The sequence below is a fragment of the Heptranchias perlo genome, chromosome 20 (assembly GCF_035084215.1).
Source record: "Heptranchias perlo isolate sHepPer1 chromosome 20, sHepPer1.hap1, whole genome shotgun sequence".
NCBI lineage: Eukaryota > Metazoa > Chordata > Chondrichthyes > Hexanchiformes > Hexanchidae > Heptranchias > Heptranchias perlo.
Window position 1 is genome coordinate 30090648 of NC_090344.1, and position 60948 is coordinate 30151595.

The following is a 60948-nucleotide window of genomic DNA, read 5'->3' on the forward strand; positions in this document are numbered from 1 at the left end:
CTCCTTAACCTTCTCTGCTGTAAGTGGAATAATTCCAGCTTCTCCAATCTCTCCACATAACTGAAGTTCCTCAACCCTGGTATTATCCAGGTCAACCTGCTCTGAATCCTCTTCAATGCCTTTTCATTCTAAAGTGTGGTGCCCAGAACCGTACAATATATTCCAGCTGAGCCGAACCAATGATTTGTAATGGCTTAGTATGACTTCCTTGTTTCTATATTCAATGTCCTATTTGCAAAGCGAAGTACCCCATTCGCTTGCTTAACCGCCTTATCAACTTGCCCTGTTTTGTGAATATGCACCCCAGGTCCCTCTGCTCTTGCAACCAGCCATAAATTGTTCTTCTTCCAAAAGTGCATCACTTCAAACTGATCTGCGTTAAATCTGTCACGTGACTTCCCGTTTCACTAGTCTGTGTATGTCCTCCTGAAATCTGCTACTATCTTCCTCACTATTTGCTCCGTTGCCAAGTTTTGAATCATCCGCAAACTTCGAAATCGTACTCCCTATTCCCACATCCAAGTCACTTATAAAAACAAGAAAAGCAATAGTCCTAATACCGACGCCTGGGGGATCACACTGCATATTTCTCTCCAGTCAGAAAAACATCCGTTCACCACTACTCTCTGCCTCCTTCCCTTTAGCCAATTATGTGCCCAGGTTATCACCTGCCCTTTTATCCCACGTTTCCGAATAAGTCTGTTATGTGTTAATTTCTAAAATGTGTCCTGAGAATAGCTGTAGCCCCGTAATTTTATTCTTAAGCAATGAGAATACAGATATTAAGACCGAGTGATAGATCGGGTTCATTTCCATTACCGGGAGGTGACCGTACCCGAGGAGGGGAATTTCCATCTGGGTTTATATTTTCCGAAAGCGGAGACGAAAAACAGCAAAGCTCATCCCGTCGAAATAAAGCAACTGGACTGAAGATCCGACAGCCTTGTCCCATCCCGGGTTTCCAGACCTGGCCGTTCAAGGAAGCCTGATAAGTCCATCAGGGGAAATAGAGAGAAAGAAGAAACACAGACAGAGATAGAGAGATGCATGCAAAGAAAAATAGTATAAATCTCCAAATTCTGTGATTGAGCAGAATTTAAAGTACAGGTTAAAATAAATTCAGTCTCATGTCGTGAAATCTTTTAGGTGAACAATGGGCTGGATTATCCTTTATGCTCTGAGGGAGTAAACACTGCCTGGTAACTACAGCTCTTATTTATTTTAGCATTTCACAGTGGCGATGTGAGGTGGTTTCAAGCCCCCATTGAATTACACGGCTATGCTTGACCCACTCCTTACGTAACCCACAGGAACTGCACGGCAGTGGAGCAGACTGCGTAGGGTTATCACGGGAACTCTGCCAGACTGCATGTTCTGGACATGTACCCAACGCTACACGTGCAGCCTGCAGTTGTGTGTGCATTAGTATTTCAGTGTTAGTATCTTCGCCTGCCGGTGGGAAATCAGGGATTTGGTTCCAGTCCAATTCAGCATCCTTTACCTTTTGTATTCTGTACCCGTGAGATCGCCTGAGTTGGGATAAATTAATTTGCCGGCTTCAGTCAGTACAACTTCTAGAAAACTTGTCTTCATTTCGTCTCAGTGTGTTGCGTGGACAAACCCTCTGCATTCTGTCCTCTGGCGCTCAAACATTCTCTGCTGGAGATAAGTCAAAACCGCTGAAAAGCTGTGAGAAGCCAATTGGTGATTTTTGACCAAAAATGGGGACACAACGGGGCTGATCCGGCACTTGAACCAGTGAAACTCCCTGAGCGAGAATCAGACCCAAAGACCAACTGGCAACAGAGCCGTGCAGCCACTGTAAAATTTCGCTGCCTTGAAGCCGATCCACCATCCTTTCAGAACGCTCTGTCCCTCCAATCTCGCTTTCTTGTACGATGTACGATGTGGAGCAACATCAGGTTTTACACGAATTATTTCACATCGACAATATTAGCCTCTCTTTATCAAATTAGTTTTGAATGTACGACTTGTATTTTCAAGTAACAATTTACAGAACGAATTGCTCCGAAACGACATTGTCGTCTGTCTCGGCACCGTCATAGTTTACACTCCACCATAAGTATACTTCACTCAAATTGCTGCTTCCATTCACTATGAGGGCGAAGAGACATAAATGTGGGTACATTAGCTCCGAATTTATCAGCTGGGTTCCACCTTTACTTGTCCAACCGCCTCAATCTTTTAATTGTTTACCCTTCTCTGCTGGTTTTGCAGTTTAGATCAGCCTTCGCTGTTCAAGGAAGCCTCAGAATTACATCGGGGACAACACAGAGAGACAAGAGTCAGAGACAGGGGGAGATGGAGAGATGCACGAAAAGAAAATAAAGAGTATAAATGTCAGGTCTTGTAAACTAGCAGAATTTAAGTTACAGATTGGGAGAGATTCCTTCTCGGGTCTTGAAATCTTTCAAGAGAAGTTTGGGCACCCAATCAAAAGCACCGGCCACGCTGAAATATCGGTCATGCTGAGCGAGAAATAAATGCGGTCAACTAACTCCAATTTTTCTATTTCAGCATTGAAGAGATTTTTAAACAGTGACGCTGCGAGCAGAATTCAAATCGAGGGAGAAAAACACCATTGGAATTTTGAGACCAACGCTTCAATCACTCGGCCATCCCAACAGCAAACGGCATGTTCGTTCAGAGATCATTTCAAATGGAAACAAGCAAGGCATCCTTTCTGAGCATTGGTGGTTCAGGGGTAGAATTCTCGCCTGCCACGCGGGAGACCCGGGTTCGATTCCCGGCCAATGCAGCAAGTTTTTGCATTCTGGACCATGCGGAACTTGGGAACAGGAGTGGGTCATTTGGGCACCTCGGGCCTGTTCCACAATTCAATGAGATCATGGCTGATCTGTGACGTAACTCCATATATGGGCCTGAGCCGCATATCTCTTAACACCTTTGGTGAACAAAATAATTTCAATCTCAGCTTTAAAATCAACAATTGAGCTCGCATCAACTGCCGTTTGCGAAAAAGATTTTCAAACTTCCACCTCCTTTTGCTGATAGAAGTGTTTCCTAACTTCAATCCTGAAAGTCCTGACTCTAATGTTTCGGCCGTGTCCCCCCATCCTGGACTCCCCAACCAGCGGAAATGGTTTCTCTCCATCAACCCCATCAGTTCTCATTAATATCTTGAAAACTTCGATCAAATCAGCCCTTAATCTACTAAATTTCGGGGAATATAGCCCTAGTTTATGTAATCTCTCCTCGTAATTTAACCCTTGGAGTCCAGGTATCATTCTAGTAAATCTACGCTGCACTCCATTCACGGCCAATATATCCTTCCTAAGATGCGGTGCTAGAACTGAACACAGTACTCCAGGTGTGGTCTAACAAGAGGTTTGTATAGCTGTAGCATAATGTCTATCCCCTTGTCGTCATTCCTCGAGATATAAAGGCCAGCATTCCATTAGCCTTTTCGGTTATTTTCTGTACCTGTCCATGATATTTAATGATTTATGTACATGGACCCTATGTCCTTTTGGAACTCCACAGTTTCGAGTTTTTCTCTATTTAGAACGTATTCTGATCTATCCTTTTTAGGTCCAAAGTGGATGACCTCACACTTGCGTCAATTCAAATCCACTTGCCACAGTTTTGCCCATTCATTTATTATATTACTGTCTCTCTGTAATTTTATGCCTCTATCTACTCTGCTTACAATGCTGCCCATCTTGGTGTCATCAGCAAACTTGGATATGTGGCTCTCTATCCCATCATCCAATATCAATGAGACCGTCTGAATTGAGATAAATTCACAGTCAGCTTCAATCTCCTCATCATCTTGAGACATTTTATTTACTTCACGTGTGTTGTGACATGGAAACTTCCGAACTCTGTCCTCTGGAGCTCAAACATGCTCTGGATGTAATTCAATTCTACCAACAGCAACACTGGAAAGATGTCAGAATCCAATTGGAGACTTTTCACTGAAAGCAGCGAGACAGTAGGGCTCGTCCGCGATTTCAACCCAGGATCTCTCGCATATCAATCAATAAAACCCCCGAAGCGAGAATCATATCCCGAGACCAACGAGCCGCTCTCACTGTGCAGCCAGTGTAAACGTTCACTGCCTCCGACAACCGCTCGGCCATCCTGTCAGACCTCTTCTGTCCATCCAATCTCGTTTTCTATTCCGGTGTGCAGCAATATCAAGTTGTACACTAACTATTTCCAGTCACCAATATTAGTCTCCCTTCACCAAATTGGTTTCGACTTATGACTTGTATTATCAAGTGAGACGTTCCAGAATTAGTTGCTCTGAAACCACATTATTGGGAGGATACGGAGAGGTGGAGACGAACAGCGGGACCTTGGAGTGCATGTCCACAGATCACTGAAGGTAGCAGGACAGGTAGATAAGGTGGTTAAGAAGACATTCGGGATACTTTCCTTTATTAGCCTAGGCTTAGGATATAATTGCAGGGAGGTGATCTGACAACTACATAAAACACTAGTAAGGCCACAGCTCGAGTACTGCGTATAGTTCTGGTCACCACATTAGGGGAAAGATGTGATTGCTCGAGAGAGGGCCATGATGTGGAGATGCCGGTGATGGACTGGGATGGACAAATGTAAGGAATCATACAACACCAGGTTATAGTCCAACAATTTTATTTTAAAATCACAAGCTTTCGGAGATTATCCCCTTCGTCAGGTGAATGAGTGAAAGGTTCTCAAATTGCATATCTTATATTAGGCTGGGACAGCATCACACCAATCAAAAGGTGTCGTTGTTGTTCAAACAGGCCAGTCACGGAGAACAGTACGTCCCAGTACACTGAATAAACATTGTGTCAATTACACAGACAGAGAGAAAGAGACCCAAATGGCAGAGAGAGAGAGAGAGAGAGAGAATATTAAAGGGTACAGAGGAGATTTACGACGACGTTGCCAGGAGTTGAGAATTTTAGCTATGATGAAAGATTGGATAGGCTGGGATTGTTTTCTTTGGAACCAAGGACATTTAGACTCTTATTGTCCAAGTAGCATGCGGCCTCCTTGTTCTTTCTACCAAAATGCTCCACTTCACCCGCATCTGCATTTAGATTCATTTGCTAATTATACACCCATTTTGCCAGTTTATTAATGTTTTCTTGTATTTGGTCGCAATCTTCATCAATATTATCTATACCCCACCCCACCCACCCACAGCCCCCCGCCCCGCTAATCTGGTGTCATCCGTAAATTTTGAAATTGTACTTCCGATTCCCGAGTCCAAATCGTTTATGTAAATTGTGAACAGTGTCCCAGAACCGACCCTTGTGGAACACCTCATTCCACCTTATACAGTCTGAGTAACGACCCTTAACCCCTGCTATCTGTTATAGAGCAGTGATCAAGAGCAACTTCTTTACGTAGGGAGTTGTGAGACTGTGAAATTCACTTCCACGGTTAGTGTTTGGGGCACAAAGTACTGTAATGACAAGTGGTCGTCATGTTTTTATCCAAGACAGGCCTCAGCCCAGTCATTTACTCCAAATGTTGATGCAATGGTTCAAGCTAAGAGGTGCCAGGTATCGGGAGCCGAAGTAGCAGTAAATGAAACCCAAATGCAAGCAAGCACCAATATAGTCCATCTTCATCTATTTCTAGTTTACAACTTTTGTTGAATGTGGCCCAGGCCAAGTGCCAGGATATCGGATCAGGCCCACCATAGAAAATGAGTTTCGCACCCCTGAGACAGACAATGTGAACCGGATTACCCTCATCCACTAATCCGGTAACTTCTTCAAAAAACTCAAGCAAGTTTTTGAGACACGACCTTCTTTCCCGGAAGCCGTGTTGAGTATCTCTAATGGCTGCTTCTTTTTCCCTGTGATAATAAATAGCATCTCTTAGGATCCCTTCAAGCATCTTCCCTCTGATCGAGGTCACACTGATGGGCCTGTCATTCCCTGGCTATGATTTGTCCCCGTTAATGAAAATGGGAACTACGTGAGCTGCCTTGCAATCTCAGGGAACAATCCCTGACTCTATTGAGCAGTTGCAGATACAGGCAAGGGGCTCACAGAGCACCCGTCCCATCTCTTTAAACACCCGGGGGTGGATATCATCTGGACCCGGAGCACAAAGTATTTTGAGATTTCATATTTTATCCAAGATCACATCCCTTTCTATTTTAATATTTATGATGCTATTGTCGACAGCACATCCCACAGCTGGAATCTGAGCATCATCCCCAGGAGTGTCGGCTGAATGAGAAATAGTCATTTAACAGCTCTGCCATAGCCCGGGAATCTGTCCTGAACTGTCTTTCAGTGGCCCTAAACCATCTTTAATGGTCTTCTGACTCCTGACGCAGCTGGAAAAGCTTTTACTATTATTAAAATTGTGCACTATCTTCTTTTCCAAAGATCTCTGAGCTTCTCTAATGGCTGCTTTTGTCTCCCTTGATTGTGGGTGATATTTGTCCCAATTCTCCTGTCAACTGAATTCATCCTGGCCTGACCTGAGTTAAATGTAAGACAGTTCGGGGAGTCAGGATTCATTCACCACAAGACCTCCACTGACAGGTAAAACCCCAGACGGTTCCTTGGTAAGGATTCCTCTGGTTCCTCGGCATATATTTGTCAGGATACTGAAACCCAGCTTTCTTACAGTCCACTCCTGGAGGCCCCACTCCCTGAGCCTGCAACCTTCAGCAGGGTCAGTGGTAGAGTTCCGCAGCAGGAGTGATCCCAGAGTAACTGTCGGGATCGCCCCCACCCTGTGAATGGTCAGGGTCGAGTATCTTTCGTTATCCTGGTGTCTAACACAAAGACATCAATAAAACAGGGAATTCTGGAAACACACTGCAGATCCTTCTTTACCTACAGATCAAATGACTGTTGTATAATTGTACCAGCAGTGAACAGGCTCATGTGAATTACCTCTTCTGCTATTTTATTGCACGCTTTAACCCACTGATTTTAAATGGGTTCATTTTCGCCTGCCTTAATTGGTGGACTCAGGACTGTCACACAAACAATTTAAATCTTCATAGAATAATTACCAGTTATTTTTAGACTGGAGACTTAAACCTGCCGTTTCACTTCCAGTCAGGAATCGATCACAGTTTTACACCAATCTCTGATTTGACAGCACTTTTCCAGCATTCACCATTGTCCTTCTTGACTCCATTGGAAAGGACATTTCTGTTCCATTCCTAGGAGATCTGAACCATGAAAGAGAACGGCTGGGACACATTTCTTACACGCAAGATAAACCCGCACGGCGACTTTACAGTCAGTGAAGAGAGACGAGAAAGACCAAAGTGCCGTTTGCCCCTTTCAGTGTGGCCCTGAAGGACTGTGTCCAGGCTGAAGTTCAGTTCTCACCGGACGATCCTCCCCACAGATTGTCCTTTCTGGGATCCAGCCAGGTGATGCTAAACACTCAGGTGGGAAAGACCAAAATCAACAATAAAGTGTTTAAAACAAAGCTAATTTATTTAACAGATATCCAGAATATTAAACTCCAGCCCAGTTATAGGGGTTATTGACATCAGCAGAAACAAACCCCAACTGTCAGAATGAACATGGTTCAGTCCAGGATGGGATTAACAGCAGAATCCAACCCCTGCAGTCATATGTGAACTCGCTGGTGTCTCAGCACGTGTGATGACTGAGTGAATCCCTTCCCACACACGGAGCAGGTGAACAGTCTCTCCCCAATAGGTGTGAGTTGATGTGTCAGCAGTTCATTTCTGCTTTTGAAGCTCTTCTCACAGTCGCTGAGTTTAAAGGTCACTCAATAGTGTGAACAAGTTGATGTCTCAGAAGGTGGGATGAATTAGTGAATCCCTTCCCACACACGGAGCAGGTGAACAGTCTCTCTCCAGTGTGAGTGCGTTGGTGTTTCAGCAGCTAATTTGTGCTTTTAAAGTCCTTCTCACAGTCAGAACATTTAAAAAGTCTCTCCCCAGGGTGAGTATGTTGGTGTGTCAGCAGATTCCTTTTGATTTTATATCTCTTCCCACAGTCAGAACATTTAAAAGGTTTCTCATCAGTGTGAACTCGCTGGTGTGCCAGCAGGTTGGATGACTCAGTGAATCTCTTCCCACACACAGAGCAGGAGAATGGCCTCTCCCCAGTGTGAACTCGCTGGTGTATCAGCAGGGTGGATGACTGAGTGAATCTCTTCTTACACACGGAGCAGGAGAATGGCCTCTCCCCAGTGTGAACTCGCTGGTGTTTCAGCAGGTTGGATGACTGAATGAATCTCTTCTTACATACGGAACAGGAGAATGGCCTCTCCCCAGTGTGAATTCGCTGGTGTCTCAGCAGGGTGGACGAACGAGTAAATATCTTCTTACACACAGAGCAGATGAACGGCCTCTCCCCAGTGTCACCGTGCTGATGTCTCAGAAGTTTGTTTCTGCTTTTAAAGCTCTTCCCACAGTCAGAGCATGGAAAAGATCTCTCATCAGAGTGAACTCGTTGGTGTGTCAGCAGGTTGGATGACTCAGTGAATCCCTTCTTACACACGGAGCAGGTGAACAGCCTCTCCCCGGTGTGTCTGCGTCGATGAATTTCCAGCTGTGACTGGTAATTGAATCCCTTCCCACAGTCCCCACATTTCCACGGTTTCTCCATGGTCCGGGTGTCCTTGTGTCTCTCCAGGTTGGATGATCAGTCGAAACCTCGTCCACACACAGAACACGTGTACAGTTTCTCCCCGCTTTGAATGGTGTGATGTCTTTTCAGGCTTTGGAACTGGTTAAAGCTCTTTCCACAGTCAGTGCACTGGAACACTCTCACTCGGGTGTGTGTGTCTCGGTGATTTTCCACTCACACTGATGTTTCAAATCTTTTCCCAAAGACAGAACAGACAAACATTTCTCCTTCCACATTCAAAGGCCGATGATATTCTGGTCCTGATGAATCGAGTGACTCTGTCAGATCTTGACGTGGTCTTTGGTTTGAGTTTCCTGTCTGCAAATCCACCCCTTCAAATACCCTGTAAAAGGAGTTTATAAAAGTTATCACTGTAAGTACAGGATAAAAATTTAGAACAGACAATTCTAGTTTCTATGGAACATTCTTTCCTCTCTTGTTCCTCAAAGCTATAAATCCCCATCCCACACAATCTCCCTCCTCCCTGAGCTGAAATCCAAACTCATCGCATCATCTTTCAGTGGTGCGAAACCATGAGTGAAAGGGTGAGAGAGTGAATGTGAGAGAGTGAATGTGAGAGAGTGTGAAAGAGTGAATGTGAGAGTGAGCGTGAGAGAGTGACTGTGAAAGAGTGAATGTGAGAGAGTGAATGTGAGTACAGCAGTGGGCTCGGTGCAGAGAATGAAGTGGGGCAGGTGGAGCATGTTTCAGTGGGGCAGCAGTGATCATAATCTCATTAGGTTTAGAACAGTTATGGAAAAGGACAAGGGACAGTCAAATGTGAAAATTCCTATCTGGATGAGGGCGAATTTCAGTGAGTTAAAAAGGGATCTTGTCCAGGTGGATTGGAATCAAAAATTGGCAACAAAACAGTAATTGAACAATGGGAGGCCTTCAAGGAGGAGTTGGTTTGAGCACAGAGCAGACAGATTCCCACGAGGAGGAAGGGAACGGCCTCCAAAGCTGGAGATCCCTGGATGACGAAAGGTGTAGAGATCGTTATTTTTCCTTCATTTTTAGACGCTCCCTGACCGATCACTATTTCTCCTTCATTTGCAGACGCTCCCTGACCCACGATTTTTTCTCCTTTATTGATAGACACTCCCTAACGGATCAGCATTTCTACTTCATTTACAGACGCTCCCTGACCGATCACCATTCCTCCTCCATTCACAGACGCTCCCTGACCAATCACCATTTCTCCTTCATTTACAGACGCTCCCTGACCCACCATTATTTCTCCTTCAATTATAGACACTCCCTGACGGATCAGCATTTCTCCTTCATTTGCAGACGCTCCCATTCCCAATCACCATTTCTCCTTCATTTACAGACGCTCCCTGACCAATCATCATTTCTCCTTCATTTACAGACGCTCCCTGACCGATCACCATTTCTACTTCATTTACAGACGCTCCCTGACCAATCACCATTTCTCCTTCATTTACAGACGCTCCCTGGGAATTCCCAGTTTATTCCGCGCATGCGCGGGGCCGCGGCCTTTTGTTGAGAGTTGGTGCGGAGCGAAACGGGAGAAACCGGAAACCGGCGGGTAGTGAGGGGGGATAATGTTCACTGTTTTATATTCGGGTCTGGGGCCGCACTCGGGGTTTGTAAAGCCTGAGCCTGGGCCTGAGCCCGGACCCGGGCCCCGGGGTTTATTGATCCTCTTGCTCCGGTCCTCTCACCTGCACCGAACGCGCTCCTCCCGCAGCCTCCACTGACCGCGCATGCTCAGGACACGCTGCCTGATAATGAGTCACTATTGCGCCTGCGCACTGTGCTCCTCTCATTCAGATAGGGCACAATCTCGACCGCGCTGCATGCTGGGTGCTACAGCCGCCATTGCTTATCGTAATGTCTGTACGAAAAGCAAAAACATTTGAAGCAGGGAGAGCGCGTTTGGATCAAGGATAATGAAATAAACTGAAAGCCCAGCCCTTCGTGCCATTTAAACCGGCACAAATACACGGCATAGAAGCCCCCCCCCCCACACACACACACTTTGGTGAACTCCAGAAAATATTTTATTCGGTAACTTGTATTAATTTCGTTTTATTAATTGTTGCAACTGACGGGTTCAATTAATGTTTATTTTCCAACTGCACCTCAGAACCTTCAGTTTCTCCATTAATCCCGCCATGGTGATCAACGAGATATCCGGACCAAAAGGAGCAACAGGAATATATTGCAATTTCCTGTAACGAGTGGGGTGCCACAGCGATCAGTGCTGGGGCCTCAACTTTTTACAGTATATAATAATGGCTTGGATGAAGGAACAGAGTGTCTTGTGTCCAAATTTGTTGATGATACAAAGATATGTGGAAAAGCAAGTTGCGATAAGGACACAAAGTGACTGTAAAAAGATATTGACAGGTGAAGCGGATGGGCAAAAGTTTGGTCGATGGAATATAATGTGGGAAAATATGAAGTCATGCACTTTGGGAGGAAAAATAAAAAAGCAAAATATTATTTGAATGGAGAAATACTACAAAATGCTGCGGTACAGAGGAATCTGGGTGTCCTCGTACATGAAACACAAAAAGTCAACATACAAGTGCAGCAGGTAATCCGGAAGGCAAACGGAATATTGGCCTTTATTTCGAGGGGGTTGGAGTGTTAAAGCAGGGAAGTCATGCTACAACTGCACAGGGTGCTGGTGAGACCACATCTGGAGTACTGCGTACAGTTCTGGTGACCTTATTTAAGGAAGGGCATACTTGCATTGGAGGCAGTTCAGAGAAGGTTCACTCGGTTGATTCCGGGTATGGAAGGGCTGTCTTTTGAGGAAAGATTGATCAGGTTGGGTCTATAAACATTGGAGTTGAGAAGAATGAGAGGAGATCTTATTGAAACATACAAGATTCTGAGGGGACTCGACAGGGTAGATACTGAGAGGTTGTTACCCCTCATGGGGGAATCTAAAACTAGGAGGCATAGTCTCAGAATAAGTGGTCGCCCGTTTAAGACGGAAATTAGGAGGAATTTCTTCTCCCAGAGGGTTGTGAATCTTTGCAATTCTTTACCCCTAAAAGCTGTGGAGGCTGAGTCATTGAATACATTCAAGGCTGAGTTCGACAAATTTTTGATTCGCAAGGGAGTCAAAAGATATGGGGAAAGGGCGGGTAAGTGGAGTTGAAGTAAACATCAGATCAGCCATGATCTCATTAAATGGCGGAGCAGGCTCGAGGGGCCGAATGGCCTACTCCTGCTACTATCTCTTATGATCTTATGGTCTTATGGTAAATTGACTGGAGGGATGAGAGAACAGTTGGTCCTCCAACCAATCGGAGTGTGTGAGGGGCGTGAGTTGCGGCACTGAATGGGCGGGTCTCAGCCCAGATGTCCCAATTGTCTGAAGCATCATCGGAAAAAAATAATTTATCTTAAGCTCCAGGAGCAAACTCGACCTTTCTGTTGTGGCTTGAAACAGATGAAACCAGATGAGGTGGAGCAAACATTTCAACATTTGTTGGATAAACACATTAATTAAGAATAGCCAACATGGATAATTTGAGATAACTCGAGTCTTCTGATAAAGGGAATGTACTGGATGTTGTGCAGATCGATTGTGAAAAGGTATTTGATAAGATGCCGGACAGGAGGCTTGTTGATAAAATTAATAATCACGGTATTAAAATGAATGCGGCAGTGTGGATAGGAAGTTGTGTAAAGGGCAGAAAACAGAGAGTAGTTGTTAATGGATGTTCTTCAGACAGGACAGGTGTAAACAGTGGTGTCCCCCAGGGTCAGTGTTGAGACCATTGCTCTTCTCAATATAGAGAATGTTCTGAGCTTGGGTATGTGGGACACAAGGTGAAAATCTCTCGATGACGCCAAAATTGGCAGCGTGGTGAACTGTGAAGAGGAGTCAGTGACTTCATTGTGATGACCCCCGGTTCGGAAACAGGCAGGTGAAGTTTAATGCAGAGAAATGTGACGTGATACATTTTGAGAGAAAGAAAAATGAGATGAAATGCACTCTAAATGGTCAAAGTTTTAAAGTAGAGCAGCAGAGAGACTTAGGGGTGGAAGGTTCTAACTAATGCATTGTCTTATTAATTAACAAGTCTGAGAGTCAGCAACTTTAATACCTTATTAAGAAATATATGAGCAAATTCTCTTTCCTCTACCATACCGGAGTAAACATGCAAGTCCCCCGTGTAGACGTGATGAACCCTCTGGATGGAACATCAGGCACCCTGAGCTTGATCTCCGGTGCCTCCACTCCCGACTGCCCCTTACATCAGTATCCCATCACTTTTATACACTGTAGTGACCCAACCCTGTCACTGGAGCTGGAACTTCCCTTGTCTGCGGTTTACAAGGACACATTGCTTGGTTCCTAGCAGTTATTTTTATTCAGTAGCATTCTCATGACCCCTGAACTACCTTGCTTACTGTTAATTAGAATCATGGAATCAAAGGAATTTACGGCACAGAAAGAGACCGTTCGGCCCATCGCGTCTGTGCCAGCCGAAAAAGAGATATCCAGCTTAATCCCACTGTCCAGCTCTTGGTCTGTCGCCTTACAGTTTACAGCACTTCAAGTACATACCCACGTACTCTTTAAATGCGATGAGAGTGTCCGCCTCTACCATCCTTTCAGGCAGTGAGTTGCAGACCCCACAACAATTGGGCGAAATAATTTCTCCTCAGCTCCCCAATAATCCTCCCATCAATCACTTTAAATCTATGCCCCTGGTTACTATCCTATCTGTGAATGGATATGGGTCCTTCCAATCCACACTCGGACCCTCATAATTTTGTACACCTCAATTAAATCTGCATTAAGCCTCTTCTGTTCCAAAGAAAACATCCCCAGCCTATCCAATCTTTCCTCTGAGCTAAAATTCTACAGTCCAGGCAACATCCTTGTAAATCTTTCTTGCCTTGCATAAAATGTCTGCTATTTGAAAGTCGTAACATTGATCAAAGTCTGCGTTAAGTTTTCTTGCCATTTGTGTCAAGATTTGGAAAAGATCTGTTACCTGACTCTTTTAATGTTGCCGACCTTTAACTGTAACTCACAGTGTCTGAGCAGTTACCGTTATCATTGGACTTTTATGTATCTTCTTGTGCTCCATCTTCTTAACAACACAAGCTGATCACAGCAATGTTTTCTTCAAATGGAATCCCAGTGTGAAAAAATGCACAATTTCAGAGCGAAGCAACATATGCAAGATTGGTGGGAGATGCGACTGGAGATAATGGGCCTGGGGCAGTGAGAACATCTCTTGAGCATTAAGATATGCAGTATCCGAAGAAGCTGGGAGATGAGGTCGTTGTGTGTATTTATCCTGGTGTCTGCAAAATCCATCGTCTCTCAATACCCAGCATCATTCTCCCCCTTTCCTGCTTTCCAGTTCAGGTGTTTTACTCGTTGAGTCGCAGTATTTGCTTTGAACATCTATTTCACCGGCATCTGGAGGAGCAGAGGAAGCTGGAGATAAAGTAATGACAGAAACAGAAGGAGATGGCTCGTGATGGCAGAATCTTGTGTGTGTCAATTGCTTCAAGTGAGGCATGACAGCCCTGCGTTGCCTTGCACCTTTCCCAGGAGCTGCACTGATTCGGTGCGTGCATTTTGGAAATGGAAACAGTTACACCAGCAGCTTGTGGTAATATTTCCCCTCACTGTCCATTTCATGTCCCTGCCGACCCGCACTTGGTGCTGTCGTTGTCTGAACAAGTCTTTCATGTTCTAACAGTAAATTCCATTTTGTGCGAGCAACTTGTCTGGGGCGAAAGTGACGTGAGTTTCAAAGGGGCAAGTCGGAAAGACAGCGTTGGTCTGCTTGCTTGAATGAAAATTGCAGCAGATTCGCTGGTGGTCTTGTGCTGAGGATTCGGCGCTGTCGCCGCCGCGGCACCATATTTGATTCCCGATCAGGGAACTTGACTTTCCTGGTGTTGTTCAAAATAGCACCAACCAAATTCCCCCGACTGAGCACAAAGCTCGCTCCTGATCAACATGAGTAATTTCACCGCTCCTGCCTGAACAGCCAGCAGCCCATCATTCTTCAATTTGACAACACATAAGAACGATACACAATGCACTTTCTTGCCTTCTGTAAAATGCCTCCTGTTCGAAAGTCGTGCCGCTCATCAAAGTCTGCATGAAGTTTTCTTGCATTTCTGTCATGATTTGGAAAAGATCTGCTGCCTGACACTTTAAATGTTGGCGACCTTTAACTGTATCTCACAGTGTTCGAACAGTCACTGTTACAATTAACATTTTATGTATCTTCTTGCACTCTATTTCCTGAACAACACCAGCTGATCACAGCATCGTTTTCTTCAAATTGAATCCCAGTGTGAAAAAATAAACAACTTCAAAGCTAAGCAACGTGTGCAAGATTGGAAGGAGAGTGCGAGTGGAGATAATTGGCTTGGATCAGTGATCTCTTGAGCATCAAGACATTCATTATCTGAAAGAAGCACAGAGGTGAGATTTTTGTCTAGATTTATCAGTGTAGAAAAGAAGCAGGGAGTTGAGATCCTTTTGTCCATTCATCCTGCAACATACAAAATCCTTCCCCTCTCAATACCCAGCATCTTTCTTTCCAACTCCTTGCTCTGCAGGGAAGTCTTGGTTTCATTAATTCTCCCTGTTTGCAGCAAACATCTAATTCACATGGCAGATCTGGCCTTGTCTTCCAGTCATAATACGTCCCATCGTGTTGACATCATGTTAGCAACTCAAGATCAGCTGTCTGATGTTGATGGAATGAATTCGAGCCAGTTTTCTCGATCAATATGTCGAGGAACCAACAAGGGAACAGGCTATTTTAGATCTCGTATTGTGCAATGAGACAAGTTTAATTAGTAATCTAATAGTAAATGATCCCATGGGGAAGAATGATCATAATATGATAGCATTTCATATTGAATTTGAGAGTGATGTCGTTAAGTCCGAAACTAGGGTCTTAAATATAAACAAAACCAATAACGTTGTTATGAGGGGTGAGTTGGCTCAGGTAGTTTGGGAAATTAGATTAAAAATATGATGGTAGATCGGCAATGGCGAACATTTAAAGACATAATTCATAATTTCTCAACAAAATTACATTCGCTTGAGGATTAAAAACACCACCGGAAAAGTAGCCCAACCTTGGCTAACTGGAGAAATTAATGATAGAATTAGGTTAAAAGAGGCTTATATTGTTGCCAAAAAGAGTAGTCAGCCTGAGGATTCGGTGGGTTTTGGAAATCAGCAAAGGATGACCAAGAAATTGCTAAAATGGGAGAAAATAGATTGAGGGTAAACCAGGAAGAAATATTAAAATGGATTGTAAGAGCTTCTACAAGTATGTATAAAGGAAGAAATTACGCGTAAGTAAACATGGGTCCCTTGGGGGCAGAGACAGGAGAATTTATATTGGAGAATAAGGAAATGGCAGAGACGTTAAACAAGTATTTTGTATCTGTCGTCATAGTAGAAGACAGAAAAATCACACCAGAACTATTGGGGAACCAAGGTTCTAATGAGAGTGAGGAACCTAAAGCAATTAAGATTAGTAATGAAAAAGTACTGGAGGAATCAATGGGACGAAAAGCTGACAAATTCATTGGCCCTGGTGGCCTACATCCAGGGTTTTAAAAGAGGTGGCTGCAGAGATAGTGGATGCATTGGTTTTATCTTCCAGAGTTCCCATGATTCTAGAAAGGTCCCCATGGATTGGAAGGTACCAAAATAACCCCGCTATTCAAGAAAGGAGGGAGAGAGGAATCAGGGAGCTACAAGCCATTTAGCCTGACAATAGTAGGAGGGAAATGTTAGAATCTATTACTAGGGACTTAATAACAGGACACTTAGATAATCATAACATGATTAGGCACATGCAACACGGTTTTGTGAAAGGGAAATCCTGTTTGACAACTCTATTAGAGGTTTTGAGGGTGCAGATAGCAGGGTAGATATGGGAGAACCAGTCGATATAGAATATTTGGATTTTCAAAAGGCAATCGATAAGGTGCCACACAAAAGTTTGTTGGACAAGATTAGGGCTCATGGGATAGGGGGTAATATATTAACATGGATTGAGGATTTGTTGATGTACATAAAATAGAAAGTCAGAATGAACAGGTCATTTTCGGGTTGGCAGGTTGTAACTAGTGGGGTGCCGTGAATATCAGTGCTTGGGCCTCAGATATTTACAATCGATATTAATGACTTAGATGAGGGGACCGAGTGTAATGTATCCAAGTTTGCTGACGATACAAAACTAGGTGGGAAAGTAAGCTGTGAGGAGGACGCAAAGAGGATGCAAAGTGATACAGACAGGTTAAGTGAGTGGGCGAGAAGTTGGCAGATGAATTATAACGTGGGGAAATGTGAGGTTATTCACTTTGGTAGGAAGAATAGAAAAGCAGAATATCTTTTTAAAGGTGAGAGACTGCGAAATGTTGGTATTCAGAGGGATTTGTGTGTCCTTGTACACGGATCACAGAAATTTAACATGCAGATGCAGCAAGCAATTAGAAAAGCAAATGGTATGTTGGTCTTTATTGCGAGGTGGTTGGAGTACAAAGATAAGGAAGCCTTGCTGTAATTATATAGGGTTTGGTGAGACCGCATCTGGAGTACTGTGTACAGTTTTGATCCCTTACCTGCGGAACGATACACTTGCCTTCGAGTGGATGCAACAAAGGTTCACTGGATTGATTCCTGGAATGAGAGGGTTGTCTTGTGAGGAGAGATTGAGCAGAATGGGCCTATATTCTCTGCAGTTTTCAATATTCAGGTGATCTCATTCAAACATATAAAATTCTTAGAGGGCTTGACAGGGTAGATGCTGGGATGCTGTTTCCCCGAGCTGGAGAGTCCAGAACTAATGTTTATAATCTCAAGATAAGGGGCCGGTCATTTAGTACAGAGATGAGGAATAATTTCTTCACTGAGAAGGCTGTGAACCATTGGAATTCTCAACCCCAGAGGGCTGTGGATGCTGAGCCATTGAATACATTCAAAACTGAGAGAGAGAGAATGTTGGACACGAAGGAACTGAAGGGACATGGGGATAGGTCGGGAAAGTGAAGTTGAGGTCGAAAATCAGCGATGACCTTATCAAATTGGCGAAGCAGGCTCGAGGGACTGAATGGGCAACTCTTGCTCCTTTCGCTGATTTTGGTCCGCTGGAAAAGCAGAACTTGCCAGCTGTTTTAAAAGTTTCCGCCTGAACAGGGACTTGAACCCTGGACCCTCAGATCACTACCTGTTCTTAAAAGTCTGATGCTCTACCGACTGAGCTATCCAGGCTCGCTGTTGGTTTGATTTCCATCATACAGATTCATGGTCGGACTCTGAATTATCCCTGTCGATGTCGAATTCGGGGGAGTCTCCCTTTTATACAATTTTCAGCAACGTATTGAGGAGAATCCTTGTTTCTGTTAAATATGATGTAAGAAACATGGACAGTGAACTCGTGATTTTGCAATTCTTCTTGTTTGTACAAAATGTATTTTCATAGGTTAGCAGCAATTAAAAAAAATACTTTACCCAATGGCTCCAAAGTTAAACTTGTTCCACACGGGAGCTGGAAAAGGCCTCTCGATCTTTCAGCCGATCAACAATTGAAAGCGGAATAATTTCAACCGTCACAACGTGACACCAGGCAGCAGACTTACCTCCCGAATTTTCCATACACGACACTTCAAACCGATGAATACCTGCTTCACGGAAAAAAGAATTGTGTTTTTGGTTCTTTCGATTTAAAGATGTCGTGCCGGCCACTTTACCATTTCAGTTGTCGCCAATTGCCTCCTCTCCCTCTATAAACAAATAAACTCTCACCTGCTATTGTAAGACGGGAGGCCAGAGGAGCCTCAGTGCCCACACGGGGACATGAAGAAGTCGATGCGTTTTGGAACCGGTTGCACCTTGAACTCCAGTCAAAATGTTGAGAAGTTTCAACTACTTCAGATGGCGCTGGAGCTCACAACCCCAGCATTTCTCGAGCGTATAATTATTGTAGAAGTAACGCGCGCTGGGCGATTGCGCCACTGGAGCCGCGCACGGTCTGTGTCACAAGTGCTCCCATCAAACAGCTTCATCCTCGGTCTCTCAATTATCGCTTCGTGATCTTTCCCACACAGAAGCCTCCAACCAAGAGGCGATTCGTTAAACATCCGCAGTGACCGTTAAAAGCCGTGGCATCGAAAAAAAACCCCAGACCATAAGAACTTTTAATTATATTATTATTATTGTTAATAACTTAAGGACAATTATTTTCATGCTACTTTGAGGATTTGGGGAAATTGGGAGCTGAAACTAGGAAACTCTCTCAGGGCTGTCGTTATTTCATTTGAAAACCGAGGCTCGGAACTTCCTGATGGAGAAGTGTGACAGAAGGTTGTGGTGAGTGGCAGTTGTCGGGGAGATCCAGACGAGAGGGAGAAAAGTCAAAGTCACAGCTGTGACAACTCAAGTGCTCTGCTTATCTGTAATATTTAGAAAGTAATGTAAAATACAGGACAAACCATTTTCGCATAGGTTATCAGAAATACCAAAAGTCCCGGGTTCAAAGGCGGGACTTTTAATATTTTTAGTAACGAGGGAACTGATTTAACCGCCAGACCGTAATCATTCCCCATGAATCTGAAGCGTCTTGCGGAAAACGGCAGTGCGAACTGTTATGTTTGTGTCATGACTTGAAAGACCCTCCAATTACCGACAGTATCTTTGAACAAGTTGTGCAGCCAAACCGCGATAGAAGCCGCTTTGCATTCGTCACACGTGTAGGTGACGATATTGGGGTTGATAAGGGTCGATTTCAATTATTTGAAATCTCAACATGTGACCCGAAGATTGACCGCAGAATCGAGTTTTTCCAGTAAGTCCTGAAATGAAGGGAAAGGCGGAACAAGCAGGTCGGAGAAATGAAGAGCATAAAATGTGGATGAAACTTGCACGAGTGAAAATCCCTGTATGTTGGAAGACTCAGTCCACAGTGGTGGAGAGGATTGGGATTTCAAGCTGTCTCACAGCTCACACACGCACCATTGGCTCATTTAATCACCTTCAACAACTCGATTACATCATCACTTTATCTTCTATACACAAGGAAATACAAACTTTGTCGATGCAACTTGTCCTCATAATTTAACCATTTTCGCTCCGGTATCATTCTGGTGAATCTGCGCTGCACCCCCTCCAAGGCCAATCTATCCTCCCTGAGGTGTGGTGCCCAGAACTGAATGCAGTGCTAGAAATGTGGTCTCAGCAGAGTTTATATAACTGTAACATAACTTCCACCCCTTTGAATTCCAGCTCCATTAAGATAAAGACCAATGGTCCATTTGCCTTTTTTATTATTTTTTGTAACTGTCCACTGACTTTTCATGATTTCTGCACTTGGACCCGTAAACATCTTTCCTCCTCCACAGTTCCTGGCTTCTCACCAGTTAGAAAATATTCTGATCTATCTTGCTTAGGTCCAAAGTTTGAAAAGACTGGGTCTCTTTTCCAAAGGAAAGAGTAGGCTGAAGGGTGACCTGATGTGGGACTTTCAGATTATGCAAGGATTTGATAGATCAGATGTAGATAAGGTGTTTGCACTTTTGGGGGTGAGCACTCCAAAACTTGGGGCCATGAATATAAGATAGTCACTTATAAATCCAATATGGCATTCAAGAGAACCATATTTAACCAGAGATTCGTTAGAATGTGCAACACGCTACCTCAAAGAGTAGTTAAGGCGAATAGCTTGGATACATTTACGGGGAATCTAGATAAACACATGGGGGAGAAAGGAATATAAGGGTTTGCTCATAGGATTAGATGAAGAGGTGTTGAGAATGCTCGTCTCAGCATAAACACCGACATAGTCTAGTTGGGCCGCATTGTCTGTTTCTGTGATGTACATTCGATGTAATTCTATGTAAGCTCCATCTGCCACAGTTTTACCAACTCACGTAATCCATCAATTTCCCTTTGTAACTTTATGCTCCCATCTAAACTACTCACTGTGCCACCTAACTTGATGTCGTCGACAAACTTGGATATACGGCTTTCTATTAATTCATCTACGTCATTTATACACATAGTAAAAAGCTGATGCCCCGGTACAGATCCGTGGGGGACACCACTAATCACATCCTGTCAATTTGAGCACAGATCCATTATCCCTACTCTCTGTCTCCTACCTCCTAACCAACTCCCTACCCAGGTCAATAGGTTGCTTTAATTTCCATGTGCTCTCATTTGTGTTCACAGTCTCTTGTGTGGTACCTTATCGAATGCCTCTGGAAGTCAAATATTACATAACATCCATGGACACTCCATTATCTACCACGTTAGTTACAGCTTCAAAAAGTTCAACTAGTTTTGTTCGGCTTCAGTTACCCTTTACAAATCCATGCTGGCTCTCTCTGATCAATTCATATTTATCCAAGTGCTCAGTCATTCTTTCACTAATAACAGATACTGGTAACTACTCACAACAGACATCAGACTAAAAGGTCTATAATTTCTTACTTTATCTCTCCAACCCTTCCGAATTAATGGAATGACATTGGCAATTTTTCAATCAATGGAACAATTCCTGAAACAAGAGAGTATGAAAGATCATGAATAAAGCATGTACAATTTCCTCACTTATTCCACTTGGTCTCCTGGGGTGGTCCACATCAGGTCCTGGAGATTTGTTTATCTTTGGTCCAGTTATTTTGACCAATACCATTATTTTACTTGTGTCTCTGTTATATTATCTTCAACCCTTTCTGTGAGTATTTAGCAAGTCTGCCATTTCCTGATTTTCAATTACAATATCGCCGCCATCTGTCTTTAAGGGGACTCTTAGTCACCCTTCTTTCTCTTAATATACTTGTAAAAACCTTAAGAGTTATTTTCCGTCACAAGATTTTCTCGTTTTCCCTTTTTGCACCTCTTACGATTATTTTAGTTTCAGCACCACAATAAACAACACTTCGCTGTGAAATTTGCTTAATTAGTTCTTCAGTGTCAGAGCGAGAATTGTCTGATCCCCTAATTTATTTAATGTAACAAACACAAGCTCACATATTCATCCGTGTATCAACGCACTGATGGACACACGAAGATAAACACAGCCAGAAACGCTGTCAGTATCGGGATTCACAGGGAAACGGGCAAGCGAAATAGACAAAGATAAAAGAGTTTGAACTCCCAACAGAATGAGACGTGTAGCTGATAGATATTAATGAGAGGAGGTGCGAAACATTTCCGTGCATTGGCTCCGTGGCCTAGTTGAATGAATTACCGGTTTAATAAACAGGCGATCTTAAATTCAACTCCCAGCAGCGCCTTTGTATAATTTATGATGTTTAGTGAATTTGACTCGCAAAAACACGCACTGCGGTGTTTCTACTTTGTTCAGGATCCAACACGGAACTGCTGATGATTGTCTCTTCAAAAATGCCCTTTCATTATACAGACAGACGTCTCATAGAATGTGCCGGTAACACGTTCTATTTTTCTGGGCTGGTTGACGTCGGGGTATAATTCTCGATTCGAGGTTCATACCCCGGAGAAACCCTAATTTAGCCCGAGACTTTTGTCCATGACCTGCGGTTCAAACTTTTGCAAAGAGGGAAAAGAATTCCCCAAATCACTCCACCTGAATCTCCAGCGCTTTCGGAAGAAGTTCAGTTCAAACAATCAGCAATTTAAAGGCACCTCAATGACCTGCACTTTCATTGAACGAGCTTTGCTTGCAATTGCCTTCCGCCTTGAAACCGCTCTGGGCTTTCATCTCACTGAAGCAGAGTGTGGCCGCTTTGTATCTGCGAGCATATCGGTGACAAGGTTACCTCTCTTTAAAGTTTTAAAATTTCACCAAGCCCCAGGGAAAAGAAACCGAGAATCGAATTGTCCCTGTAAGTAATGAATTGAAGGGATTGGTGCTCCAAGCAGATCTGGAAAATGCGCAGTGCATTCGCTCAGGAGTTCCAAATCCACCCTCTCGCCACTCGGCGATCATATTAACTGAGCTTTAGTGTCACCGCACTGAAATCGAGTATTTCTCCGGCACGTTTCTCTTAACTTCACAGTTGCTGGTTTAAGAGTAAAGACCGGCTGGTTAGATTTTCACTCCTGCAAGCTTCAACCATTCATTTTGGAAAAGTGAACTGACAGCAGACAGCTGTTATACTGGTGGCTGCAACCTCAAGGTTCAGCTCAGTGAATTACTGGTTTAGCAGGTGACCTCTTCACCTGTCTCCGTCGTGCTATCGGTGAGCGCGAATGTTTGATGGTTCAAGCCCTTATTTTATTTTCCCTAAGGATTCATGGCCTCAAAGTTTGAGGGTTTCAAGGTGTGTTTGGTCTGCAAGAAAATGTATCGTGATCATTGCCGGCTGAGCAGGCCTGATATTCCACCAATAACATTGCGGTCGGAAATCAGGCACATCAATCATATAAAGGAATAGAACATTGGCTTCACGGAAATCACAATTCATAACCCATTTATTTTAAGCGGGTTTATTTTAAATGAGTTAACGCCTGCCTTAAATGGTCGACTCAGGACTGTCAGACAAAGAGGTTAAATCTTCAGAGAATAATTACCACAGTCATTTTTAGACTGGATGCCGCACGGCCACTTTGCTATCAGTGAACAGAGCCAAGAAAGACCAAAGTGCCGTTTGCCCCTCTCAGTGTGGCCCTGAAGGACTGTGTCCAGGTTGAAGTTCTGTTCCCATCGGACGATCCTGCCCCCAGATTGTCCTTTCTGAGCTCCAGTCAGGTGATGCTAAACACTCAGGTGGGAAAGACCAAAATCTACAACAAGATGTTTAAAACAAAGCTGATTTATTCAACAGATATCCAGAAAATTAAACTCCAGCCCAGTTATAGGGGTTATTAACATCAGAAGAAACAAACCCGAAATGTCAGAATGAAAATGGTTCAGTTCTGGATGGGATTAACAGCAGAATCCAACTCCTGCAGTCACTTTTGAACTCCCTGGTGTCTCAGCACGTGTGATGACTGAGTGAATCCCTTCCCACACACGGAATCATGGAATCATAGAAAATTACAGAACAGAAGGAAGCCATTCGGCCTATCGTGTCTGTGCCGGCCGAAAAAGAGCTATCCAACTTAATCCTACTTTCCAACACTTGGTCCATAGCCCTGTAGATTACGGCACTTCAAATGCACATCCAAGTACTTTTTAAATGAGTTGAGGTTTTCTGCCTCGACCACCGTTTCAGACAGTGAGTTCCAGACCCCCACCACCCTGTCCGCTTCTGTGTATCCTGTTACTTTTTCACTGCTATCCGGAAGTCCATAAACAACTCCCACCAAAGTATTGTATTCGATTCTGTTACTCATTTCTACACAAAGCGTTTCTACTGCGTGCTCACCTTTACTGATATCTCTTATTTCTAATGCAGTAATGGCATCCCTCCTCAATATCGCTACTCCCCCTCCTTCTCCAATGTCCCTATCCTTTCTAAACTGCTTATAACTTGAAATATTTATCTCGCAGTCATGCCCAGTTTGTAGCCAGGTCTCAGTGATGAGCACTACGTCATGCACTATAAGCTGAATTTACGCTTCGAATTCACTTGTTTTATTTCTTATGCTACGTACATTAGTGTATAGAACATTTAATTGGGCAATAGAACTTGTCCTACCCTTATGCCCTGATGTTGTGTTTAACACACTTGGTAAATAAGGTTGGTGAGCTGCAGACACAATCAGCAACATGGGATCATGTTATAGTGTCAATAATGGAGAGCTGGCTCAAAGAAGCGGAGGAGTGGCCACTTAAATATTCCTCGCTACAACGTATTCAGGAAAGAGAAAAGGGGGGCGGGGGGCAGACGGAAGCAGGCACGATTGATCAAAAATATTGTTACAGCGGTAGAAAGGGTCGCCATGCTTAAGGGTTCAAAGGCAGAATCTATTTGTTTAGAATTAAGGAACAATTGAGGAGCTATTACGCTGCTGGGTGCAGACTATAGGCGAACAAATAGTGGGAAGGAGATAGAGGAGCAAATTGGCAGGCAAATTGCAGAAAGATGCAATAATTTTAGAGTCGTGATAAAAGGGAACTTAATTTATCCTAATATAGACTGAGAAATAGCAGTGTAAAAGTCAAAGAGGGCGAGCAATTCATGAAATGTGTGCAAGAGAACTTTCTTAATCCGTATGTTTTCAGCCCAACGAGGAGGGAAGCAGTGTTGGATTTATTTCGGGGAAAGAAGTGGGGCAAGTGGAGCATGATTCAGTGGGGGAGCATTTGCAACAGGTTTCGTGTCGTTATGGAAAATGCAAGGAAAAATCAAGTATGAAAATAATCAACTGGAGGAGAGCTAATTGCAGGGAGTTGATAATCGATCGGGTCCAGGTGGATTGGAATCAAAGATTGGCAGGTAAAACAGTAAATGAGCAATGGGAGGCTTTGAGCGAGGAGATAGTTCGGGTACAGACTGGCCACATTCTTACTCGGGGAAAGGTTGGGCATGCAAAACTAGAGCTCCCTCGATGACAACAGAATATTTGAGACAACAATTTGTACATTCTGACAACCAATGTCCGGACAGGTATGCCCGCGGTTATCAAACACAACCTCGTCACCTCCACGCTGACAGATAAAAAGCGGCCACATTCTGCTTCAGTGAGATAAAATCCGAGAGCGGTTTTAAGGTCAATTGCAATTGCAAGTACAATGCATTCAGAGGACGTGAGATCATTGAGATACCTCCAAACACCCGACCAGTTTGAACAGCAGCTCAAGATAAAAAGTCGGGGGGAAAAAAATGAGGGCTCGTCCGGGATTTGAACCCGGGATCTCTCACATATTTCAAACAACAAACCCGAAGCGAGAATCATACCCCTAGACCAACGAGCCCGCTGGAAAAAAAGCACAACAAGCAGTAGTTTCTGAGTATCAGCGGCCACTTTCCCCAAATCTCCTTCAAAGCACTGGAAATAAAAATGTGTCCGGACATTAGTGACGAATCATAAAGCCAATTTCTTCACTGTTGAGTTTTGTTTAGGGCTCCTGACGCTGATAAAGATGATTGGGGACAGTTGATGAGTTAATGGTTGTCAGGGCGCAGATACTCCGGTGTGAGGGTGCAGATACTCCGGTGTAAAGGTGCAGATATTCCAGTGTGAGGGTGCAGATACTCCGGTGTGAGGGTGCAGATACTCTGCTGGAAAGGTGCAGATTCTCGGATTTAAAGGTGCAGTTACTCCGGTGTTAGGGTGCAGATATTCCGGTGTGAGGGTGCAAATACTCGGATTTAAGGGTGCAGATACTCGGATGTGAGGATTTGTTGCCGCGACTGAAATGCGGCTTAGAACTGTTGTTATCATACAAGGCAGCGCTGCAGGATCCTTTCATGATCTCTCACAAATCAACTGAAACCCATCCGAACGTGCATACAATTTTGCGTTTCCAAAATAAAAGGGAGTGACATTCATTGTGGAAACAGTCTGGCGACACTCACTGCAGAAATATCCATGTCAGAGTGAAGCGGCTCTCCTGCTACTTTCGGACCTTGTGTGTCAAGAATAATTCAGATTTCCCCGAAGCCAATCACAGGTGAAATGGTGGAAGATCGGCCGTGGTCAGCTGGCTATCGAAACCGGGCATTTGTTTTGCAGCCAAAACAACCATCAGAAACCAGGAAATGCGAGACCATGAAGAAAAAAGTCTCCCTACCGTCCCTGGGTGGGCACGAACCACCAACTTTTCGGTTAACAACCGAACGCGCTAACCGATTGCACCATAGAGACAGCACACGTTTGTAATTGAACCACTGATTCAACGAGCTAAAAATTCAGGTTGATATAACCTCTCTCTATTATCAGTTTACTTTTCCAAAATAAAGTGTGTGAAGTTTGCACGAGTGAAAATCTGTGCTCTATTATTCCTGAACATTAAACTCACCTTGCCATTAAACACCTGTATGTTGGAAGACTCAGTCCCCTCGTGGTCGAGAGGATTGATTTATCGAGCTGTGATTCGCCATTCTCTATTCCAGTAATATTCAGGTTTGCTGAAAATGAGATGAGATGAAATGAGCAGGTCCGACGAGCAGGTCTGTGACACGACTCGGTGTTTACAAAGATGTCTCTTGCACTTACAGTGAAGCGGACGGCAGTTTTCACTCTTAAACCACGAACCATGATGTTCAGAAAAAGTGTGGCCGAGAAATGCTCGATTTCAGCGCGGTGACACTGGGTCAGAGTAAAGTTCCGTTCATGCGATTGCCGAGTGGCGGGAAGGTGGATTTGGAACTCCTGTGCGGCTGCGCTGCGAGTTGTCCAGATCTGCTTGGAGCGATATTCACTTCAATTCAACACTGACAGGGACAATTTGATTCCAAGATTCTTTTTCTCTGCTGCTTGGTGAGATTTCAAAAGTTGGAAACGAACCATACCGACCCAAACTCGTCACTTACACTCTGACAGATGTAACGCGGTCACACTCTTCACTTCAGTGAGATGAAAGCCGGGAGCGATTTCACGGTCGAATGCAATGGCGAACAAAACTCATTCCAAGAAAGTGCAGGTCATTGAGGTGCCTTTAAATTCCTAACTGTTTGCACTGAACTTCTTCCCAAAGCGTTTAAGATTCACGTGGAGCGATTTGGGGACTTATTTTCCATCTTTGCAAAAGTTTCAACCGCAGGTGAAAATCAAAAGTCGAGGGCGGAATGAGACGCCTTCCTGAAATTTGAGAACCAGGGAAGCAGACTTTAGAGCAAGGTTCTGTTTATTGAGAAAAAGCAGATGAAATATTCATTCCGGAACGATCCAGAATCCGATCAGCTCGAAAAGTAACGGTTACCCCGTGATTTGAACACGCAGCCTTCTGGTGACGCAATAAGTCATGAAGATTGAAGCAGGAAGTTGAAAAGTGGGAATTGATAGATTCAGTGAGTGGGCAAAACTGCGGAAAATATAGTTCAATGGGAGGTGAGCGAGATCATCCAATTTAAATCTAAGAAAGATAAATCAGAATGTTTTCTAAATGGTGAGAAACTAGGAACTGTGGAGGAGCAGAGAGATTTAGGAGTCCAAGTGCAGAAAGCGCGACCAACTAGCGTACAGGTACAGAAATTAATTCAAATGTCTAATTGACCGTCAGTACGGCCGGTTAACTCAGTTGCTTAGAGTGTGTTATAACGCCTTAATCACGGATTCGATTCTTATAATTTACTTTATTTATTTTGGCTTTTTATAACTTTTAAAATCGAAGCTTACAAAAAAATATATAAAGACAGATTCGAGGGGACAGTTTTTTGAATAACATCCATTCTCACTTTGCCACTGGACCGGAGAAACGCGTCTTTCTTTTTATTCAGGTTTTTTTTAGCAACTGACCCTTTGGTGCAATGGCGAGTGTGTTGGACTTCTCCTTGTTTTGTTTGATAAGCCATTCAAAGGCTGTGGATTCGAGTTGCAACGGCGTTGGATTTTAGTTCGGGAGCTGGGAAGTGAAATTTTGCAGCAAAACCGCAACAGGATCACTAATGTCCGTCAAGGATGTGAAACTGCCCCCGACACTTCATCTTACACAAGTGGCTCCAGTCACACCCGAATTCATGATTCTTAAACCACTCTGAGCAGGATTGGCGAAACACTCTCAAGAAGGAGACTCAACATCTGCTCAGACCGAAAGTCAATCTGCTCGACTTCCGGCTCTTCAGACTGCATGTTCCTTCAGATCGGTTTCCAACTGGACACATGCATCCTGCTGCCGTGGCAGCATTGATGCTTCAGGGGTAGAATTCTTGCTTGCAGTCATTCTATTCCTGTAAAACTAGCTCCTGAAGTGCAGGATGGAAAGTATCCTGGCTGAGCGGCCTCTGGCGCTGGTTTAAAGCTCCAGTTAAATCCCACGATTTGAAGATGGATCAAAGTCATAGTTTGTGTCTCTAAAACCGCAGCCTCCCTCCTGTAAACTAGTAATACTCAACATCTCATCTGCTCTTGCAACCGCATAGTCCGGAGGAACCACATGTCAATTCAGATAATTAAATGCATTTTGGAACATATCAATTGTTCCTTCAACTCCGGTCGAAATGTTCACAAACAAAAGGTTTGTTTGATCTTGCTGAGATTCGAATTAAAAACCCCGGCATTTCCTGAGCCTGTAACTCAAATAAGGACCGATTGCGCCGCTGGAGCCCGGTCACTCTGATCACCTGTCCCACTCTGCTGGAAAGAAACTGAAGGTGAGATGTCCTTACCTGTGGAAACGTGTCCTGTCCCAGTGATGAAAGTAATATCTGCACTTTCACTTTCAGCTTCTTTCACATCCTCTGCTCCATCGCACGACAATCGGGTTTTCTGTGAACAGGTCAAAATGGATATTTGCAGAAATTCTGTCAGTGGTAAAATTCGAATCGAGAAACGCCCCAGACATTGAAACCAGCGATTAAAACGATCAGATCACACTTGCACAAAACAAGACCTGTCTTTAAATGTCTGTTTAATGATCAAATAAATTAATTGAAGCTAATTGACCGTATTTTCCGGGTGATGGGTTGTTCCCCTTACAGCAGAGAAGTTTCAGAGGAGATTTGGTGGAAGTGTTCAAAGTCATGAAGGGTTTCGATAAAGTAAATCAAGAGAAGTTGTTTTAATTGGTGAAATGGTCGGAAACCACAGGACACAAATTTGAGGTGATTGCAAAAGAACCAAAGGCGATATGAGGAAACACTTAATTACGCAGCGAGTAGTTCTGATCTGGAATGCGCTGCTTGAAAGGGTGGTGGAATCAGATTCAATCGTGACTTTAAAAAAGGAATTTGAAGGGGAAAAATGCAGAGCACCGGGAAAGGGCCGGGGAATGGGACTAATTGGATTGCTCTTACAAAAAGCAGGCACTGGCTCAATGAGCCGAATAGACTCCTTCTGTGCTGTAACCATTCTATGATTCGATGGACAGAAGCGGTCTGAATGAATGGGCGATCGGTTGTGGGTCGCAGGGATATTTTAACTGGTTGTCCGGTTGTGTTACTGACGGCTCCTTGTTCTCGGATTATGGTTTTCATTTTGGGCGTTTCACTGATTGATATGTGAGAGGTCCCCAGTTCAAATCCCAGAATCCTGCTGTTTCACTATTTCCAGTGAAGATTCACTAATTTCTTTCTCACATCTTTTCAGCGTTGCAGAAAGCAGGATTGATTTAATTCTCGAGCATGTTTGAGGTCCAGAGGCCAGAATGCAGCCGGTTTATCGACGCAAAACACACGGAGAGAGTAAAATATCTCACGCCGGTGTGCAGATTGAAACTGAAGGTGAATTTATCCCAATTCAGGCGATCTCAGAGGTGCAGAATAAAAATGCGCCTTAATTTGTCGGGAATACGAACCCTGTTCCCTCGCGTGGTAAGTGCAAATTGTACCAGTGAAACAGCAACGTTTTCATGGCATCGGGCTCTCTGTGTCCATTTGGAAACCTGTTTGAAACAACATATAATTTCACAAACCTCCTCTGAGTACCTTGCACATTCTGATTTACAGCCGTGCATTACCAGCACTCGCTGTATGTGATGGCCGAGTGGTTCAGGCGTTAGATCTAAAACTCGACAGGGTCTTTCGGTGAAACATTGGAATGCTGCTCGCGGCGCTATTGTTTACAGTTTTGTTCAATGCTCAAATAAGTATGAACTGGAGATAACGGGCCTCATTTCCTTCTCTCAGATAGATCCTCCACCGCGGCAGAGCCTTTTAATTGGGAGCCCAATGGTCATGCAAAATGTCAAGGTGCGTGAAGGAAACTTCACAATAATCCACGACTGGAGTATTGTGTCTTGTTCTGGGCACCGCACTTTAAGAAGGATGTGAAGGCCTGAGAGAGGATGCAGAAAAGATTTACTGGAATGGTTCCAGGGATGAGGGACTTCAGTTACGTGGATAGACTGGAGAAGCTGGGGTTGTTCACCTTAGGGCAGGAAGGTTGAGAGGAGATTTGCTAGAAGTGTTCAAAATCGTGACGGGTTTAGATAAAGTAAATAAAGAGAAACTGCTCCCGTTGGCGGAAGGGTCGAGAACCAGAAGACACAGATTTACGGTGGTTGACAAAAGAACCAAAGGCGATATGAGGAAAAACGTTTTAAATCGGCGAGTAGTTATAATCTGGAATAGATCTCCTGAAAGGGTGGTGGAAGCAGATTTAATCGTGACTTTCGAAAAGGAATTAGATTAATATTTGAAGGAAAATATTTGCGGGTCTACAGGGAAAGAACGGGGGAATGGGACGAACTGGATTGCTCTTGAAGAGAGCCGGGGCAAGCTCAATGGGCCGAATGGCCTCTTTCTGTGCAGTAACGATTCTATGAGTGTATGATTCCATCTTTCTCAAGCTTCATTTCAAATTCTGCTAAATTGATATTCAGGCTTTTTTTTCTTTACTTTTATCTCTCTATCTCTCCCTGTCTCTGTCACTCTCTGTTTTCCCCTGATGGACTTCTCAAGCTTCCTTGAACGGCCAAAGCTCTTCGAACCTGCGACACCAGCAGAGAACGGTAAAGATCGAAAGACTGAGACGGGAGGAAAAGTAAAGGACCAATCCAGATGATGAATTCTGAGCCAATGTCCACATATCGATGTCGCTTCGTCCTCATAGTGAAATCATCAGTACTTTTAGCCCAGTATAAAAACAAAATCTTGTATTTATAAAGCGCTTTTCACGACATCAAGACCTCCCAAAGCGCTTTACAGCCAATTAAGTATTTTTGAAGTGTAGTCAATGTTATACTTGTGGTGGAGTGGATAATCTGCGGATGCCGAGACAGACAACAATGTAGCTTTAGAGCAATTAATTCTGCAAAGTCTCACTTGATATTACAACTCGCACATTCGAAACGAATGTGGTAAAGAGATGCTAATATTGTTGAAATGAAATAGTTAATGTACGTCTTCACATTGCCGTACATCGGAATAGAAAAAGTGATAGGATGTACAGAATGGTGGCCGATCGGCTGTGGGTGGCACAGAATTCTGCATTGGTTGCACCCCTCTGTTATCAGTGGCTCGTTGGTCTTCGGGTATGATATCTCGCTTTGGGGATTTGCTGATTGTTATGTGAGAGATCCCGGACGAGCCCTGCGGTGTTACAATTTTTAGTTCAAAATCACTAATTGGCTTCTCACGTCTTGTCAGCGGTGTAGTCGGCAGGATTGTCTTAATTCCAGTGCATGGAGGACAGAATGCAGAGGTTCTGTCGACGACAACACACATGGAGAAACGAAAATATCACAAGATGGTGTTCAGATTGAAGCTGAATGTCAACGTATCCGAATTCACGTGAACTCATGAATGGAGAATGAAAAATGCTCCTCTGTTGGGTGGTGATCGAACCCGCGCCTCCCGCGCAGAAAGCAAGAATTTTATCACTGAAATAACAAAGTCCGCACAGCAGCCGGCGGCATGCGCTCAGTTCGAAACCTCTCTAAAAGAACATACAGTCTCAGAGTTCTCCTGTCATAACCTTCTTCATTCTCTTCTGCAGCCGTGTCGGATTTGTCGCTTGCAGCTGCGATGTCCCAATGATTAAGGCGTTAGACTTGCAATGTGATTTTCCAACCCAGCTTCGACGCAACACACGTGGAGAATGGAAAATGTCTCAAATGGTGCGCAGATTGAAGCTGAGGGCGAATGTCGCACAATTCAAGCGATCGTATGAATGGAGAATGAAAATAATCCGAAACGAACCGGAAATCGAACCCCGGTTTCTCACGTGATAAAGGAGAATTCTCTCACCGAGACAGCAAAGTCAGCACCTTAACAAGCTATAAGTTTCCAGTTGGAAACCTGTCTGAGAGAACAAAGTGTCACAGATCTCGTGTGATAACCCTACGCATTCTGATTTATAGCTGTGCATCATCGATGTTTGCAGCTGCGATGGCCGAGTGGTTAAGGCGTTGGACTTGAAATCCAATGGGGTTTCCCTGCACAGGTTCGAATCCTGTTCGCAGCGCTACTTTGTAAAGTTTGTTCAGTGTTCAAATTAATATGAACTTGAACGAACGGACCTTGTTCGCTCCCTCAGAGAGATGCTCCATCGCCAACGACGCTTTTAACTCGGAGCCCAATGATCTCTCGCAAAATTGCAAGACACGTGAAGGAATCTCTCCCAAGCTCCATTCTAAGTTCTGCTCGTTCGCAGAACTTGACATTTATACAATTTATTTCTATGTTTTAATCTCTCCCTATCTCTGTCTCTTGACTTTGCCTGTTTTCTCCTGATGGACTTCTCAGGCATCGTGAACAGCGAAGAATGATGGAACCTGCAACACCAGCAGAGAAGGGTAAAGATGGAAAGACTGAGACGGTAGGAAAAGAAATGGTGCAACCCAGCTGATGAATTCGTAGTTAATGTCCACACATTTATGTTTCTTCCCCTCACAATGAAAAAATCAGCAATTTGAGTACAGTACACTTATGGTAGAGTGTATAATATGCGGATGTTGAGACCGACAATCGAACCTTTGCCGTGATGATGAAAGCGCCGAATCCTAAACACTAAACCCCAAGGAAACACTGAAAATTCTTTGCTGCGAACAAGCAGAGCAACGCAGCCTTTCCGACTTGGCCCTTTGTAACACAGGTCATTTTCCTGCCAGACAAACTGCTCGCACAAAATGGCATTTTCTGTTCGAAGTAATATCGCGACAGAGGTGATTTTCAGGCAATGACATCACCAAGTGCAAGTAGGCATGTACATGAAATGGAAAGTGAGGTAAAATACGACCACAAGCTGCTGATGGACATGTTTCCGTTTCCAAAATTCACGCACTGAATACAGCTCCTTGGAAAACTGCAAGGCCACGCAGGTCCATCATGAATCGTTTGAAGCAACTGGCAGTTTAAAGTGGCATCTCCTGCTGCTTCTGTGGGGAGTGAGAGAGAGGCACTGTCGGTATTTGCGTGCAGTTTGATTTTGCACAGAACTGCACAGAGAAACAGCAAATATACCGGGGCTGTGAGATGTTCTATATTATTGATATTTCACCACAGGAATATCCGCCGTCAGGAGCTGAAAAGAAGGAGAGATAAGAGGCCTGAGAATAAACACAGAGCTGAATGAATCATGAAAGAGCGAAAGAAAAAATAATGTCATCAGTTCCACTTTGTCTCGTGCGCAATTTTGGGAGCTCCCCAATGGCCTGGTGGTGAGAATTCGGTACTCTCACCGCCGCGAGGTTCGATTCTCAGTCAGGGAATTAACATTAAAAAGAGTTATGAACTTATTAAATTAATTACATGAAGCTAATTAAATCCTGTTCGTAGTTGAATCCCTGTTTTAATCACCATGAATCAATCGATAACTTTCTACTTCAGACTGAAGGCGATGTTGACGTGGTTACCGAGAGACAGTCAAAACTTTAATAAGATTGTTATGCTTTGAATGTGATGAATTTTTTTTCATTTTATAGACTGCATCTTAAGAGTGGGATTAAAAACGCAGTGGAGTCGTTGTTAAATTTAACATTAACTGGCAATTGTCGCTGTTTATCACAGGAGCGCCCGAACTGGTTCTCCGATCAAGATGAAAGTAACGCAACGAGGAACATCTGATACAACACGAAAGGCATCGGGCTATGACAAAAATCCCCACCGTTTTGCTTTTCCAAAATAAAGGGTGTGAAATTTATTCTCTGAACATAGGAACAGTCTGGTCTCACTCACGACAGAAATCTCCATGTCACAGCGAACCAGCTCTCCTGCTGCGAATGCGGCCTCCCTTCGGGCCTTTCGGGGGCTTGTCTGTCAAGGAGAATTGTAATTACCGTGAAGCCAATGTTCCATTCCTTTATATGATTCATGTGCCTGATTCCCGACCGCAGGGTAAATGGTAGAATATCAGTCCTGCTCAGCTGGCAATGATTCCGGTACATTTTCTTGATTCCAAAACATGCGTTGAAACCCTGGAACTTTGAGGCGATGAATCCTGAGGATAAAATAAAATAAGGGCTCGAACCATCAAACTTTCACGCTAACGGATAACACCGCCGAGAACAGGTGAAGAGATCACCTGCTAAACCAATAATTCACTGGGCTAAACTTTGAGTTTGTCGCGACCAATATAACAACTGTCTACAGTCAGTGAAAAATGAATGGTTGAAACTTGCAGCAGTGAAAATCCAACAAGCCGGTCTTCACTCTTAAACCAGCAACTATGAAGAAAAACACGCCGCACAAATACTCGATTTCAGCGCGGTGACACTGGGCCAGAGTAAAGCTCAGTTAATATGATTGCCGAGTGGCTGGAGGGTGGATTTGGAACTTCTTACCGATTGCACCACGCATTTTTCAGATCTGCTTGGAGCACCAATCCCTTCAGTTCATCACCAACAGGGACAATTCGATTCTCGGTTTCTTTTCCCTGACGATTGATGAAATTTTGCAAATTGCAAGCGATCAATATCAAAGCTCAACACGCGACCGACATGCTCACAGATACAAAGCGGCCACACTCTGCTTCAGTGAGATGAACGTCAAGGGCGATTTCATGGTCGAAAGTAATGGCTAACAAAATTCATTCAACGAAAGTTCAGGTCGTTGAGGTGCCTTTAAAGTCCTGATTGTTTCCATTGAACTTCTTCCCAAAGCGTTTGAGATTCATGTGGGACGATTTGGGGACGTTATTTCCTTTTATGCAAAAGTTTCAACTGAAGTTCAAGATCACAATTCCTGGGACCACACTTGTTCACAATTTATTGGTGCTGGGACCACTGCTGTTCACAATTTATCGGTGCTGGGACCACTGTGCACAATTTATCGGTGCTGGGACCACTGCTGTTCACAATTTATCGGTGCTGGGACCACTGTTGTTCAAAATTTACATTCATGATTTGGACACGGGAATCGGAAGTACAATTTCAAAATTTAGGGACGACACCTAATAGCGAGCTGTAGTTAATACAAAGGAAAAATGCGAAAAATAAAGGAAGACATTAGTAAAATTGCAGAAAGTGAGTCTAAATGGCAAATTAATTACAATATTTGATGTGTGTTCCCTTGCCTTTTTGCCCCCCCCCCCCCCCGACTAAATGCATTACCTCACACTTCTTCAGATTGAATTGCATTTGCCACTTTTCTATCCACCTGTCCGCTCTATGGATATCTTCCTGCAGTCTACAGCTTTCCTCCTCACTATCAACCACAGGACCAATTTTTGTATCATCTGCAAATTTCTTAATCATGCCCCCTACATTTAAGTCTAAATCGATGATCTGTACCATGAAATGCAGGGACCTAGTACGAAGCCGCATGGAACCCCACTCGAAACAGCCTTCCAGTCTCAAAAGCACCCGTCGACCACAACCGCTTGCTTCCTGCCACTCAGCCAATTTTGGATTCAACTTGCCAATGTCCCTTGGATCCGATGGGCTTTTACATTTTTGACCAATCTGCCATGTCGGACTTTGCCAAAAGCCTCGCTAAAATCCATGTAGACTACATCAATCGCGCTACCCTCATCGATCCTCCTTGATAATTCCTCAAATAATTCAATTCAAACGACCTTCCCTTCACAAATCCACGCTGACTGTCCTTGATTAATCCGTGCCTTTCTAAATGACGATTCATTCTTTCCGTCAGAATTGTGCTCAATAATTTACCCACCATCGAGTTTAGGTTGACTGGCCTGTATTTACTCGATCTATCCCTTTTTCCCTTTTTAAACAATGGTACAACGTTAGCAATCCTCAAATCCTCCAGCACGACAACTTTTGCCAGGGTGGATTGGAAAATGATGGTAAGAGCCTCCGCTATTTCCTTCCTTGCTTCTGTTACCATCCTGGGATATATTTCATCTGGGCCTGGAGATTCAGGTGGAGCGATTTGAGGACTTATTTTTCCTGTTTGCAAATGTTTGTACCGCAGGTCAAGATCACAAGTCGAGGTCCAAATTTGGACGAGTTCCGACTTTGAACCTCAAATCGTGAATTATACCCCGACCCCAACGAGCCCAGAAACAAGAACGTGTCCTTAAATTAACGTGTGGCAGGTACATTCTATGAGAGGTCTGTCTGGAGAATGAAAGGGCGTTTTTGAACAGTCATCTTGCTATCCGTTTCCTCCTGAAACCTGAAAAAAGACAAACACCACAGTGTTATTTTGTCGCTTCATTCCACAAATTAGGTAAAATAATAAGCTGCACAAGGCACTGCTGGGAGTTGAACCCAGGATTTCCTGTTCACTGGACAGATGCTTTAACCAGCTAAGCCACAGCGCCAAGCGATGATGCAGCAACCCCACCTCCTCTCACTAATATCTATCAGCGACACTTCACTCTTGGGGGTTCAGGCCGTTTTATCTTTGTCTGTTTCGCTTGTCCGTTCACCTGTGCATTCCGACACTGACTGGATTTCTCGCTGTGTTTAACTTTGTGTATCCATCAGTGCGTTGATACACGGATGATTATGTGTGATTGTATTTGTTACATTACATAAATTAGGACTTCAGACAATTCTCGCTCTGACATTGGAGAACTATTGAGCCGAACTTTACAGCGGAGTGTTGTTTATTGTGGTGCTGAAACTAAAACATCGCAAGAGAAGCAAAAAGGGAAAAGGAGAAAAACTTGTGAGGGAAAATGAGGACAACTCTCAACGTTTTTACAAGTATATTAAGAGAGAGAAAGGAGGCTTAGAGTAACTTGGGCCGCTTAAAAACAGATGGAGGTGATATTGTAATTGAAAATCAGGAAATGGCAGTTGCTCAATTTTTACTTTGCATCAGTTGTCACAGAAATGGATGAGGATAACATCCCAGAGACACGAGGAAAACTGTTAATAAATCACGGGGATTCGTATAAGTAAAATAACGGCAATGGAGAAAATAATTAGGCTGAAGATAGACAAATCTCCAGGACCTGATGTTTACCATCCCAGGGATTAAAAGGAACAGGTGAGGAAATTGTGCATGCTTTCGTCATGATTGATCAAAACTCTCTTGATTCGGGAATTGTTATTTAACGAAGAGCATCTGGATTGGAGGCTTCTGTTTGAGAAAGATCTCGAAGTGATAATTGAGAGACCGAAAATGAAGCTGTTTGGCAGGAGCGCTGATGCTGTCGGTTGTTCGCTGCTCTCGTTTTGCACAATTGTTAAGCGTGCGTTACTTATTTATAGCAGTATGGGCTCCAGAAATGACCAGGTTGTGAGTTCGAGCGTCTTCTAAAACAATCAAACCTTTTGCTCCGAACATTTTGACCGGAGTTCAAGGTACAACTGGTATGTTCCATAACGCATCTACTTCTTAGTTTTCCCATGTGGGCACTTGGGTTCCTCTGGTCTACCGTCTTGCAATAGGAGGTGCCAGTTTATTTGTTCATAGGGAGAGAGGGGGCTTTTAGCGGCAGCTCATATGGCAAAGGGGCCGTTACGAGATCTTTAAATCTAAAGAACCAAACAAGCAATTCTTCTTTTCGTTAAGCCGATATTCATCGGTTGGAAGTGTCGTGTGGGGAAAATTTGGAAGGGAAATATTCTGCCTGGTGTCATTGTGTAACGGGAGAAATTATTCAGCTTACAGATGTTAATACGCTGAAAGGTCGAGAGGCCTCTTCCAGCTCCCGTGTGGGACAAGTTCAGCTTTTGAGCCGCTGGGTAAAGTGTGATTTTAATTGCTGCGAACGAATGACAAGACATTTGGCACAAACAAGAAGAATTATAAACTCACGAGTTCACTGCCCATGTTTCTTACATCATGTTCAACAGGAACAAGGATTCTCCTCAACACAACACTGAGAATTGTATCAAACGGACCTCACTCTTGCTCGACGGCTGCAGGGATAATTCAGAGGCCTCCCATGAATACGTACGATGGGAGCTTTTGTAGGAGCTCAGTCGGTAGAGTATCAGACTAAAGTGGGTAGTGAGATGATGGTTCAGCGTTTAACTCCCTATCCAGGTTCCAAATTGCTGAACAGCTGGCAAGCTGTATCTTTGCAGCGGGACCTGCGATGTGTTGTCAAAGCTTCGGTAGTATCTTGTATCCCAGGGATGGGCAGTAATGCGCTGTCTGAGGCGGTTCCCGATCAGGAATTCAACTTTTACAAAATACTTTACTGTATTAGTTCACTGTATTAACTTGTCAAAACTGATTAAACACTGTAAAAAAGACGAATACTTGTTCAAATCGTCATTAATCAACCAGTAACTTTCTGTTTCCGGCTGAAAGAAATGCTAACTTTTTTATGCGCTCATTCACCAGGCCGAAATTAGGGAGTTCAGAGGGGAAGTGAAAAAGGAAATGAGAAGCAAAGAGAAATATGACTATAGACTGACGGCCAACATAAAAGGGAATCCAAAAGTTTTCGACAGGCATGTAAACATTCAACGGGTAGTAAGGAGAGGGGAGAGGCCGAGTAGGCCCGATAAAGGAGATCTACTCATGGAGGCAGAGGGGATGGCCCAGGTACCAAATGAGTACTTTGCATCTGTCTTTACCAAGAAGATGCTGCCAGAGCCTCAGCAAAAGAAGGTATAGTTAAGATACTGGATGGTCTAAAAATTGAAAAAGAAGAGGCACTTGAACGGCTGGCTGTACTTGAAGTGGATAAACCACCAGGTCCGGATGGGATGCATGCTAAGATGCTGAGGGATTTAAAGGTGTTAATTGCGGAGGTACTGGCCATAATCTACAAACATCCTGAGATATGTGGGTGGTGCCAGAGGACTGGAGAATTGCAAAGGTTACACCCTTGCCCAAAAAAGGGTGTACGATTAAACCCAGCAACTATAGGCCAGTCAGTTTAACCTCAGTGGTGGGGAAACGTTTAGAAACGATAACCTGGGACAGAATTAACAGTCACCTGGACGAGGGTGGATTGATTAGGGAAAGCCAGCACGGATTTGTTGAAGGCAAATCGTGGTTAACTGACCTGTTAGAGTTTTTTGATGAGGTAACAGAGAGGATAGATGAGGGCAATTTAGTTGATGTGGTGTATAAGGACTTTCAAACGGTGTTTGCTAAAGTGCCGCATGGTCGGCTTATCATCAAGATTGCGGCCCATGGAATAAAGGGGGCAGTAACAACATGAATGCAGAATTGACGAAGAGCAGGAAACAGAGATTACTGGTGAACGGTTGTTTTTCGAACTGGAGAGAGTTGTACAGTGGTGTTCCCCAGGGATCAGTGCTGGGACCACTGCTTTTCTTGATATACATTAATGACTTGGACTTGAGTGCACAGAGCACAATTTAAAATTTGCAGGTGAAACAAACCTTGGAATGGTCGTAAACAGTGATAAGAATAGTGATAGACTTCAAAGGATGTGGGTAGTCTGGTGGCATGGGCGGAGACGTGGCAGATGAAATTTAATGCAGAAAAATGAGAAGTGATACATTTCGGTTGGAAGAACGAGGAGAGGCAATATAAACACCAGGGCACAAATGTAAAAGCGGTACAGGAACAAAGAGGGGTTTATATGTACAAATCGTTGAATGTGGCAGGGCAGATTGAGAAAGCGGTTAAAAAGCATACGGGATCCTGGGCTTTATAAATAGATGTCTCGAGTACAAAAGTATAGTTGTCATGATGAAACTTTATAACACACTGGTTTGAACACAACTGAATTATTGTGTCCGTTTCTGGACATGGCACTTCAGGAAAGATGTGAAGGCCTTAGAGGGGGTGCAGATAAAAACAAATAGCATAATTCCATGGATGAGGGACTTTAGTTACGTGGATAGGCAAGAGAATCTGGGGTTGTTCTCCTTGAAACAGAGACGGTTTTGTCGAGATTTGATAGAGGTATTCAAAATCATCAAGTGTCTGGACAGAGGAGATGGAGAGAAGCTGTACCTATTGGCAGAAGGATCAAGAACCAGAGGACATAGATTTAAGGTGATTGTCAAAATAACCAAAGGTGACATGAGGAAAAACTTTTTTACACAGCGAGAGGTTCGGATCTGGACTGCCCGAGGGTACGATGGAGGCAGATTCAATCATGGCCTTCAAAGGGGAACTGGATAAGTACTTGAAAGGAAAAATAATGCAGGTCTTCGGGGATAGGTTCTAGCTGGATTGCTCTTGCAGAGAGCAAGCACTGACTCGATGGCGCGAATGGCCTCTTTCCGTGCTGTAACATTTCTATGATTCAATTCTATGTATAGGATGCAATGCAAAGGGAACAGAGCGTGCCACAAATCGACACGACTCTCAGTATCCTCCCAAGCAATGCAGTTTAAGAGCAGCTAATTCTGAAACGTGTTACTTGATAACTCAAGTCGTGGACTCGAAAGCAATTTGGTAAAGGGAGACTAATATTGGTGAATGGAAATAGTTGGTGTACAATTTGATATTGCTGTGCATCCGAATAGAAAACGAGATTGGATGGACAGAAGTGGTCTGAAAGGATGGCCGATCGGCTGTGAGAAGCAACGAACATTTACACTGGCTGCACAACTAAGCTAACAGCGGCTCGTTGGTCTAGGGGTATGATTCTCGCTTCGGGAGTTTCATTGAGTAATATGCGAGAGGTCCCGGGTTCGAATCCCGGACGAGCCCTCATGTGTTGCTTCTTTGAGTGAAAAGTTACCAATTGGCTTCTCACATCTTTTCAGTTTTGTTGTTGGGAGAACTGAATTGTGGCCAGAGGATGTTTGAGCTCCAGTGGACTGAATGCCGAAGTTTCGTCGGCGCAACGCACATGAAACAAATAAAATGTCTCAGGATGATGAGGAGATTGAAACTGAATTTGGATTTTTCCCAATTCAGGCGGATATTAGATGACGGTATAGAAAGGCACATATCCAAGTTTGCCGATGACACCAAGATGGGCAGTATTGGAAGCAGTGCAGATGAAAGCATAAAATTACAGAGAGGCATTAATATAATAAATGAATGGGCAAAATTGTGGCAAATGGTTCTGAATTTCGTCAAGTGTGAGGTCATCCACTTTGGACCTAAAAGGATAAATCAGAGTACTTTCTAAATGGTGAAAAGCTCGAAACAGTGGAGATCCAAAAAGACTTAGGGGCCCATGTACATAGATCATTAAAATGTCATGGACAGGTATAAAAATAATCAAAAAGGTTAATGGAATGTTGGTCTTTATAACTAGACGACTAGAATACAAGGAGATAGGCATTATGATACAGCTGTACAAAGATCTGTTTAGATCACACCTGGAGTATTGTCTTCAGTTCTGGGCAACGCACCTTAGGAAGGATATATTGGCTATGAAGGGAGTGCAGCGTCGATTTACTAGAGTGCTACCTGGACTCCAAAGTGTAAATTACGCGGAGATATTACATAAACTCGGGTTTGCCTCGAAATAAGTACATTAAGTGCTGATTTGATCGAACGTTTCAAAATATTAAGGGGAACTGGTGGGGTAAACAGAAAAAAATTTTTTTCGCCCGTTAGCGTGTCTCGGACTCGGGGACAGAGCATAAACATTAGGGTCAGGACTTTCAGGCGTGAAGTTGGGAAACACCTCTGCAAGCAAAGGGAGGCAGAAGTTTGGAACTCTCTTCCGCAAACTGCAGTTGATGCGAGCTCAATTGTCAATTTTAAGACTGAAATTGATAGATTTTTGTTGACCAAAGGCATTAAGGGATATGTGGCTCAGGCGATAATATGCAGTTAGATTACATATCAACCAGGATCTCACTGAATTGCGCAACAGGCTCGAGGGGCGAACTGGTATACTTTTGCTCCTCAGCTCCTCATTGTTCCAGAATGATCCTGCATTGTATTGGGAATCGAACCAAGGTCTCCAGCGCAACAAGTAAGAATTCGACCCCAAGCACCATCAATGCGCGCGTTTGTAACAGCAGCATGTGTCCATTTGGAATCCGATCTGAATGAACATGCCGTTTACAGCTGCGGTGGCCGAGTGTTTAAAGCGTTGGACTCAAAATTCAATTGAGGTTTTCCTGCCCAGGTTTGAATTCTGCTCGCAGAGCTACTGTTTGAAGATCACTTCATTGCTGAAATAGATTAATTGGAGTTAATTGAACGCATTTATCTGTCTCCCAGAATGAGAGATTCTCCAGCGAGGCCTATGATTTTAACTTGTATCCAATCTTCTCTTGCAAGATTTCAAGACCCAAGAAGGAATCTCTCCCAATCTGTAACATAAATTCTGCTAGTTTGCAAAACCTGACATTTATACTCTTTATTTTCTTTGCCTGCATCTCTCCATCTCTCCATGTCTCCGTCTCTTGTCTCTCTGTATTGTCCACAATGGACTTCTCAGGCTTCCTTGAACGGCGATGGCTGATCTAACCTGCAACAATAGCAGAGAAGGGTAAAGAAAAAAAAGATTGAGGAAGTAGGAAAAGGAAAGGTGCAACCCAGCTGATAATTTCGTAGCTAATGTTTCCACATTCGTGGCTCTTCGTTCTCATAGTGAATGAAAGCAGCAATTTGAGTAAAGTGTACTTATGGTGGAGTGTAAACTATGACGATGCCGAGACAGACGACAATGTCGTTTCAGAGTAATTCATTCTGTAAAGTGTTACTTGATAATACAAGTCGTACACTGAAAACAAATTTGATAAAGAGAGACGAATATTGTTGATCTGAAATAATTAGTTTAGAACCTGATATTGCTCTACATCGTATATCGTACAAGAAAGCGAGTTTGGATGGCCATGGTGTTCTGAAAGGATGGCGGATCGGCTGCGTGGCAGCGAAATTTTACAGTGGCTGCACGGCTCTGTTGCCAGTTGGACTTTGGATCCGATTCTCGCTCAGGGAGTTTCACTGGTTCAAATCCCAGTATGAGCCCCCTTGCGTCCCCATTTTTCGCCAAAAACCACCAATTGGCTTCTCACATCTTTGAAGCAAGTGCAGAAGGCAGGTTTGACTTATCTCCAGCCGAGCATGTTTGAACACCAGAGGAGAGAATGCAGAGGGTATGTCCACGAAAGACACGTAGACGAAATGAAGATAATCTTTCAAGAAGTTGTGCAGATTGAAGCCGGCACATGAATTTATCCCAATTCAGGCGATTTCATGGGTACAGATACAAAAGGTAAAGGAAGCTGCTTTGGCCTGGAACCAAACCCCTGGTTTCCCGTCGGCAGGCGAGGGTTCTACACTCAACCACCAATCCACACACGGCTGCAGGCTGCACGTGTAGCGTTGGATACAAGTCTGGAACATGCAGTCTGGCAGAGTTCCTGTGATAAGCCTGCGCAGTCCACAACCGCGTGCTACCTGTGGGTGACCAAACGAGTGGGTCAAGCATGGTCTTGAAATTCACTGAGATTCGAAATCACTTCAAACCGCCACTGTAAAATGGTCAAATAAATAAGAGCTGTAGTTACCAGGCAGCGTTTACTTTTTTTCAGAAATAATGTAAGAATCCAGCCCTATGTACACGTCTAAGATTTCACGGCATGCGACGAGTTTCCTTTAAGCTGCCACCCAAATTCTGCTCAACCACAGAATTGGAGATTTATACTATTTTTCTTTGCATGTATCTCTCTATCTCTGTCTGCGTTTCTTCACTTTCGCTGTTGATCCCTAATGGACTTATCAGGCTTCCTTCAACAGCCAGGTCTGCAAACCCGGGATGGGAAAAGGCTGTCGGTTCTTCGTCCAATTGTTGGATTTCGACGGGTTGAGTTTTGCTATTTTCCGTCTCCGTTTTCGGAAAATATAAACCGAGATGGGATTTCCCCTGCTCGGGTCCCGTCACCTGCGGATAATGGGAATGAACTCGATCTATCATCCGGTCCTAATATCTGCATTCTCATTGTTTAACAATAAAATTATGGGGTTACAGTTATTTTCAGGACACATTTTAGAAATTCAGACTTATTCGAAAACTAGAAGCACGTGGGATTAAAGGGCCGGTGGTAACGTGGGCAAGTAATAGGCTGGGGGATAGGAGGCAGAGAGTCGTGGTGAACCGATGTTTTTCTGACTGGGGAGAAATATGCACTGCAATCCCCCAGGGCTCGGTATTAGGACTATTGCTTTTCTTGTTATATATAAATGTCTTGGATGTGGCAATAGGGAATACAATTTCGAAGTTTGCGGATGATACAGAACTTGGCAACGTAGTAAATAGTGAGCATGATAATAGCAGACTTCAGGAGGACATGGACAGACTGGTGAAATGGGCGGTCACGTGACAGATTTAACGCCGATCGGTGTGAAGTGATGCACTTTTCGAAGAAGAACATGGAGAGGCAGTATAATCTCAATGGAACAATTTATGGGGGGTTGCAAGAGCAGAGGAACCTGGGGGTTCATATTCAGAAAACAGGGCAAGTTGATAAGGCGGTTAAGAAAGCATATGGGATACTTCGCTTTGTAAATAGGGGCATTGAATACAAAAAATGGAAATCATACCAATCCTTACAAATCAGTGTTTAGGTCTCATCTGGAGTATATTGTACAGATCTGGGCACCACACTTTAGGATGAAAAGGGATTGAAGAGGATTCAGAGCACGTTGACCTGGATGATACCAGGGATGATGGACTTCAGTTATTTGGAGAGATTGGAGAAGCTGGGATTGTTCTCCTTGCAGCAGAGATGGTTAACGGGAGACCTAATAGAGGTATTCAAAATAATGAGGGGTTTTGAAAGAGCAAGTAGGGAGAAACTGTTTCCTCTGGCATGTGGGTTGGTAACCAGAGATCATAGATTTAAAATAATTGGGAAAAGAACTAGAGGGGAATTGAGGAGATTTTTTTTCACACAGAGGGTTGTTAAGATCAGGAACGCACTTCCTGAAAGGGTGGTGGAAGCCGATTCCATGGGATCATTCAAAAGGCAATTGGACATAATTGAAGAGGACTAATTTGCATGATTATTGGGAAAAATCTGGGGTGTGGGTCTAATTTGGACAGGTCTTCGAAAAAGCCGACACTGGCACGACGGCCGAATGGCCTCCTTCTGTGATGTAAGATTCTATGATTCTATGATTACCTTCTGAATCATTGCAATTGAAGCTATTCAGTGTTGAGCAACGAAGAAAATTATAACCGTGATATTCTGCTTCTCCATTCCCTTATGAATATCGCAGATTATACTGTCCAGGCGGGGGTGGGTCTGAATGGGGGATAGAGTGCGGAGCTTGGAATGGAAGCCCAGCAGAATGAACTTGGTCTCATCAGTTTTTGTTATTTTTCCGACCAGTTGCCCGAAGCAGGCGGTGAACCTTTTTCTCGAGAGAGGATCGTCATTTCAGTTCAGAAGGAAAAAGGTATCAAGAAAATCGCGTAAAACGCACACAGAATGATCCGGGACTTACAGCACATCCCTTTTAAACAGACACAGACACGAAATGATCCGGACATAAATCATAATTATGGGACGTAAGTTTCTCTTCCGTTGACCATAAGATTTACTCATTTTACAATGACACCAATGTACATTCTGATATTTCGCGATCTCACAATCTCACAATCTCAACACCTTCCTGGAAGGAACTGTTGCTGATTTCAGCAAACAATGCAAAACCCTCCGTCTGCCGTTTCGAGAAGGATGGGACTTTCACCAGACCTTCTGGGTGGACTGAATGGGAGAAACAAAACTTAAACGCAATAACGACGAGGATGTGATTCGAACCCACGCGTGCAGAGCACAATGGATTAGCAGTCCATCGCCTTAACCTCTCGGCCACCTCGACACATGCAAAAATACGCGAAACCCCCTTTATTCAAAATTAAAATTCTGGCTATGTTGCCAATCTGAAATAAAAACTGTAAATGTGTATATCCTCAGCAGGTCAGGCAGAATCTTTCGACATCGAAACAGAGTTAACGTTTCAGGTCCATGACCATCACATGAGTATTCCAACTCACTCAACTTGCGCCTTGTAAATGGTTGAACGGCTTTAGGGAGTTAGAAGGTGAGTCACTTGGCGCAGAATATCCAGCCTCTGACCTGCTCTTGTCGCCACAATATTTATGTAGCTGGTCCAGTTAAATTTCTGGTTAATGATGACCACTAGTATGTTGATGGTGGGGGATTCGGCGATGTTACTAACGAATCCCCACAGAAGAGATTTACTGTAATGATTCCAGGGATGAGGGGTATAAGTTTCATGAATAGATTGGAGAAGCTGGGGTTGTTCTGCTCGGAACAGAGACGGTTCCGAGGAGATTTGATAGAAGTATTCAAAATCATGAAGGATCTAGACAGAGGAGATAGAGAGAAACTGTTCCAATTGGCGGAAGGTTCAAGGACCAGAGAACATAGATTTAAGGTGTTTGGCAAAAGAACCAAAGGTGACTTGAGGAAAAACTTTTCGCCACAGCGAGTGTTTAGGATCTGGAATATACCGCCCGAGGGGGTGGTGGAGGCAGATTCAATCATGGTCTTCAATAAAGAACTGGATAAGTATTTGAAACGAAAGAGAATACAGGTCTACAGGGATAGGGTGGGGGAGTGGGTCTGTCTGGATTGCACTTGCAGAGAGCCGGCACGGACTCGATGTGCCGAATGGCCTCTTTTCGTGCTGTGACCTTTCAATGATTCTATTCTATTTGTGGGAGGCGATGCGAAGCGACCGGAGCGTGACGTAAATCGACCTGCTCATGTACATTCCCTGATAATAAATCCTTTTGTGATGCAAAGAAGAAATTCATAATTATGGTGCATATCTTTTATGTTATACTGACTATAAGAGGTACTCGGTTCACCAGGGCGCCATTGTGCACATTGATTGATACTTCGCCGAGATCACATCTTACAGTCCCAACACCTCCGTCCAAGAAACAGTTGGGTGGCAATCCAGACTTAGCTGAATTGTGCAAACAGGTGTAAATCAGCAATGCGGAAAAGCACTTCCGATCAAAGAAGGGTTTTTGGTGAGGCGGCGAAAATGGAAGGGTGCACAAATTCTGGCAGCAGTGAGATTCGAACCCTCATAATTCAGAGATGGAAACCAGCATCTGAGACAGCACAGTTATTCACGCACATGATGAGCCATTTAGATCGGATGCTAAAGCTCATAGAGCTGAAACGTTTCCTCTGGTTCTTGCACCACAGGTGCTGCCTGACCTGCTCAGCGTTTTCAGCATTTTCTGTTTTCATTTTTGTGATTTCACAATGGCTGTTTTCCTGAAAACACCCAATTTAACCCAAGGACGCAGCTCGCACTTTACTTTCCTCACGCGCTTATAGTCTGCCGTTTCCGAACAAAATCTCCTCCGCGCCGAGCTTTCAAAGGACCTTTCGCTCACGGCCAACCTCTTGTAATCGACACCTTTTCACCATTGCCGCTCTTTTCATTTCTCCTCATTCCTTTTCAATCGGACATTTCCACAGACCTATTAAGATCAAGCGGAACATTTCCGACTTTCCTGCACCACCCAGATTGCCAAAAATGCACATTTCAGCCGTCTTTCGCAGCTATGTAGCGCCGCCCGTCTCTCCCGCACATCAACTGTTCGGGGAAAAGCGCCAACGACCATGAAAACAAAACCCAGTTCTTCAGTTAACATCCCCCGTGTCACAAGATACCCCATGGAAATTTCACGGAAAAGTATGCGCTGTCCTACCGAATGCCAGCCCTGCTTTCTTAGAGCTTGTCTCTGGAGCAGATCGAAATGTATCGACTGGTTTCAAGGCACAAATGAACATTGATGCGAACGGGACATGTGCCCCCGAGAAACAGCGGTCGATGGAGAGCAAACTTGAAGCCGGAAGAATGTGAAAGTGAATGTTAGAGTGGGCAAGGCCGCAGGAAAGTCTCAATGAAGTAGACCATGATCGTAGAAGGAAGGAAAAGCTGGAAGAAGCGGCAGGTCTGAATTGTGGATCATCCAGCAGAGACACATGGAGAACAAAAACAGGATAAAGACATAGGTGCTGGGGCAGAAAGACAAAGAACGAAATAAGAGGAATGAAAAGGGAGTGAAAGAAAGAATGGGAGAGAGGGAGGTGAAAGAAAGGAAGAGAAAAAGAAAGATAGAAGGGATAGAGAAAATCAAGCGTGCAATACTCACCCCGCAAATGGGCGCTGCTCCCAATCGGCTACACTTCGCCCCACTGACCCTCGTCCCATTCACACCGTCCTACAATACACTGCCAATGTTGTGCAGTGAAACAGAGAGTTTAAAGGTATAAAGACAAACACACCGTCCTACAATACACTGTCAATAACTGTGCAGAGAGACACAGAGATAAAAAGATACAGAGATACTTACATACTATCCTACAGTGCACATTAAACATCCGTGCAGTGAGTCAGAGAGTTTACAGGTACAGAGACACTCACAGCGTCCCACAATACACTTTAAATCATGTGCAGTGAGACAGAGCGTTTAAAGATATTGAGAAATTCACCTTTTTGTTTTTCAAAAGTGGCACATCCCAGAAGCAAGAGAGAGCGTGGGTCAGTCTCCCTCTCCTGATAGAGCTGAGGCTTGTCAGTCAAGAGTCCTCTCCTCCCTGTATTGGCCGTGGAGGAAGTGCAGAGTAGATTTAATAGAATACCTTCAGCCTGACCGGCCTGTAATTACTTGAACTATCCTTTTCTCCTTGTTTATACAACATTACAACTTTTGCAGTCCTCCAATCCTTCGGCATATCACCTGTCACCAGGGAGGATTGGAAAATGATGACCAGAGCCTCCGTTATTTCCTTCCTTGCTTCTGTTAACAGCCTGGGATATATTTCATCGGGGTCGGGAGATTCAGGTGGAGTGATCTGCGGACTTCATTTTCCTCTTTGCAAAGATTTTCACCGCAGGTCAAGATCACAAGTCTCGGTCCAAATTAGGACTACTTCCGGGTTTGAACCTCAAATCGTGAATTATACCCTGACCTCAACGAGCCCAAAAACGAGAACGTGTCTTTAAGTTAACCCGTTGCTGACACATTCTATGAGAGGTCTGACTGTACAATGAAAGGGCGTTTCAGAAGAGTCAATCTGATATCAGTTTCCTCCTCAAACCTGAAAAAATACCAATTCCAAAGTGCCATTTTGTCGCTTAATTCCACAAATCAGGTAAAAATAATTAGTTATGCAAGGCACTGCTAGGAGTTGAACCCAGGATCTCCTGTTTACAAGACAGATGCTTTAACCAACTAAGCCACAGCGCCCATTCATGATAGCTCAGCCCCACCACCTCACACTAATATCTATCAGCGATACGTCACTGTCTGTTTGGGGTTCAGACCGTTTCATCTTTGTCTGTTTGGTTTGTCCGTTCACCTGTGCATCCCGATGCTGCCGACATATCTCGTTTTGTTTATCTTTGTGTCTCCATCAATGCGTTGATTTCCGGATGAGTATGTGTCCTTATGTTTGTTACATTAAATAAATTACCGGTTTAGACAATTCTCGCTCTGAAAGTGAAGAACTATTGAGACGCACTTTACTTTGTTTATTTTGGTGCTGAAAATAAAAAACCATAAGAGGTCCAAACAGGGAAAAGGAGATAAACCTGTTAGGGAAAATGAGGACAACAGTCAAGATTTTTACCAGTATATTAAGTGAAAGAAGGGAGGCTGAGAGTAATGTGGGCCGCTTAAAGACAGATGGAGGTGATATTGTAATTGAAAATCATGAAATGTAGAGTTGCTAAATATTTACTTTGCTTCGTTCGTCACAGAAATAAATGAGGCTAACTTATCAGAGATATGAGGAAAACTGTAAATAAATCAAGGGGTTTCAGTATAAGTAAAATAATGGCAATGGAGAAAATAATTAGATGAAAGATAGACAAATCTCCAGCACCTGATGGTTACCATCCCAGGGGACTGAGAGGACTCGGTGAGGAAATTGTACATGCTTTAGTCATGATCGTTCAAAATCTCTTGATTCAGGAATTGTTCCTTTGATGGAAACAATTTCAATGTCACTCCATTATTTGGGATGGGTAGCAGAGATGATGTTGGAAATTATAGACCCATTAGTATGACATCCGTTGTGGGGAAGTTGCCAGTATCCGTTATTAGGGAAAGAAAGATTGAGCACTTGGATAAACATGAATTGATCAGAGAGAGCCAGCATGGATTTGTAAAGGGTAAGTCAAGTCTAACAAAACGAGTTGAACTTTATGAAGATGTAACTAACCTGGTAGATAATGGAGTGTCCATGGTTGTTATATGATATTGATTTCCAGAGGTATTCGATAAGGTACCATATAAGAGACTGTTAACGACAATTACAGTGCGTAGAATTTGAGGCAACCTAATGAAATGGGTAGGGAGTTGGTTAGAAGGTGGGAGACAGAGACCCGGTATATAAATGACATAGACGAAAGAATAGAGAGCTGTATATCCACTTGTGTCGCTGACACCAAGATAGGTGTCGCAGTGAGTCGTGTAGATGGAAGCATAAAGTTACAAAGGGAAATTGATAAATTAAGAGAGTTGGCAAAACTGTGGCAGATGGAGCAACATAGATTTACATGGAAAGTACATCACGGAAACAGGCAATTCGGCCCAACTAGACAATGCCGGTGTTTATGCTGCAAACAAGCCTCCGCCATCCCCATTTAATCTAACCCTATGAGCAAACCCTTAGATTCCTTTCTCCTCCATTTGTTTTTCTAGCTTCGCTGTGAACGAATCCATGCTATTCGCCTAAACTACTCCTTGTGGGAGCCAATTGAACATTCTAACCACTCTCTGGATGAATGTGTTCCTCTTGAATGCCATATTGAATTAAATTGTGAATACCTGATATTCATTGCCTCAATCATTTGGAGTCCCCACTTCCACAAATGCAAACACCTTATCTACGTCTAACCTATCAAACCCTTGCATAATCTTAAAGTCTTATATCAGGTCACCCCTCAGCCTTCTCTTTTCTATACAGAAGAGTTCCAGTCTGTTCAAACTTTCAATATGGAGAAGTGTGAGTTCATCTACTTTGGACTGAAGCAAGATAGATCAGAGCATTTTCTGAAAGGTGAGAAGCTAGGAACTGTGGAGGAGCAGAGAGATTTAGGGGTCCAAGTACAGAAATCGCTAAAAGCCAGTGGAATGGTCGAAAAATTTATTTAAATGTCTCATGGGATGTTGGCCTTTATCTCAAAGAAGCTGGTAATCAAAGGGGGAGAATGTTACAATTGAAATATCTGCTGAGACCCCATTTAAAGTGCTGCATTCAGCTCTGGGCACCAAACATCAGGAAGGAAATATTGGCCTTGGAGAGGCTGCAGCGCAGATTCACCAGAATGATACCGGGGCTAAAATGGTTAAATTATGAGGACAGGTTATGCGGAGGTCGGTCCTCATTTTGTTCTTATGGATCCGGCCCCATCCGTTTACTGTGGACGGGAGCGCGTCTGATACTCAGTCAGTCAGAATCGGATGCAAATCACATCACGGGCACAGCGGGTCTGGAACTGGCGACTGGTTTTACATTGAGTCTTTTTTATGGGATAGGCTGTACATTGTTTGTATAATAATAATAAGTTTGATACAATGAAGGTTTTTTCAGTTATTTCCCATTTCCACCCACACCTGTTTTACATAGCAAAAGGTAACACTATTTAAGGGATGTGATGTACAGTGTTGGTGGAATCAATGTAATTTAACTTGATATATTGTAGAATCTCTTGTCTATCCCAGGCTCTTACCTCAGGCTTAGATCCTCACCTAGTTTAAAACCAGTCACTCACTGATATAAATAAACCAGGAACAACCCCGAAACCTTAGCGGGTATATTTGTTCCGATACTAAGTGACGGTCCCAATTTCCACTGAAATTCTCGATCAGCAAATACCAGAGGCTGTTTTGGGTTTGACAAACTGTGAAACAGATTGTTTTAAAAGCCGGAAAGAGGGAAAAACTGGTGGTTGATATTAAGTGTTTTACATTAACGCTTTCTGTTTCAGATTTACAATTTATCTTTGTGTGTGACTGACAGGAGCGGCTATAACGGAGCCCAGTGACTGGGTAACGAGCTGCACTGAATCATTGTCCTGTGTTACAGACCGGCTCGTTAGACCTGTTCATTCCGTCTCATCTCATTGTCAGCAAACAGGAAATTACTGAAGTTGAGGCTGATGAATAACAGCTCGAAATATCAATCCTCTCTACCATTGGGGACAGAATCTTCCGACAAACAGGGATTTTCACTCGTGCAAATTTCATCCACATTTTCTGCTCTTCATTTCTCTGATCTTTTTGATGCGGCTTTCCCTTCAATTCACGACCTACAGGAAAAACCCAATTTTATCGTCGATTTTCGGGTCAAGAGGTATGGTGAGATTTCAAACAATTGAAATCGACCCATATTAACGCCAATATCGTCACCTACACGTTTGACAAATGCAAAGCGGCTTCACTCACGGTTTTGCTGCACAACTCGTTCAAAGATACTGTCGGTAATTCGAGGGTCGTTGAAGTGATGACACGAACATCACAGTTCGCGCTGCCGTTTTTCTCAAGACGCTTCAGATTCATGTAGAATGATTACGGTCTGGCGTTTAAATCTGTTCCCTTTTCGCAAATCCCCCTTTGAACCTGTATCCTTCAGTATTTTTGATAACCGATACCAAATCGGTTTGCCCTGTACTGTACATTACTTTTTAAATATTACAGCTAAGCAGAGCACTTGAGCTGTCACAGCTGTGACTTTGACTTTTCTCCCTCTCCTCCAGATCTCCCCGGTAACTGCCACGAACCACAACCTTCTGTCACACTTCTCCATCAGGAAGTTCCGAGCCTCGGTTTTCAAATGAAATAACGCCCATCTGTTCAATCACCGACAGCCCAGAGAGAGTTTCTCAGTTTCATTTTACACTTTATCCAAATCCTCCTTAAAGTACCATCAAAAATTGTCCTTTAGTTAATAATAATATAAATAAAAGGTCTTATCTTCTGGGGCTTTGTTTCAGATTCCACGACTTTTAAAGGTCACTGCGGATATTTATCGAAGCACATCTTGATTGGAGGCTTCTTGGAGAAATCAGAGAAAGATCACAAAGCGATAATTGGGAGACGGAAAATGAAGCTGTTTGACGGGAGCACTGATAGAACCGATTGTGCGCTGCTCTTGTGGCGCAAGCGCTCAGTGTGCGGTACTTTTCTGAGCTCCAGAAATGCCCAGGTTGTGAGTTTAAGCCTCATCTAGAACAGTGGAACATTTTGAACCTAGTTCAAGGTACAACTGGTATGTTCCATAACGCATCTCCTTCTTAGTTTTCCCATGTGGGCACTTGGGTTCCTCTGGCCTCCCGTCTTGCAATACCAGGTGTGAGTTTACTTGTTTTTGTGGGAGAGGGGGCAATTGCGACAGCTGATATGGCAAAGGGGTCGGTACGAGACCTTTAAATCTAAAGAACCAAACACACAATTCTTCTTTTCGTTACGCGGATATTCATCGCTTGGAAGTTTCGTGTGGGGAAAATTTGGAAGGGAAATCTGCTGCCTGATGTCACCGTGTAACGGGTGAAATTATTCAGCTTACAGGTGTTAATACGCTGAAAGGTCGAGAGGCCTTTTCCAACTCCCGTGTGGGACAAGTTCAGCTTTTGAGCCGCTGGGTAAAGTGTTATTTTAATTGGTGCTAACGAATGACAATACATTTGGCACAAACAAGATGAATTGTAAACTCACGAGTTCACTGTCCATGTTTCTTACATCATGTTCAACAGAAACAAGGATGCTCCTCAACACGTTACTGAGAATTTTCAAAAAGGGATCCTCATCATGGTTCGACGTTAACTGGGGATAATTCCGAGTACAGGAATCTGCATAATGGAAAATTTTCGAATCGCGAGTCCGGGTAGCTCAATCGGAAGAACATCGGACTTTTAAACCCGATAATGATCTGAAGGTTCAAAGACTGGTTTCGGCTGTAAATTTTGAAACAGCTGGCAAGTTCTGTCTTTGCAGCGGAGCAACAACTGCGGGACAGACGAGGCCTGCGATGTGCTGTCAAAGCTTCGGTGGTATCTTGTTTCCCAGGGATGGATAGAAATGCGCTTTCTTCGGCGGCATTCGCTGCTTTCCGCCAGCAACGTGTGATTGGAGAGAGCGGGGCCGGACAGGCGGCCTGAATGTTGTTGCTGTCGTGGCTTCACTCAATCCGGGAGCTGGGGAACATCGAAATCGAAAAACTGATGGATGCAGTGCTGTTTAGAACTGCAGTTATTAACCGACGCAGCGCTGCAGGATTCTTTAATGATCTCTCACAAATCAACTGAAAACAGTCGCAATGTGCAGCTTTGAGAGGGGCGTTCTGCACCGTTCGGGCAGGGAACGGGAGTGAGGGAGAGACACTGTCGGTATCTCTATCATGCTTGAGTTTGTGTCGAACTATACAGAGGTTCTATGAGGTGTTGTATTTTATTCATATTTAACTACAGAGTGAATTCTTGCTTTATTTATATTTATTAAATGTTTGTGGTTAACGTTTTCAAAATGTAGTAAGCATGCGCAACCCCAGCATCAGGATAACAACGAGGTTCAGTTTTGTTTGCTTCAGCGAAGACTTTGACAGACGGTGAAAGACGATGTTTGGTTTCCATAAATCCAAAACCTTTCGGACCTTGGAAGTTCCAGTTCTCGTTTCACTGACAGCAGGCGATATGAGGAAAGCTTTAAACATTCTTTTGGTTTCAAACCGGGGTCATTTAGTGTGTTAGGCGAACGTGATAATTATTACACCACGAAAAGTCAACTGTGAAAATGTATATAGGCATAACTCAGAAGATAGCTGCTGTCTCCAAATGCTTTCAGTGCGAGAGCCGGGTCAGATTCCCCTTCAGGGAATTAGCTTTTACAAAATAGATTATTGCATTAATTTCGCAAAACTCATTAAACTCTGTAAAAAAGAAGAATACTCGTTCTAATCGCCATTAATCAACCAGCAACATTCTGTTTCAGACTGAAGGAAATCCTAACAATTTTTTATTCATTCAGGGGATGTCGGCGTCGATGGAAAGGCCAGCACTTATTGCCCAATCCTAATTGCCCTTGAGAACGTGGTGGTGAGCCTTCTTCTTGAACCACTGCCGTCCGTGCGCTGAAGGTTCTCCCACGGTGCTGCTCGGTAGGGAATTCCAGGATTTTTACACAGCGACAAGGATGGAACGGCGATATATTTCCAAGTAACGATGGTGTGTGACTTGGAATGGGGCATGCAGGTTCCGGTGTTCATATGCGCCTTCTGCCCTTGTCCTTCCAGGTGGTAGAGGTCGCGGGTTTGGGAGGTGCATCTTGTGGATGGCACACACTGCAGCCACGGTGTGCTGGTGGTGGAGGGAGTGAATGTTTAAGGTGATGGATGATGTGCCAATCAATTGGGCTGATTTTTCCTGGGTTGTGTCGAGCCTCTTGAGTGTTGTTGGAGCTGCACTCATCCAGGCAAGTGGAGATTATTCCATCACACTCCTGACTTATGCCTTGTAGATGTTAGAAAGGTTTCGGGGAGTCACGAGTCTCCAGTGCAATCACATGTTTCCTGTAATGTGATGACCACAACTGCACGCAGTACTCAAGTTGTGGCCTAACTAATGTTATGTATAGTTCCAGCGTAACCTCACTGCTATTACAGTCTATGCCTCGGCTAATTAAGAAAGTATCCTGTATGCCTTTTAACCACCTTATCTACCTGTCCATCGACATTCAGGGATCTGTGGACATGCACTTCAAGGTCCCTGTGTTGATCTGCACCTCTCAGTATCCTCCCAAGCAAGGTAGTTTCAGAGCAACTAACTCTGAAACGTCTTATTTGATCATACAGGTCGTACAGTCAAAACCATTTGGTAAAGGGAGACTAATATTGGTGACTGGAAATAATTAGTGTACAAGTTGATGTTGCTGTACACCAGAACAGAAAACGAGATGGGATGGACAGAAGTGGTCTGAACGATGGCTGATCGGCTGTGGGAGGCAGCGGACATTTATGCTGGCTGCACGATGTCAGCTACAGTGGTTTGTTGTTCTCGGGGTATGATTCTCACTTTGGGGACTTAACTGATTAATGAGACGACTGGTCCCGGGTTCAAATCCACGACGACCCTGACAACCGCAAGGCTTTTTATGAAAATTCACCAATTGGCTTCTGATAACTTTTCAGTGTTGCTGTCAAATTGAATTATATCTCAAGCATTTTTAAGATCCAGAGGAGAGAGTGCGGAACTTTCCAAGGCGAAACACATGTGAAGGAAATAAATGTCTCAAGCTGATGAGGAGATTGAAGCTCGATGTGAATTTACCTTCAGGCGGCCTCATTGATATTAGATGACAGGATAGAAAGCCACATATCCAAATTAGCCGATAACACCAAGATGGGCAGCATTGTACGCAGTGCAGATGGAAGAACAATATTACAGAGAGACATTAATATAATAAATGAATGGGCAAAACTGTGACAAATGGATTTCAATTTAGTCCAGTGTGAGTTCATCCACTTTGGACCTAAAGAGGATATTTCAGAATACTTTCTAAATGATGAAATGCTCGACGCTGTGGAGGTCCAAAGGGACTCAGGGGTCCAGCTACATAGTCATTAGAATGTCAGGTACAGGTGCAGAAAATAATCAAAAAGGTTAATGTAATGCTGGCCTTTATATTTAGAGGAAAAGAATACTAGAGAATAGACATTATGCTACAGCTATTCAAAGCTCTGGTTAGACCACACCTGGAGTACAGTGTTCAGTTCTGGGCAACGCACCTGAGGGAGGATATATTGGCTGTGGAGTGTAGATTTACCAGAATGATACCTGGACTCCAAGGGTTAAATTCCGACGAGAGATTACACAAACTAGAGTTGTTTACCCTGGAATTTGGTAGGTTCAGGACTGATTTTATCGAAGTTTTCAAGATATTAAGGGAAATTGTTAGGGTAGATAGCGAGAAACTATTTCTGCTCGTTGGGTGCCTGGGACGAGGGGACATCGCATCGACATTCGAGTCAGGACTTTCAGGAGTGAAGTTGGGAAACACTTCCACAAGCAAAGGGAGGTAGGAGTTTGGAACTCTCTTTCGCAAACAGCAGTTGATGCGAGCTTAATTGTTATTTTTAAACCTGAGATTGGTCGGTTTTTGTGAACCAGAGGAATTAAGGTATATGATGCTCAGGCGGTTTTCTGGATGTTGGTCACAGATCAGCCATAATCTCATTGAATTGCGGAACAGTCTCGAGGGGTGAAAAGGCGGAATCCAGTTCCCAAGTTGCTCATTGGTGCAGAATGCAAAACGATCCTGCATTGGCCGGGAATCGAACCCGAGTCCCTCGCGTGGGAGGCGAGAATTCTACCACTGAACCACCAATGCTGGCACATCTACTAACTGCAAATGTTCACTTACGTCTCTTCGCTCTCATAGTGAATGAAAGTAGCAATTTGAGTTCAGTTCACTTGTGTTCGAGTGCATATTGTGACGACACCGAGACAGACGACAATGTCGTTTCAGAGTAATTCATTCTGTAAAGTGTTACTTGATATTACAAGTCGGACATTCAAAACGAATTTGATAAAGAGAGACTAATATTGTTGATTTGAAATAATTGGTGTCGAACCTGATATTGCTCTGCATCGTACATGGTACAAGAAGCGAGATTGGATGGACAGGGAGTTCTGAAAGGATGGCGGATCGGGTATATGGGAACGGAATTTTACCCTGGCTGAACATCTCCGTTGCCTTTCGGTCTGATTCTCGCTCAGGGAGTTTCACTGGTTCAAACCGGATGAACCCCGTTGTGTCCCCATTTTCAATCAAAAATCACCAATTAGTTTCTCACATCTTTTCAGCGGTGCAGAAGGCAGGCTTGACTTATCTCCAACGGAGCATGCTTGAGCACCAGAGGACAGAATGCCGCTGGTTTGTCCACGTAACACACAGAGACGAAATGAAGATAATCTTTCAAGAAGTTTTACAGATTGAAGACGGAACGTGAATTTTTCTCATTCAGGCGATCTCATGTGTGCAGAATGAAAAGGTAAAGGATGCTGCATTGGCCTGGAACCAAATCCCTGGTTTCCCACCGGCAGGCGAGGGTTCCACCACTGAACCGCTAATGTACACACAGCTGCAGGTTGCACGTGTAGCGTGTGATATATGTCTTGAATATGCAGTCTGCAAAGCTCCTGTGCAGCCTGCTTTTACAGCCGCGCGGTACCTGTGGGTTACCGAGCGAACGAGGCAAGGCATGGACTTCAAAATTCACTGGGCGTTCGAAACCAACTCACGCTCATAGTACGAAATAAATAAGAGCTGTAATTACCAGGCAGTGCTTCTCTCAGAGATAAAGAGATAATCTAGCCAAATGTATACCTGTAAGATTTCACGATATGGGATTTACTTTAAGCTTCAGCTTAATCACCGAATGTGGAGATTTATACTGTTATTTTCTTTGCGTGCTTCTCTCTATCTCTGTCTGCATTTCTTCTCTCTCTCCGTGTTTTCTCCTGATGGACTTATCAGTCTTCCTTGAACGGCCAGGTCTGGATGGGATGTGGCTGACGGATCTTCAGTCAAATGTTGTATTTCGACGGGATGATCTTTGCGATTTTCCGTCTCCGTTTTCGGAAAATATAAACCCAGATGGGATTTCCCTCCTCAGGTCCCGTCACCTCCGGGTAATGGGAATGAACCTGATCTATCACTCGGTCTTAATATCTGTATTCTCATTGCTTAAGAATAAGATAACGGGGTTACAGCTATTCTCAGGTCACATTTTAGAAATTAACACCCAACAGATTTATTCGAAAACTAGAAGCACGTGGGGTTAAAGGACCAGTGGTAATGCGGGCACGTAATTGGCGAAGGGACAGGAGTCAGAGAGCAGTGGTGAACGGATGTTTTTCTGACTGGAGGGAAACATGCAGTGGGATCCCCCAGGGGTCGGTATTAGGACCATTGCTTTTCTTGTTATATATAAATGACTTGGATGTGGGAATAGGGAGTACAGTTTCGAAGTTTGCGGATATTACAAAAGTTGAAAAAGTTGTAAATAGTGAGGAAGATAGTAGCAGATTTCAGGAGGACAGAGACAGAATGGTGAAATGAGCAGTCACGTGACAGATTTAATGCAGATCAGTGTGAAGTGATGCACTTTTGGAAGAAGAACATGGAGAGGCAGTATAATCTAAATGGAACAATTTATGGCGGGGCGGGGGTGCAAGAGCAGAGGAACCTGGAGGTGCATATTCACAAAACACGGCAAGTTGATAAAGCGGTTTAGAAAGCATAAGGGATACTTTGCTTTTCAAATAGGGGCATTGAATACAAAAAAAGGAATTCATACTAATCCTTACACATCAGTGGTTAGGCCTCAGCTGGACTATATGTACGGTTCTGGGCACCACACATTAGGATGAAAAGGCATTGAAGGGGATTCAAAGCAGTTTGACCTGGATGACACCAGAGATGAGGGACTTCAGTTATGTGGAGACATTGGAGAAGCTGTGATTATTCTTCTTACAGAAGAGATGGTTAAGGGGAGACCTAATAGAGATATTCAAAATAATGAGGGGTTTTGAAAGTAAAAGTTGGGAGAAACGGTTTCCTCTGGCAAGTGGGTCGGTAACCAAAGGTCACAGATTTAAAATAATTGGGAAAAGAACGAGAGGGGAATTGAGGAGTATGTTTTCACACTGAGGGTGCTTTAAGATCAGGAACGCACTTCCTGAAAGGGTGGTGGAAGCAGATTCCATGGAATCATTCAAAAGGCAATTGGACATGTAATTGAAGAGGACTAATTTGCAGGGAAAAATCTGGGTGTGGATCTAATTGGACAGGTCTTCGAAAGATCCAGCACAGGTACCACTGCGGAATGGCCTCCTTCTGTTCTGTATGTTTCTATGATTCTATGATTACCTTCTGAGTCATTACAATTGATGCTATTCAGTGTTGAGGAACCAAGAAAATTATAACCCTGATATTCGGCTTTTCCATTCCCTTATGAATATCGCAGATTTTCATGTCCAGGCGGGGGTGGGACTGGATGGGGGATAGAGTGCGGAGATTGGAATGGAAGCCCACCAGAATGAACTTGGTCTCATCAGTTTTCCTACCAGTTGCCCGAAGCAGGCGGTGAAACTTCTTCTCGAGAGAGGATCGTCATTTCAGTTCAGAAGGAAAAAGGTATCAAGAAAATCGGGTGAAACGCACACGCAATGATCCGGGACTTACAGCACATCCCTTTTAAACAGACACAGACACGGAATGATCCGGGATATAAATCACAATTATGGTCGATTAGTTTATCTTACGTTGACCATAAGATAGACTCTTTTTACCAGGACACCGCTGTACGTTTGATACGTCGCGATCTCATAATCTCAACACCTTCGTGGAAGGAAATGTTGCTGATTGCAGCAAACAACGCAACAAGCTCCGTCTGCCGTTTCGAGAAGCATGGGACTGACCGCCATACCTTCTGGATGGAGTGAATGAGAGAAACAAGACTTCAACACAAAAATCAACGACAATCGGATTCAAACCGACGCGTGCAGAGCACAATAGATTAACAATCCA

At 43.8% G+C, this 60948-nt stretch overlaps 9 non-coding genes across 9 annotated transcripts; 3 read left to right on the top strand and 6 right to left on the bottom strand.

Annotated features, from left to right (window-relative positions):
• The first annotated feature begins 2708 nt into the window (after positions 1–2708).
• On the top strand, positions 2709–2779 carry trnag-gcc (transfer RNA glycine (anticodon GCC)). Its single transcript has one exon. It is a non-coding gene; the product is annotated as a tRNA-Gly (tRNA).
• Positions 2780–17803: 15024 nt separating this feature from the next.
• trnak-uuu (transfer RNA lysine (anticodon UUU)) lies at positions 17804–17889 on the bottom strand. Its single transcript is given in 2 exon segments — positions 17804–17839; positions 17853–17889. It is a non-coding gene; the product is annotated as a tRNA-Lys (tRNA).
• A 7485-nt stretch (positions 17890–25374) lies between these two features.
• Positions 25375–25462, bottom strand: trnap-cgg (transfer RNA proline (anticodon CGG)). Its single transcript is given in 2 exon segments — positions 25375–25410; positions 25427–25462. It is a non-coding gene; the product is annotated as a tRNA-Pro (tRNA).
• Positions 25463–32471: 7009 nt separating this feature from the next.
• On the top strand, positions 32472–32553 carry trnas-uga (transfer RNA serine (anticodon UGA)). The gene has a single exon. It is a non-coding gene; the product is annotated as a tRNA-Ser (tRNA).
• A 4189-nt stretch (positions 32554–36742) lies between these two features.
• trnat-agu (transfer RNA threonine (anticodon AGU)) lies at positions 36743–36816 on the bottom strand. The gene has a single exon. It is a non-coding gene; the product is annotated as a tRNA-Thr (tRNA).
• A 4191-nt stretch (positions 36817–41007) lies between these two features.
• On the top strand, positions 41008–41096 carry trnap-cgg (transfer RNA proline (anticodon CGG)). Its single transcript is given in 2 exon segments — positions 41008–41043; positions 41061–41096. It is a non-coding gene; the product is annotated as a tRNA-Pro (tRNA).
• A 5006-nt stretch (positions 41097–46102) lies between these two features.
• Positions 46103–46184, bottom strand: trnas-gcu (transfer RNA serine (anticodon GCU)). Its single transcript has one exon. It is a non-coding gene; the product is annotated as a tRNA-Ser (tRNA).
• Positions 46185–49531: 3347 nt separating this feature from the next.
• On the bottom strand, positions 49532–49605 carry trnat-ugu (transfer RNA threonine (anticodon UGU)). The gene has a single exon. It is a non-coding gene; the product is annotated as a tRNA-Thr (tRNA).
• An 8068-nt stretch (positions 49606–57673) lies between these two features.
• Positions 57674–57744, bottom strand: trnag-ccc (transfer RNA glycine (anticodon CCC)). Its single transcript has one exon. It is a non-coding gene; the product is annotated as a tRNA-Gly (tRNA).
• Positions 57745–60948: the final 3204 nt, after the last annotated feature.